Below are 72,089 nucleotides of genomic sequence, written 5' to 3'. Positions count from 1 at the left end.
GGTGACAGAGGAATGGCAGGCATTCTCCCCGGTGTCGTTGAAAAGAGAACTGGTTGATTATCTTCATTACCCACAGATGAGCAGCTACTCCCCCGGAGGCACGCAGGCTGTAAGGCGTTTCTTGAAGCAGAACCGTTAGTTACATCTTCCCTTCTCTCCAGGAAAGCGTGATGCTCCCTTCCCTGCCTGCCTCCTGCCGGCAGCGGGCCCGGAGCGTCCCGCCCCACCGCCTCAAAAAAAACCGAAAAAAACCCCAAAACCCAAAACCAACCAACCAAACAACCAAAACCACCCCCAAAAAGGTATTCCCCCCCGCGGAGGGGGTGTGCCGGCAGGGGGGCGGGGCGGCCGCCAGGCGGCAGCCCGCGATCGCGCGTGTGTCCCCGCTGGGGCCCTCAGGGACGTCGGTCCCCCAAAACGTGGGGGTACGGACGCCCCTGCAAGGGGTGGGCGGCCGAACGGCTGGCAAAAACGCCTTCAGGGCCAGCAGCGCCAGGCGAGAGCCAGCCAGGGTTTTCCAGCGCCCCTGCGGCTGAAAGGGCTTCGGGCTGGTGAGAAGGACATCTTTACTGGCATTCAAACGTAACCAGCTGTGCTCAGCGAAGCCCGTGGAAGTAAAGAACAAGGTCCTGGACTGCAATGCAGCCTCTCTTTTCTGGTGTTTCCTTTCGCGTAGGTAACAAATCCCTTCCAAAGAATAATGACTTTTCCAGCTTTGTCATTGATCTCTTAAATAAGATGTTCTCTGGCAACATACCAACACTTTCCTGTTCTCGAAGGACAAATCCCTCAGGAAGCACTTCCGGCGTTTTTCTTTCAGAAGTTTCGGCACGTTTTGTAATGAAAAGAAAAACAACACTTAGCCTGATTGATAGAACTGCAGCTAACAAAAGGTGCCCTGGGGGAGCAGTAAATTCCCTTATTGGTCTTATCATCGAGTAATGCCGCAGCAGTCTCTAGCGGCACCTCTCCATCCCCCTTTCCCTCACTCTTCTGCCTCTCAACTTTGCATGGTTTTAACCTGAGGCAGCTCTGCCAGTGTGCTGGGTTTATACGGGCGATGAGTCCCAGCATCCCAGTTCACCGTGTGGTGGTTTCTGTATGACTGTCACCCTAAGTCAAAAGGAACAACCGATCAGTGACACCTTTGGAACAGAGACCTATTGTGGATGGTTCGTTGGGTTTTTTTAACAGCAAAAAGTAAGACGGGATGGAGAAAAAATTTACACAGAACAGCACAGGATATGCCCTCCCTCAGAAAGCTAACAGTCTTGTTATGTGTGATGCAACACAGTACGTTTTTCACTCCTCTCTTCTTGCTTCATCGGGTTTCCACAGAAAGCTGTTTGTCTTCTGTTGGTGCTTCTTTCTTCCGTGGTCCATCCTGTCCATGCCACTATGCTGGAAGAGTCATAAAAGAAGACTAGACTTGGTCTAGGGTCAAGACTAGACCCTATTTGCCACAAAGGCACTATTACGTTTGCTTCATCAGGTTTCACTTGGTAGTTTCCTCAGCATCTGGGCAAGGGCACCACGAGAGGGTCCAGCAATTCCTTTTCCTTCCGAGCAGAGCTCAGCCTGGGATGAGAGGCAAGTGTAATTCTAACAGGAGTTGTGGTGTTAATCACAGCAGTCATATAGGGAAACGTAAATAATTACGAGGTCACGGACAAATTAGTCACCCTGACGTAACTGGATATTCTGACAAATAGCAAGGCTGCCATAGTCCTAGTAATTTAGTTTTCATGGGTGCAAGAAATTTAGTTTTTGCTAACTCTGGTCAAAGATGGAGTTTAGACCGCAGGTGACTAATCATGAGACAGTAGGATGTCTGTAGGCATGAAAAGAGAATACTTTCTATTTTTGAAGGGTATTTTTCCTCTGTCCAGAATGACTTCAGATGAAGGGCCCTACATGATCTCAGGCAAAGCCTTTTTTTTCCAAAAGCAGACTGCTCATGGGGGCAGCTCATGGGGGCAGCAGTCAAAAACAGAGATTGTGTGTATCACTGCTCAAAAGTACACACTGGGGCCTCTGCCTGCTTACTTCTCTGCTTTCCACCATCTCCACATTGCAAGCTCTCCCAGGCCCCTACTTCTGGAGGGGTCCCTGGGCACTGCTGTGATGAAGTTGAGGCTATCCGTTCAGACCGAAATCCCCCAAACTTCTGTCTCAGAACTGAAGATCCACCTGGACTTGGATAGGAAGGAAAGAAAGGGAGTGATCTCCTGTCCTCACCCAGGGTGCTGTGCCAAAACAAAAGAGCCACAAGGGCAGCAAACACCTCCTGCAGCTTGCTGCTAAGGATGAAGAGAAATCAAAACCGATTCTCTTCTTCAAGTCTGAAGGAGACCCATAACATATAAGTGAGAAATCTGTTCTGGGGTAGGAACTGCAAAGTGAATGTTTGCCTTGTGTTTGATCATCTGAATTAGCACATCCCAGCAAGAGGAGTTCCATTTTTGGACCCGCTACTCTAATCCCTAGCTACCCTGATGGGGTCACTGAGCTAAGACCAATCTTAGCAAACACAGGGTCCTGTTTGAAAATAGCACAGTTACCTCCAAAGAGAAGTTACATGCAAAGCTAAGGCAGAGTGGGGTGACAGGAGAATTACACAAGCTCTTCAGAAAAAAGGACAGTGGGTATTCATTCCTTCTAAAATTTGAAACAAACAAAAAAAAACCCCAGTGTCTCCTTTGCAAGGGGCTCTGTAAAGCAGGATATCCATCAATCATAAGCCCTTGAGCAGGCACATGGGCAGCACATGTTTAATGTCAGCTAGAGTTTAAAACACAGAGACTGGCTCAGAAAATATTATTTCAGCCTTGTTTTTTCTTGAATTACTGCTTCCCTGGGAGACTCAAGCATAAAAGACATCATTGAAAATACCAGTCCCCTGGAAAGCAGGTATATTGAACTGCCCACAGAACTGCTTTTCTATACATTGCTACTTTCTGCTTCTGTGTTTTATTTGCATGACAATCTGTGTCCATCATGTCCTGACAGCCTATCATTTTGTTTACCTCTCTCCCTTCACACATCCTTCCTTTCTGTTGTTTTTGCAGCTCTTGTTTCTCACCATCCCTCCATGCCAATCTTACCTTTTACTTCCATTTTAGCCAGGCAATTCTTCTCCTTCCCTTCCCTGCTCTTATTAAATGCTCGGCTCACACTCCTTCCTCTCCCTCAGTCGCAGGGACAGGTCCCCACGCAGCTCTGTCCTTCTTTCTGTCTCCTCTTCCTCGCATGGTTCTCCTCGGTGCAGCTTTTCTACTTAATCTAAACTGCTTTCCTACATGAAGAGGACTTTGCTCCTCATGCTTCTGTGAATGCACGTGCTGTGCACGACCATCCCCTCCTCCCAGTTGACAAATTACATCTCCTTCCCAGACTCCCTTTCTGTCTGCATCCCTGACACCTGCCAGCTGTGCTGTTCCCTGATTTTTTCCATGCCCTTTTCACTGGTTCCCCCTCACACCCCACTCTAAGCAATTTCTACCAGAGATTCACCTTTAACATTTAATAATTACCTTTGCCACTCAGGCTTGTTTCTTCCTCCACTTTCTGAAGCTGCTTGACCACTTTTGCTTGAGACAATAGAATCACGTCGGCTGGGAAAAGAGAAAAAGAAATAGGGAATTTCTGAGTGAAGGAAGAAAATGGGCGACCTCTGAAAGATCTGAACTCTCGAAACCATTTTATACACTCTTACCTGCTTTCTCCCAAAATAAACGATCCAGAAGGACTAGGGTAGAACTTTAGTTACTGAGACACCCCTAAGAGCAGAGACCCTTGGGGTGCAGAGGCTGAGTGTGGAAAGGGACGGCCAGTTGTTCAGGACCCTGACCAGACCCTGAGGATAACAGATCTATGGAGGGGTGAGGGTGGGATAGGAACACAGCAGCTAAAAATCAGTTCTCAAATAAGTAACTGAAATGTATAATTACACAAGAGCACTGAATAGAGGTTTCTGTTAATCTGTGATCCGATAATCTTCTTTTGTTGCCACTTAGCAACAGAATTACAAACTGAGGATGGAAAGCCAGGGTGACTTAAAATTCCTCTCTTTGCTGAGCAGAGAGGAGAAAAGGTCCCTCTCTGGGCAGGCACAGCAGGTTTTCCAGGTACTGGCTGTATTGTGCCTTTCAGCACTATTATGCAGACATCTGAATTTCAAGTTGCACAAAGTCCAGTTCAGCTAGGCAAATAAAATTGTTTAAAAGAATTAGCAAACTTTACTCACAGAAACACAGGATTAATCCAAACAAATACATCCACGGACTGCGTGAAGATCATACGTTGTAAGCAGGAGGAATGTGGAGGAAGGGACCAGAAGGCCAAAACTGCTGCACTGGAAATTACTCTTAACTGGTTGATAAAAACAACAGTCACCACACCTTTTGGGGGATCCACAATGTCACAGAGATGCTCAGAGAATGGCACAGGAGAGCATTATCCTGCTGCAACAATCCTTACGCAGAGCCACTGGCCTTCATCGTCCTATCTTTGAGAGAGACTCTACGCCCATCAGAGTGCCAGCCTACCTCAGCCCTCTCCTATGTTCAGCTATTTTCATGAACGTCACAAAAAATGTTAGATTTAGGTGCCTACCACCATGCTCTTTACACCTCAGCCTCTTCTTTCCATCTCCTTCTTACCTTTTTTTCCTTCTTCTTCTTATTTTTTTCTTCTCCTGTGCTTTTTAACTAAAGAGTCTGGAGCACCAGACAAGCCATCATCTTTAGCAATGTTGCTATGATTCTGGGGGCAGAGAGGCAGTGAAAAGACATGCAATAAGCTGCTCGACAGCCAGGCTCAACCACATCTCAGAGTGTCTGGTAAGACTCCACACCCTGCTTGTCATTCAGACCATCAGCAGATTCTCCCCCCGAGTCCAGCTGGGATGCCTTTTTCTTTGCATGCGTTGTGATCCTCGGAGTCAAGACTCCAGCGACAACAGCTTCCTCCCACCTTGAGCAATTTGTTCCCTGTACTGCAGAAGGGATGTGCTCCCAACCCAGCGGTGCTGCCCAGCAGCAGAGGAGAGAGGGAAGGTATTCCAGCCAAAGGGCAGCAGACCCAAGGGTGCTGTTAAAATGGAAGTTTAATTTAATATTTACATTTTAAAAGGATTAACTTTGCTTTGCTGGGTTTGTTTATCTTCAGCCAAGGACATGGCTTTTTTTTTATTTTTACAGTGAAGTTTTGCTCTGAAACTGAGCAGCCAAGACCTGCCTATGCCAGACCCATGAACCCTGTTTAACAGAGTCCCTTTGTACCATAACATGACTCTAGCTCCAGGTTGCTGGAGCCATTTATTCCCAGGCCAAACCAACCGCAGTGGCTGCAGAGCTCCATGACCGCCGGGTGCCCTGCCAGGGGCCACGGGGCAGGGTCCCCTTAGGAAGGAGCTGACAGGCAGGCGAATGGGAAAGGCAGAACAGGGCACTCTGCTACCTCTCCTCTACTTTTTTGGGTGGTTGGGTGAAAGGAACAGCCGGAGGAGTTCTGGCTTTCAAAAGAGCCCAGGGGGTGGTTTCTCAAAGCAGTTACACCTGTGTTGGTAGATGTTACTAGAGTACATCAATCTATAATAGAGTGCATCAACAGAGTCATCCAACCGTATCCTGGGCTGCACCCAGAGCAGCGTGTCCAGCAGGTCGAGGAAGGGGATTCTGCCCCTCTGCTCCACTCTGGTGAGACCCCACCTGGAGTGCTGCCTCCAGCTCTGGGGTCCTCAGCACAGGGAAGACATGGGCCTCTTGGAGCGGGTCCAGAGGAGGGCCACAAAAATGATCAGAGGGATGGAACACCTCTCCTGTGAGGACAGGCTGAGAGAGTTGGGGTTGTTCAGCCCGGAGAAGAGAAGGCTCCAGGGAGACCTTATAGCAGCCTTCCAGTACCTAAAGGGGGCCTACAGGAAAGCTGGAGAGGGACTCTTTAATCAGGGAGTGCGGTGATAGGACAAGGGGTAATGGTTTTAAACTGAAAGAGGGCAGATTTAGATTAAATATTAGGAAAAAATTCTTTACTGTGAGGGTGGTGATGCACTGGAACAGGTTGCCCAGAGAAGTTGTGGATGCCCCATCCCTGGAAGTGTTCCAGGCCAGGTTGGATGGGGCTTTGAGCAACCTGGTCTAGTGGAAGGCGTCCCTGCCCATGGCAGGGAGCCTAGAACTAGATGATCTTTAATGTCCCTTCCAAACCAAACCATTCTGTGATTCTATGATTCTACTTATGGACCTCTGCAGGAAATAAACCCACCATCCACAAGCCAGTTGGATGTATGCAGCATGCAGTTGTGCATGCCACTTCAGGCAGAGGGGGGGGGGGAAGTTTTTCCCAACTTCTGCATGCCAAACCTGGGGTTAAAAAAAAAAAAAAAGACAAATTGCTCGACAGAAAGGAGTGTGACTAGCAATTAGACACTTTGCCTACTGTTTACAGCCTTCCTCACATAATGGTACAAAGAAGGAGCAAAATTATATGTGTTCCTCTTTTTATGTGACTTTTCATACTTTGCAGAGGAACTTCAGTAGGCTCATCAAGCTGATACTAACAAAAGATCTACAATTCTGTCTATAGTCACATATTCCCCAGATAATAGTTGTGGTCTGGAGTTATTTGCTGGTTTTCCCCATCTCAGTCTATGGTTGTTTCATCATTTTTCAAAGACTAAAGCACCTACTTGGCGAGTATTGTCTTTACAGAAAAAGAAAAAATTTACTTTTTCGCTGTCACCGAGAGCTCAATAGCTAACAATGTTAAGCTCATGGGAAATCATCAGTACAAAGTAGTAGCTGATAGTGTAGCGAAGTCTAATATTGAGGACAGAGGGAATCTTTTAAACTGTGTGAAGGAAAGCAGAATAAAGAAAAACATCCAGAGTGCATAAGTCTTTTGTCCTCTGTTGGGGGAGAATGCTAATTAGCAAGGGTGGATAAGGATTTCAGCCTGACATTTCAAAGCATTTTGAGGGATCCAAGTGATCCTAAGGACTTGTCTATTTGGCCACACTTGAGAGATAATTAAGGCAGTATGTGAACATAAAGTGTAGTAACTATTCTGCTAGGTGTGGACAAGCTGCTAGCCTCAGTGCCTTCCCTGGCCTACGTGAAAGGAGATTAAAATTCCTTTGAAACATGCTTAGAGGGTAAAATCACAGAGATGAAGGGGATTAAATGAATTTAGTTTACCAGTACATATTTCCCTAAGCTGTTTTCCAGTGGCTCCAATATTATGGGCTGTGATGCAGTTTCAGGAAGACATGGGATGCTGTGTGCATTGCATCGTGTAGTAGCAAAGGGACCATAGTGCTGCCCCACAGACAGGAAGGGTACTACCTGGCAGATGCCTTTGGGCAGGAGGACTTGTGCAGTCCCCAGATAAGCTCTGCATGAATGCTGGGGTGATGAGGAGCAGGAGTGGTCCATGAGGTCTGGTCTGAGAACTGCTGTTAGAAGGGCCAGTACAACAATCACAGTTCATACTGTAAGGACTCCAGATTTCCTTGGATTACTTTAGTCAAGCAACACTGAATTCCTCAGAGATTTGAAACGCCCAAACTCAACCTCTGGAGGAAAAAATGTCCCAAAAGGTAAAACGCAACCTAGGCATGTTTTAGTGGTACATTCTACAGCATAATCTGCATTACAGAATTTATAGATTTTAAAGCCAAGCAAGGAGAAGCATTTAGACTAATTGCCTGCATATGAAAGACCTATGGCCTTGTATTGAAGTCGTTGGTATATAGCATTCAGTGGACAAACACCCAGCATCAAGGGATCCTTTGGACATCTCTGCTACTAGCTTGAATTGCTGCTAGCAAGAAAAATGAGCCTTCATAGAAAGTTGCTTGAGACCTCCACATGCCATAACAGTGAGCAGTAGGAATAATTCCCCAACAGCTCCATGCTCATCCAGCGCTGTGGATCACTCCACTTGCACAGTGGTTTTTTACACAATATTTAAAATCACTGTGTGGACTCCAGGTTTGTAAAACAAGCTGTTGGAGTCAGGAACTCAAACTTCCTACCTCTCTGACTTGTGTACAGATACACAGCTTTTTTCCTAGCTATCACAGAGATCTGACTGGCTGCTGTAAGCCAGCTACTGTTTCACCCCCTGGACACCACATACTGCATGGCACATAGAGGCTTTGCTGGATAAGGTGGTTGTTGTTCTGCCTGAGTTTGTCACAAACACACAGCAGGCCTCTGCTTCATTATTATTACTGATAAAGCATCCCTGGATGCAGAACAAGTCCTGAACAGTCCTGTGACTGAACAGTTTCTCAGCAATAGTATGTGGTGGGCCCATATACTATGCAGACCAAGAAAGAGAAGCTCCCCAGGAAGAGCATACACAAACACAGGGCAGGGATAAAATGCATACCGCAACTGCAAAAAGCAGATTTTATAATAGCTGTGATTGTAGATCTAGAACAGTGGCACAACGGCCGTACATACAGCTAAGTTGTAGCCTCAGCTGATATATATTTTATTTTTGTGCTACAAGAGGTGTTCTGAACCTAGTTCAGAGATAGTAAGGAAAGAAACTGCTATTTTTATCCTCAGCAAGTGTTGCACTGAACTATTCACAAGCTTGCACTCCATAAACCTGGGCATGTACCTGTTATGTGATTAGCATTCAGTCTCCCGGCTTAGCTGGCAGTAGATAAAGGGGGTTATAACTACAGAGGCTTAATCAGGGAAATGTATACACATGTTGCCGTTGTTCATCCATTTAAAGCAGCAATCTGTGTTTGCAGTATGTAAGGCAGACAGCACTTCATACAGAATGCATAGTGGAGAGTTCGTGTATTTACATAGATGAAAACATACACAAGCTAGATTTTCCCTTACAATATACCAGGTCATGACTGCCAGTTAATCTCCTGTTGACTCATGTAGCCCACAGCATTTCAAACTTTACAAGTGATTTTTGTCCCACATAGTACACAAGTAGCTTGATTTACTGGCAATGTGGTGAGAAGCACTAGGAATCTCAGAGCTACTCGTATTTTTATAGTATGCATTCACCACATATTTCCTACCTTGCTCACAGAGTTAGCTTTCACATGTACTATGGGTATAACTAGCAACAGCTTTTGGCTCAGGTAAGCTAGTCTAAGAACAGTGGCTGGTCTACAATAGCTATTAACTCTTTTCTTCTGCATATGCATCACACTGTTCACTGGTTCCGCAGCATAGAAGCATCTAGCCCTTCTTTAACAGTTTTTCTCCTTGAAATGCTGTAGTATAGTTTATTCTTGTTCTTAAAAGTTGAGGAAGAGAAAACAAACAAACAAAAAAAAGGAAATCCAGATGTTATTACTGTATTGTACATAGGGGTCATAATCTGCCCTGTTCCTGCCCTTTTGAGATACCCTTTTCTTCTTATCCCTCAAAAGATACACGGTTGTTTCCTCTCAGATCCATTTTCATGTGGTACATGTCTGTTTTTGCCAGACCAGTGACACTGGTAAATGTACTTGGAAGCTGATGCAAAAGTTCAGTGAAGCCCGTGGTAGATACAGGAACACTGTTTATGAGATAAAATGATTAGTACAGCATTTCCTCAGAGCTTTTGGCAGGAAGCAGGCGCTGGTTCAATTAATAGAAAGAAAGGCATAGTGTGTGACTGTCACTGTAACTTGGTAGCTTCCTGCTCAACAGCACGCCCAGGGGATTTTATTCCAGGGCAGATGGGGATTTTATGCCGAGGTGGGGCAGATTGGCGGGAGGGATATAGGGGCTGGGCAGCCCGGGACACAGGACAGTGTCAAGGCACTCATGGGCACTCCAGTGACAGTTCACATCCAAGCTGCATCCAGATGAGTCCATGTGGTGATCTATTATATTGATCTCCACTAAAGAAAGAATTGAGTAATTTAAATGACATTATAGGATGATTAGCCATTAACCAATGGCTAATTTGGCCCTGTGCAAATTTGAAGAAGCTTTTGAAGAGACTACCCAGGTGGCCCTGCATGCTGGAAAAACAGGCATTTCCACACACCTATTTGTATTCAGGTACCAGAATAAAGTGCCTTAGACTCAGCATTTTACAATCTTGAACAGCAAGATGCTGAGCAAAGTACATAGCTGCAACAGCTTTAGCAAATACATATGTAACTTAAGAAAAGATTATAATTTAACCCTACAGAATCTTTTTAATGGTCATAATATCTAGGGGAAGATTTTAATTGTCATGTCTGATCTAATTATTCATTTGACATCTGCAGTCCACTGAGAGTAAATTGAGAATTTATAGAGATTCCCTTAAAAAATGTCATACACTCTCAAAAGAGCCTAGCGAAGACCCTATGAAAATAGTGGCCTCTGGTAATGTTTTTTGCTATCAATCAGAAACATTTGCATCCCCCTCTCACTGCAAGAAGGGGACAAAGATAAATTTATAACCTAAACAATCTAATCATTTTGCTAACAAAAAAATTTACCTTTCAAAACATTGATCTCATGGCAAGTTCCAAGCATCTTTCAGCAATAGGAAAGGTTAAGGCATCAGGGCTGGCACAAGGTTATTCAGTTAGCTTTGTGTATGAGTTGATTTGAGGGTTTTTTTTTTGCAATCACTTGTCTAGACTGATGGGTTAGTATGTAAACATGAATACATATTGAAGTTGAAGAACAGAATTTTGTTTTAGAGGGATCACAGGGACTATAGAGTTAGCTAATGAAGTAGTACCTCATAGTGATCAGTGCCCAGTGACCTTGGAGTTTAAACACTTCAGAGCAAAAGCCTGCTGAGGTGAGCAGGTGCCAGGTGAATTCATACATTACAAATACCCCAAAGGAACAATCATCTGTTTAGATGTTTCTTTTTTTGGACTTCGGGCTATGTCCCAGGATTCTCCTTGGACATAACCTTGAAATGATCAAAACCTGTGATTTTATACCAGAAACCCAACCCAACCTATCTGTCTTCTAAATTGTTTGCTAACAGTTTACACTTCCTGATTTTCAAAATGACTGGATTTGATATAGGATACAAGACAAGGATGATTTTCTTATTTTTCTGTTTAAGATCAGTAGTGTTTCCTTACTTCCCATTAAAATAGCCAGTGTTAGTCCTATCAGCAAAGAAATCTTGAGAATGATCATTAAAACTCTAAATACAGACATACTCCTCACAGAAAATCTAAATGGGCAGCAGGCTGACAGACATGCACACACCACACACATGCGAAATGCCACTATTTTTTAATGCAATTCTTTACAAATTGAAATTCAAGCTCAAACATGAACCTCTCTGAGCACATTTTTTAATTAGAAAAGTATTATCCCTAGCTTTGCAGAGGGGGAAGATGTTACATAATTAGCAAATAGTGAAATCAACAGAAAATCTCAAAGTTCTTGACTCTAGTTCAGAAAATTCAGACAAATTTCTTCAAGAGGTAAATCTCAGGTATTTTCCTTTAAGTCCCTATGGAATGTTACTCCAGAAAAGTGAAAGAAGGTGTCACATTCAGGTATCTATACTATAGAAAGGATCTTTTCAGAGCTCAGGAATTCATTAATTTTTCGGAAAGTGCTAGGGAAATCTACCCAGATTACTGAATGGCTTTCACTCCAAAGTCACAGGAGAAGCTTACAGGTTTTTATGGTCAAAGTCAGATATTCCAGCCTGTCTGAGCATTTTATCATGTAGAAGCAGTTGCCTTTCTAAATAAAATCAAATAGAAGGGAATGGAGCAGAGAATAAGGAGCTTATCTATGTAAAACAAGCATTAAGTGTGTGAGACTACATGGAAGAGAGAGAAAAATACTGTAGCACAGTTGGAAAAATCCTTGACATAAACAAGAGTATTAGCAGGACATGTTTGTTCTTGACCTGAACACTGTAATGCTTCCAAGCAGGGAACATGCTTTCATTAAAAATAGGCATTAATTCTAATTCTTCAGAGATGAACTTCAACTGATTTGGAATTCAGATAAGCCTTAAAGCATTCACATATTTGAGGATTATCTAAATTTTTCCATAACTGGGGGTCTCATACTTCTTGCTCTCCATAAGGCTGAGGTTACTCTGCACACCAGGCACTCTTTGACATTCTCTTCTCCAGCTCCCTCATCACCCTCTATGCTGGGTGATCACCCCTTCTTCTGGGTTTTGTGTGTCTCCTAGCCCCCAAATAGCCTTATGCTGTCTCTGTATTAGCTATGTAACCCTACTGTTTCTTCCACACCAGGATTCCTAAATATCTCTTTCTGAGGAGTTTTCAGTGACTCTGTTTACTCTTTTCTTACAGTAGGGCTTTTATGCTATTGCTCTCTGCTAAGGCTCCGTGTTGCACTGCTTTCTTTGTGGCATGTATCCAGCTAGCAGTCTCTGGGAACTGCCCTGTTTGCTGCTCTTCATGGCAGCTTCCCTACTCCTTCAGAAGGCCTAGAGTTTCCCAGCCCCACTTACTCCTCAGTGCTCAGCACTTTGTCCTTTCACATTCCCATATTTTTTTATCTGGGATAAGTTATTCTGTTTATACACTTCAGACTCCCATTCCACAGAAAATGTTTAACAACAATAGACAGACAAGAGTCAATCAGCACTTGTTGGATGCTTAGCAGTTTCCCATCCCCTTTCTCCTTTTCTCTCCACAATCACGTTTTGATTCTCCACCAAGGGAAAATCATTCTTTTCAGCCAGCTATTCCAAATTCCTGAGTCCTCCCATACATTTTATGGAAAGCATATTGTGCTAATAGGTTGAGGCTGACAATGGAAGGAGGAAGATCTACCTAGCATTGGTTTCACCAGGCTATAGTAATTTTAAATTAAGTTCACATGGGATTTTAATAGAATTCTCTATAAATTCTAGACGCTCCATGGCCTTCCAGATCAGAGAAATGATAAAGATTTTTTTTTTACCTTCTCACTGAGTCCACCTGTATCTTAGAACTTACAGAAATAATCTAGTTATCTGCAGAATGTGTGAACAGAGGAGATTCACAAACACATAAAGTTCCCTGTTAATAGTCAAAGGATTCCTATCTAGGCTATGTATGGGATGGCAAGAGTTGAAAAAAACAGCAAATGAAGGACAAGAAAAAAAATTCATGTTCGGGATTAGAATTTTCCATGCTCCTTATTCACTTTAAAAGCCAGCTGCCAAAAGGTCAATGTTATAAAAGAGGAAAGTAAAATAGATAATATGGACAGCTAAAATATACTATCCCTGTAGACCTGATTTTTCAGAAACTGTTACCTTGCAGGAAGACCTAGGAAAAATAATAATTTTTTTAAGTCATTCTCCCATGGGAGAGCAATTTCACATGCAGGCACGTGCCAGTATCATTAGTTCCTTGGCATTATTTCCTGCAGAACAGCTGATGATAGCAAATGACAGGACAGTCTACTTGCACTAGAATACAGATAATTTCTCTTCGTGACATACAAAGCTTTACTGCTTCAGAGAAATATTTACAATGAGAGCAAAATAATGAAGTGTCAATGTACAGATCTAAGAGCAGTATTTACCTTTCCAAGATCTGAATACAACCCACAAGCACTAGATCGCAGCATGATTTGTTACTGCTTTGTTACTGCTGGGCACCTTGCATTGACTTTTACATGCATACAAAGTGAGTGTAGAATTCTACCTACGTATCAGCCTGCTTTGCTGTAAGTACAAAGGGCACTTTGATCCCAGTTCAGGAGATTACTGTAATATAGATTTTTTCAAAAACCAGCTTTGCCTAAAGAGAACAACTGCATAAAGCAGCCTGAAGGCATGAAAGCCACGGGAGAATACAGTCCATGACTTCTCTCTAAGACCTTCATCATAATCCTATTCAAGTTAAGAGGCAAAATTGCTTTTTGTTAGAATACTGTGAAATCAGTAAAAACTAAGTGTCCCAGCTCCTGAGAACAGAAGTGTAGACTCAGGGTTGTTTAGGACATGGGGAGAAGGAAATACCAAACAGGGCTGTTTCTTTGTCTCTCAACTAGTACAAGGTACAGTACAGACAACTTTTATGTGATGGAGCTGGAGAAACCCCGCTACACCATGCCTGTTCCCCCGGTTGACAACTTCTCCCAACTTAGGTTGGGGCTGAGTTCGCCTCTGTGAAACCTCTTACCTAAATGTACATTTCAGAGCATAACAATAACATTTCCAGCATAATAAGAGTTTGGCAACTATAACGTTAGCTAGATGTTAGCATAAGCTACCAGTCTATGCTAGTTGCCTTGGCTCCTTCTGGGGTACGTGGAGCAAGAGAGGACTCCTTTCACTTTTCTGAGATCTTTATCTTCCCAAGGGGACAGAACTCTCCAGGTGCCTTCCCAGTGACTAAGAGGAAACCTCAATGTCTACCTGAAGATTAGGCAAGATGAATCCTTAGGAACTTCTGATGAGAGGCAGCATGTTGTCAGATCCTATCTAAATTAGGTTTCAAAAGAAACATTGCTCCTTGTAAACAAGCAAGGGAACTGCTTGGGAACCTGTCTCCTAGCATGGACCATTAGCACTGCTTGAGCCAGACAAACTCCATCACCCATACCAAGTCTGCATCTATATGTGGTAACTGGTCTTCAGAAAGCATTGAATACATTGAGAAGAAACATGGAGCAGGTGCAGAGAAAGCATTGGGGCACTATCGTGCACAACCTGAGGGCAAGCTAAAGAATATCTCCTGGAACTGGTTGGATTTCTGGGCAAACAAAGGTCATTTACATTATTCTGTAGAGGGCTTTCTACGAGTCTAATCTCCCCAGGCAAGGGTCATGTTTGTGTCCGTTACTTATTCTCTTTGCTCTAGTGATCCTGCAGTCCCTTCCATTGACTGCAATGGCAGTGCTATTCATGGACTAACTCTAGGATTGGACTATTTACTAAGCAAATAGTCAGAATCAGCAGATTTGGAGTCATATGGGCACCCAATAAGCAGCCTGTTTTGTTGTAGGATTGGGTATAAAATCCCAAATCCTCTCAGCTCCTAGCTGCTGGCACCAAGGCTCACTAACAGCAAACAGAATGGCCTTTCACTCTGTGGTCTTTGTTTTCTTAGCTGGACTGGTATTTTTCTCTGAAGCTGCACCACTGGTGAGTCTCTTTTTATTCAAACTCAATTATTACAAGAATGATAATCTAGATTTTCTAGATGACTAGCATCCTCCTCATCCATGAAATTCTGTAACCATTAGGCTTTGCTGGAGTGCTATTTTACTACCATTTTTTAAGTAGCTTCTTCAGAATTCTTAAAACTACTTTTTTTTTCCGCCATTTACCCATCTGTTTTAGGACATTATGAAAGGGTCAGGGATCTAGGAGGTGTGACCTTTTATTTCTGTCTGTTTCTGTCAGTTCACGACTTGCATCCCGTATCTTCACTATAGAGGTAGCTTTACCTTCTTCACCAAACAAGTACATCTCTAAAGCACTAAAAAAATATTTCTGAGGTATGACTAAGGATTCCATATAGTAAAATGAAGTTTAAGAAATAAATATTCTTACAGTCCTTAGGGATGTCATAGATATTTCTTTGCTGGTTTCCTATGCTAACATACCCTGCCTGCACTGAACAATAATTTACTATTTTCTTATTTGTGACCTCATTAAAAATGTATACTTTATAACATTTTCCCAGGGTCATATGCAAATCTAAATATTTATCAAGCAATCTGTTTGTATGTGTTTGTGTGTGTGTCTGTGTGTGTAATAAAGTGATCAGTACAAAGTTCTAAGATACTCTGCTTTAAGAAATAGATGTTTGCAAACTAGCTTTGAATACCATTTGGCAAAGAACTTGCTTTTAAGGCAACGTTAATTGTGCAATAAGAATCCATCTTTTCTTTGAAGGAAGGTTTTTGCAGGGCTGGTGAACAGCTCCTATACAACCTCTTCTGCTTTCCCCAAGGTCTCCCATGGCTCTGTTGATTCCAAATGCCCTCTCATGGTGAAAGTGCTGGATGCAGTCAGAGGAAGTCCTGCAGCTAATGTAGCTGTTAAAGTCTTTAAAAAGGCTGCAGATGGAAGCTGGCAGGACTTTGCTACTGGGTAAGTTATGTAGTCTTATGGAGCCATTTTCAAGGTGCGTCAGGCAAACAATTGAGAAATAAAGGGAATGGAGCTCTGATCAAAAAAGCAATATGTTTTCTAGCATGTGTCACACTATCACTGTTAACAGCAGGTGAATTCTGGTCTAAAATCCATCAGATTCAAGTGGAACTTATCCATGACTGATATATGTGCTCATTGCAAAAATATGTTGAGATGCTCATCTTATCTTTGTAAGGGAATAGGTTTAATAATTTTTCTCCTAGCTTCAGTACTATCTTTCCTTTCTATAAAAAAGAAAAAAAAATTAAAAGCCTATTTAACAGAATTTGTAGGTAACGGCGACTAACCTACTATCTTTATATGCAATGGATATAGAGCTTTATTTGCAGCAGTCACATACAAAATCCTCTCTGTAAGCTTTGTCTGCATGCATGCAAATAATAAGCGCATTAGCCTTCTCCAGTGTAACAAACGTGCTGGTTGGAAGAAACTCTTTGACGACAAAGTTTTAAAGAGTCCCACTGTAACACAACACAGAAGCACAATCTCAGCATTTGGTTGCGGTCATTTCTATAGAGCTGCATGGCTTTTGCTAGAATGACAGCTTAATACTTACAAAGCATCCTCAGAACATCACTGAGGGGCAGGCAATAATACTATTATCTTCAGTCTGTGGGAAAAGTATGGGTAACAGAGGAATACAGTTTACTAAAATTCAAATAGGTGAGGTATTCAGGCATTTAAGTTTCATTGTAACAACTCATTGAACCAGATTTTTAAATAAGTCCAGAGAAATCTCTAGTAACAGCAGGATATTCAAGCACAGAATGACAAGCACAAGCATGGACAGGAGCCACCAGAGAATCCAACTGTCTTTTACTAGCATTTTTATAGCATGATTTACATAAAAGCTGCAGAAAAAAAACCAGAGGAGAAGACTACAGGGAGAGAGATACCTTTCTCTCCATCTGAAGGGTTTCTTTTTATAAAAGTCAAAACAAAAAATACTTTTCCCCATTGAAAAGGAACAAGAAAGTTTAGGAGATTGAAGGAGAAACAAACACCTCCACTCCCAAATGCTGAGTGTTAATCTAGGAACAAATGACTCTTAGAATGGATTTATATACTTTAACGAACAGAGAAACCCCATGAAAAAATTATGCATTGTTTTCAAGGAAAGCGGAGACAAGGATAATGTCTTGTCCTTAGTGAGTATTTCTGCCATTATTAGGAAACCCTGAATATTTCAAATGTTTCATCAAGTGCTCTTGAACATGTAATACAAAATACAATTTACAGAGGGATAAGATAAATGCAACATCAGTGTTACATGTCCTCACTTTTCCAGCGTAACAGTGTTTTCTTGTCCAGTTTGCAATGCTACTCTCAAAAAGCCCAAGGAGAAAAATCCCACAGTTCTTCTTAGCCAACCTCTGTTGACAGTTTAGGTCAGTATACCCCTGAGAAAATCAAATCACTTCTTCTTAAATATAAATTGAGATTAACCCTAGGCAAGTGAGAAGCATCTTGCTGGGGGAAGGCAGTGGAGGAACATTAAACCGCAATTTTTATTGCAGGTAAAAATTTTGACCTTTCTGTTGACTTGCATCTTAACCAAGGCTGCTTTCAGCGATACCATTGACTTTAGCTGATGACGCTCGTTTGAACTTGGTTTTCAAACGTGATTGCAATTTTTTTCTTTTGGGAAAACCAGAGTTTCTCTGTGTTAAACCAGATGAAAATCTGAATGCAGTCAAGGAACACAATCTGTAACTACTCCTGTCAGGTTAATAATATCTTGAAGTTACAGTACTTAGCAGATGCATATAGAAAAGTTACATTTTGTAGAAATGTCTATAGAAGTTATTTTTTTACCTTTTTGTTTGTTTTTACTTTGCTAACACATTTTAGGGAATTAAGCAAATGCACCTAACAACTGGTGAATTTGGACTAACAGTATTTAAATGGCAGGGAGGGGGTTCACATAGCAACAGCTGACTTTATTAAGAGGCTTGTTTCAAAAATTAGTCTAGCCAAAAATATGCAAGAAGAGATAACTGGAGCTGAGACGCACTCTGAGGAAGGCTTTAGGGAACAGAGACCTGGGAAACATATGATTTGGGTTCTATGAGAGCTCCTCCCATGACTAGCTTTGACCTTCTCACTCCTCACAGGTTTCTGGAAATCTAGGTCTTATCATGTAGTTCAAGAGTTGCATTCACCATACATAGTTCTCATGTGACCTAGGTTGTAAATCATAAAAAAACCCCAAAACTGCAGCATATTTGAAGTGGCTCCCCCCACCCTCCTTTTTTTTTTAAACTCCAAAATAATAATTCATGTTCCTGAGATATTTCCTCAGCAGTCTGCATCTGAAGGCAGAGTTCATCTCAGTGCAGTATGCGTCCCAAGACTTCATAAACATAATTGCACAGTGTACATTTAACCTGGTCACAATATACAACTAAGTGAAAAAGAGGATCAGGATTGCAGCCTAGGCTGGAGCCATAGTAGCTTAACCAGTGGTTTGCAAATTTTTTGCTGTAAAAGCACAGCTTTTTTAACTTAACTGTCCATCTTACAGCAGATGCTGGCAGTCCAGATCCTATTAAGAATAAGCAACCATAGCGTATTTATTCCCCCACTCAGACAGAAATACTAGTCCTGTTCAGAAGGAATCACTTGTAGCATTTTGCTACCAGGGCCAAATGCAGGGCATCCTCTTGCTAATCCAGTCCAGGCTCTGAATCGCACACTGTCCTGTTGGCTGTCAATGCAGCAGTAATGCTGAAGGGTTTGCTTGTGAGACCACTTGCACTGAATGGCTACCACTTAATAACTAAAATTAAGAAAGTGCCATTAACTCCTGGTAGTAGGCGAGAGTCTTCAAGTGAATTCTTGTTTCATTTCCCAACTGTTCTGGATGGTTAACATCTGCAACTTTGGGTAAACACCCATCAGCAAAAGCACCATTCAAGCTGCATCCACAGTTTTCTCAAACTAAAACTTAACTTGTTTACCTGAACAAAGATTTTGAGGCAGACACCATTTTTCTGTGTAATTGGTTTGTGTCTAGCCTATCCAACTTCTATGCAGATGTATGTGAATTGCTAACTTGTACTCTGAACACTTCTGCAGGATCTCAGCAATTCTGTTTCACGGTTTCAAGGACACTCACCAATAAATTCTCCCTCCTTTCACCTACTGCCTTTTGTTAAGGCAATATAGGTTAAACCGGGAAGTACTAATTAAACCAAGAGAAAACAGATGTGTACACTTCACAAATACCCTGTGAGCCATGTTTCAAATAGGGCTTGGATTCTCTGCAGGTTTGGTCTACCGTGGATACAGTTGATTTCACTTGGATTGGACCAGTGAAACTTTTGTCAGTCTTCAAAGTGCTGAACTTGAACTATAAGAAAACCTGAAAATTAGCATGGGATTTTCAATCCTGCTACTTAATTTAAGCAAAAGCTCTGTCATTCAGACTGTTTTCATTCACCACCATTAACCAAAGTTGACAAATACGATGAAGGAGGAGGCAGCAGCTGGGAAAGAAAAGCTGCAATAGCACAACTGATTCTGTCTCTGATAATCAGCATGTCACTCCTTTCTCCCCTCCCTCTCTTCCTCCTCAAGCTTTTCTGTTTTCTGCCTAGACAGCTAACCCTTACCATAAGACTGGAAAGTTCCACTAGTTCTTCAAGTCAAGGCTTTCTTCATTTTTCCTTCAACTACATCATATGTTTATGAAGTGCTATAAATAAGTATTTTCAGCAGAAAAAAAAAAAAAAAGAACTAGCAAAAAAACCAGAAATAAAATAAAAGGAGGGAAAAGAGATAAATGGTGTTTAGGTGCAATGCCAGCTATATTTCCTTCTTGCTTCTGGAATTCATTCACCCACAGTTTATTGTTATGAGCTGAGTACATAATCTCTCTGAGCTGGGAATTCCTATTGCTCACTTATATGGCACCCAGTGGAAGAGGCCCCTGCTCTTTGACCAAGGCACTGTAATTCAAATTAATAAAATCTTGTGATGCCAAATTGCTTCTTCAAGATGCTACCACTTAGGGTCACATAAAACCACATCAGTGTATAGGGGTAAAACCTATAGCCTCACTGCTAATAACTAGAGAACGAAGTAATTTTCCACTAAAATCTCTCTTCTCTCTTTAACTGTAATTTGAGATTTGGCATCTTGCCTTTCATCATGACAATCCTTTTCCTAAGCCACTAACATTTGGTTCCAGAGGGCACTTGGTACAAGTTAAACATGACATTGAAAGAAAGGCCTTAACTACAATCCCTGCCATAGCAACAAAAATGACAAAAAAAGCCACCCAGCTTTGATTTGTGATGTATATGGATGAGTTGGTAGCAAGGACAAGCTCTGCAATGTGGAAGCATACACTACATAGAAGGAGGGAATTATTTCAGATTATTAGAAACCATTCAATGTAGAATTTGGCTGTGCAGCAGCTTTCCTATTTAATATTCCATTGTTTCTGTTTAGCATCTAAATGACAGTATAAAATATTTATGTAGATATTTTACCATTACAGTAAAACCACAGAGTATGGGGAGATCCATGAGCTCACAACAGAAGAACAGTTTGTAGAAGGAATATACAGGGTTGAGTTTGACACCAGCTCTTACTGGAAGGGACTTGGCCTTTCTCCATTCCATGAATACGCTGATGTAAGTATTTGCAAATATACCCAATAACCTACATACTGTGTAGTGACATCAGCTTGTAGGAACAAATACAGTCCTTTAATACTAAAGGAGCAGCATCATTCAGTGAAATGGTTCACTGCCACATAACATTGGGAAAATAAAGGCAGTATACAGCTGGCTAAGCCAAAGGAAGTAGCCAACTTCCCTGAAAATACTGACACAGCTCTTCCAAAGTGGAGCTGTGCCCATTCACCCATTCAGACCAGTAGGGACCTTTGTTCAAAAAGAGCTACATTATTCAAAAGTACACGGTGTTTAAAAAAACAAACAAGAAAAAAAAAAAGACTGCTTTTATTGTTGTTGAAGGAATATAGGGATTTAGAAACCCTAATTTTATAGGAAATAAGCTATTCTGTAATCAGAGGTACTTCCCCCATACCAGTCACCTGAAAATCCCTGAATTCTAGTATCACCTGTAATTACAGGAAAAACCAATTCTTTCTCATCTGCCTTTTTAAAAAAATTTATGCTCAGTGCTGAAATATCCAATAGAAAAAAAAGGCATAAAAATGTAAAGAAATAACCATAGTGGGAAAGGAAAAGTTGGCTGTTTCATTGATACTGAAATTTCATAAGCAGGCCAGCAATATAATCATGTTTCGTGCCTCCCTTTGCTTTCAGCCCTACACTGATTTATTGTGTGTTCTATTCTATTACATTTATTTAACACTTCAAAAAAATTTGTTTCAATTCTTCGGCTTAATCTGCCATTAAATTTAAGTTTCCCCAAATTAAGTAGTCCGGAATGGCTACAGGTTGTGTTGTAGAACATTTTAAACCACAAGTTTATGAAGCTCTGTGGAAGACTAAAACAAATGACTGAGGCCCAGGTCCACAGAAGTCTGAGGTGTGGCTTGGGTCATTTAGATCAAATAAACAATCCTCAAAAATATTCCCTAACCATTTGGATCTCTGAAAGTTGCTGGGGCTTACAGAAGGGCTTCATCTCAAAAGGTACATAAAAGCGCCTGGTTGAGACTCTTCCAGCTAGGCTCTTGAAGAAGCCTTCCTTTGACGTAATAGCCTACAGGTCAACAAATTAGCCTGGGAAGCAGGCAGAGTTCAATGACTGTCTATGTACAAGGTAATTGAAGCCTACAGTCCTCACATCCCAGCAGCTTAGACTTTGGCAGGATCGGGATGTAGGAGGGAACTCTCTAGTCCTCTTGTAGAAAGTACGTCATGGTTCAGAAAATAGAGCAAATATTAGGCTAAAGAGAGCCAAAGAAAGTGGGACCTTAACCCAGGTGATGACACTTTCCTGGGAACTAGGTGTCCCAAGTTCCAGGGACTGATTTGGAGAGCAGCAAATTTGAATTATCTTAGGACAAGGGTCTCTCCTTGTTCTGGGAAGTCTAGCCACTCAGTTCTTAATCCAAGAACTGACCCATCACTAGCTGTGTTAAAAACAGGAGAGAGGCACTGAAGTACAGAAAGCAGCTTTGGGGTCCAACTGCCTGCCTTGATTGGACACCTCACACAGAAATTGTATTTAAGTTCACTAGATGGGATTTCACCTCTCTGTCTTTCTACCGGTCGTTTGAGATACCTCCCCCTCATCCTCCCATTCCACATCACAAACTAGTTTGCCTGGCTCAGGTGTAGGTATCTCTACCTAGCTTCACCACAGCCAAGGCTCTTTGTGGACCTCAGTCCAAATCTCACAAATTTCTCAGTCTTCAGCAAGCATCGCAAAGTAATGGGGAGCATTACCTATCAGAAGGGTAAAATCATTGACTGGACAGAACTGGCAAAGTATTCTGCAGAGGAAATGGAGTGTGCTTCCTAATTCTTAATAAGGTAGTTTTGAATGTACATTGTTCATCGTGATCACAAGTTTTCTCTTTTCCAGGTGGTGTTCACTGCTAATGATTCCGGTCACCGCCACTACACCATTGCCGCTCTCCTCAGTCCTTTCTCTTATTCAACCACCGCTGTTGTCAGCGATCCCCAGGAATAAACATGTACTGTCGCTACATAAACAACCTCCTCTGCTAGAACTATCGTAGGCTTTTAGGAGGAAGGTTTTTCCTACTTCTAATGCATAACTTTTTGCTACATTAGTTTTTTTTCCATTTTGTAACCTGGCTAACCTCAGACAAGTCAATAAAATGTTACTTCTTTAAAACAGTTTGGATTCTATTGGTTAAGTTTTATTGTGTTCTAAGGTGTCATGTTTTGCATTCAAGTGCAAAGGACATCTGGAAAACATGCATGGCATAGCACTTGATTTGGTTCTGTCATCTTCCTCCATCACCTTAAAAAAGTCTCACCAAACGCACTGGCTCAAAGTGAGAAAGTTACAGAGTTATGCTACCACCTTAAATAATTTGACCAAACACATGTACTCAAAATAAGAACGTCATCCATGCTGCTCATAGTTTACACACAGAAGAGATGGTCCCACTATCAACTAGGTCACAGGGTAAACGGGAGAAATTCTGAATACCTAGCAGCAGAACAAACAATGCAGAAAGACTGTTGAAATATATATATCCAGAGAGCTGAAAGAGTTAAAATCTGTGTACCCTTACTTAAAACTTCAGGTAAACCTCAAACCTTTGTCATTTCAAGAGGAAAGTTTGCTTCAGAACTTCCTAGATTGATTGAGCAGCAATTTCAATTAGGCCCATTTTTAACAACTCTGATCTTTAACCCTGGCTGCAGCTGGCTACTGTATTCAGGTGCATTCCAATTAAATCTCTAGTAAGTCAAATCTCTAGCCATCATTAAAAAAAAGTCCTAAAATAGAAGCATCATCTTAATATTCTCTTCATATTTTTAGAAACAGGAAAAGGTAAGCTGTAGAGTGACTGTGATTCAATAAACTGATCAAAGACTTTGAGGGCTTTAGCAGCGATTTCTGTAGACTGATGGCCTATTGTTATTTAAAATAACCTGAAGCAGAGGAACTGTTTTTTAACAGGATTACAGAAACTACAGAGATAGTTACTGAAAGCATGCCGTTCAGAAACCATCAGCACTCATCTGCCACTGACCTTGGAGTTTATCTCTACACCCAGAGCCTGCTTGGGATGACTGCATACCAAGTGAATTCACAACTTACAAAAGCTTGCCTTTAACGTTTCACTATTTGGTTACCTTTGTCCCCCGATTTCTGGACACTACCATACTTACACAACTCCTGTAAGCAGTGCAAATAGCTTCAAAACAGCACCCATCTTAAAGCATGCGGATTTCATGGGATCCTGCTATTCCTGGAGCTTGAACACCAGTAGGTTTGATTTGCAGTGGGCTATGCCCAGCCCTCAAAATAGGACATAAGTTTGTTCATACAGGTGTAGTCATTAAAAAAAACAACAAAAAAACCCCAACCAAAACCAAATTAAAAAACTACTCTGCATGTAGTCATCCATCTGATGACAGGATAAACCTAGTAAGAGAGTGTACATACATGTGTTTAACCAAAGATCAGAAAGACAAAGTTTAATTTCAAGAAGTAACATAAAATGAAGCAGATGCTTCTGGTGGGAACTGACTTGCAGTTGTACAGGGAAAGTCCTGAACTTGTACTGAATCTAATGGACAAGTAAAGCGATAGGACATAAAAGACTGCTTAACTGTGCTTCAGAAATGGGTATGTAGGTATCCGGTTATCATGCTGGAAACCAAAAGTAATGTATTTTTCTTCCAGGGGAATGCATAAGATAGCTAGATAGCCCACACATTATCCACTTGCCTTTTATCAGAGGTGGGGAGAAGGCCACCACAGAGAGAAATCTCTTAATAGGTAAACACGGGTGAGTCAATTATGCCAAGCCATAACCACAGAGAAATTCTCACTGAAACTGAAACTGCTGAGTTGACAAGAAATTTTAATTTCTCACAACTATGAGATCTATACAGCACTATTCCTCAACAAAAAGAGAAAAATAAAACAGAATAGACATTGTTTCCAAGAAAACAGATCACTGCAGTTGAGCTAGGCAATATTCATAGTATTTCCACAGGCAATGATAGAAGAGACTTATTTTTGCAGACAAGGTTCATGTTTGTATGGGTTACTTATTTTCTCATTGTTTACTAAGTAAATAGTATGAATTGGCATGTTGAAAGTCATATGGGTTTTCTGATAAGTAGCCTCAGTTTAGGGGCCTTGATATAAAAAACACCGATCCCACCAGTTTCTACCTGCTGACACTGAGACTTCCTAGTGGTAGGCAAAATGGCTTTTCATTCTGTATTTCTTGTCTTCTTAGCTGGCCTGGCATTTTTCTCCGAAGCTGCATCACTGGTAAGTGTCTCAGTATTGAGGTCCTGCATACTGATATAGTCCCAGCTTTTTTTCTTTTCTTTTTTTTTTTTTAATGTAATTAGTGTAAGTGAAAAATACAATATTCCATTTTATTGCAATTATTTTTATTTTATGGTATGTATTGACTGTAGTTGTCTCCTACTGCTCTTTTTCTGGTCCTTCTTTCTCCTTCTCTAGTGCTTAGCGAGGGGGCTTTATGGTTAGAGAAGCAGCACTTGTCATTAGACTCAGCGACTACATGAAAAACAATGTAAGACAAGAAAGGAAAAAAAATATCATATTCACTACACAAAAGCCTTGGGCCTGTTGAAAAGTAACTATTAGCCCTTATAACACAATGAACAAGCTCCTGTCACGAGGGATTTCGTTTCCTGTCGTGAGATCCATGCTCGAGAATTGCCTTCTCTCATCCTTTCCCTTACTGCTCTACCCACTACAGCTCTATCCCACGCAAGCAAGAAGAGATCTCAACAGTCATTGACGCAAGCAAAGAACAGGGCCAAAGCCAGGATCGCACTTCCAGAGGGCTCATTTATTCCAGCAAAACAAGCTAGAGACACAGACGCTTCAGCCTGAAACTCTCCTAGAACAAACTTGTCCCTCTCTCTCTGCCCCCCTACTTGTTCTTCCTCTCAAGCTTTGATCTTTGGGAAAACTAATACCTGACCAACCTTTGTGAGGACACAGACTTTCATTGAGCTCCCAGCGTGTAAAAGCCAGGAAAATAGGTGGTTGCACTAGAGCCCCCCTTGCCAATGCTTCAAAAGAAACACTAGCAAGGAGCCAGTGCATTCCAGAAAGGGAGCCTGAGGAGTCAGGGCGTACAGGCCGTATGGACACATGCTGGTACCTTGGTCTGATATAGGGCAGGGTTCCTGGCCGGTGGGATATTCAGGATGTCACAGACTGTAAGAGGGGATGTAAGAGAGGGCTTTTAGTTCTTAACATCTACATCATGATTCATTTTGCAATGATTAAATGGAGATCAATTGCTATTTTGAGATAATCCCTGATTAGCACCTTCCACAAAGCTCCATCTTCTCACTTTTCATACACAGAATTAAGTAATGGAACGTCAAAGCTCTGATTCACCTCTGCCTTTGAATAGGTAAAACATCAGGGCATAACCACTGCCTGTGATGAACATGTTGGGAGTGAAACTACAGCTATCCCATCTTTGAAGTAAGGTTTTCCTCTCCTATCCCTGCATAGCTGCCAGGGGCTGACAAATCTGATCCAACGTGGTGTTAGGACAGAGTCCGTATGTGGTGCTTATTAAGTTTACAGCAGAATAAAGATAACTCTATGGCAACAAGACATCAGAGGCCTTCAAATCCAGAAGCCACGCTCGAATTGCCACTCCAAAATCCAGAGGAAGAGTTGTCAGATTTTTAAACATTCCTACTACCTTTGATGATTTAATTATTTGCAGTTGAGTTCACAATTTAGTTACAACTTCATGCTGGAGATGCTGTCTAGCTAAGCCATGACAAAAAGATAACAGAAATGTGTTCTCACACACAGCCGCAGTGCCTCCTCAGCGCACATGGCTACAGTTGCCCCCGACAGCTCCTAATACCTTCCTTCCCGGTGCCACCATATCCAGCCCCCAGAAAGCTTCAGGCTACATTTCTGCAGTACACAGTGATCTTGCTGACGAAAATATGGTATATTCTGTAGATCTAAAGAATAAGATTCCCTACTGCTTTATTATGCACCATTGCTTATCTTTCTTACAACGTAAAAATTCTGTCTTCCTACCTGAAGGACTCTGCTGACTCCAAGCATCCTCTTCTTATAAAAATTCTGGATTCAGTCCGAGGAAGTCCAGCTCCAAATGTTCCAGTTAAGTTATATAAAGAAGCTGCAGATGGATCTTGGGAACTGTTAAATTCAAAGTAAGTCATACCAAAATAATGAGTGAAAGAAGGGAAAGGCAATGGGAAGATGCCAAACAGTTGAAAAAACAGTTTTACATTCTCTAACATAAGACGTCTCCTTTACTCAGAGGAAAGACAACATACTATTGAATGAATTTGCTGCAGACTGTCTTTCAACTGTGCTACAATTTCAACTACCAAAATGGTTTTATAATGCTTTATAATTACTGTGAGCACAAGAAAGTATTTTAAACTCTGCTTTAATTCAATCATCGCTTCTCTTCTATTTCATTACAAAGGATTGTATTACTTTTTAGTACCCGGCAATGAACTACTGCATTGCTAGCAGAAGAATCAGGCAGACTCTTTTAGTTGTTTGAAACTAAGACCCTGGTTGAGAATCCTACCTTTATTGGCTATTTTCCTTCTTTCTAGATGGACTTTCATTTCATACACCACAGCTTTAAAAAGAAAACACAGAACTGTTTTGAACACATACCACATTATAACTGATAGCCTTCTTTGCTTCAGGAAAAAGGAAATCAGCCAAAAGGAAAAAATTTGGGGATAAAACTTTCTCACCTCCTCCCTCACAGAGAAGCAATTACATCTAAAATAAGAAAAAGAATCTCCCAGATATTTAAATGTTGCCATGTCTTTTAAAAAAATGTAATTGTAGAATTTCAATTGTAGATGACTTTTTTCAAATCACCCTCAATTTTAGTATTTATTAACACTTTAAAAAAACTCAAAAGCAATTTTTACTTAAAGTATAATCTGAAATGAAATTGAAAAAAATTCTTAGGGGGTACACAGAATGAACATTCTTTATTCAACAAGGAACATCCCACTTCCACACTTATCTCCTCAAGATAGCTGCAAAGTCTCACCGGAGACCTCTCCAGGTCTGTTAACAGTCTGTTCTACCTAAAAAAGGGAGATAGGGCTCCTAAGGGCTAAAGCTGACATAGTGCAGGAATTTCAATAGTGGGATCCCTGACTCAGATGCATTTCTAGAAAGTCCATAAGAAACTGTACGTAAGTGGCTCTTTGGTGTCAGAGAGCAGTGCGCTGGCAGAAGCAACAGTGCTCTCATACGCGTCCTTGAAAAACATAGCTACAGTGAAGGCCACACATATTTGTACAAAGTGGGGAAGAACAATCTACTCACGTTGTCCTACTTAAATTGCCTCCCAGCCCTCAAGTGAGAAGATAGCTTCACACATATTCTGTCACTGGAAATGCATGAAATTTTCCATTAAGAGGGTGTTCAGTTTACTTATCTTCAAATCTGAGCTTAGAAGCTTTATAAAAAGATACTCAGTTGAACAGCTGGATGTTGACTGAAGCCTTAAAAACATACTTAACATTTGAAACAAAGAACAAAGTAACCTTAAGATAAGGTATATGAAAGTCTTGATAATACTAACGCAACCTTTCCAGCCTTGTTAATTTGTAAATAATTGAATGTTAGCAAGAGATTCTGAAATAACTGTTCTCAGTTAAAGATATGTTTGGTTTTAGCTAACAAAGCTTATTAGAGAAATGAACAGTTATCTAACAATGATCAATCTACAACAAAGAAAAATAGAGACATTTGAATGGATAAAAAAAAATCTGGTAACTGACTACAGAGCATCTTGTATGATACAAATAGTGTTCTATGACTTCATAGTTATAAGCCATATTAAAGCACAAATCCTAAGTAATGCACTGGACAGTGACATACAAACCATTCAATTCTTTATTTTTCTCTCCATGCAATTTGAATAAAATACATTCAGAAAAAGATTTGCCAGCTAGAACACAAAACAGTGGTTTATGACTACTAAAATCAGGCACTAGCAGCACTGTTATTTGTGGATAACCTACCCAATCAAAAACCTAGTATTATATAACTTATTTCACAGAAATAGGTTTCAACCAAGAGACATGTTTGAGAGACAGCATTCAACATTGGTTCTGGAGCCCTAAATTGGTTGGCGCTCAAAGGTGTATAGTTTCAAGCCAGTACCATGGCCTTGGATAGCACTGATAGCATCTTCAAATCAAACAAAACCATCTGTTTGTTGAGGATGGAAAACCAACTGATCAATACAAACAACAGGGAATTCCATAAGGCTACACTGTTGGTTGACCTACAGTCATTTCGAACAGCAGATCTCAAATTTCAAAAAGCCAGCTGTAAAAAGTACTCATACTGATAAAACAACTCAATACATTTAAATGAGAAAGAAAACTACGGAAAAATCAAGAGTTGACCCTATTTGCACAGTAAGTGCATCACAGAGCTTCCACATTGCTTACAGCAGTGTTGAAGTTTTCCCTCTGAGTAGGTTCATTTAATTAACTCCAAGACTCTGCCAAGAGTCTATGAACAACAATGCCAGCTTTTGGCTCACCCCCAAACCACGCAGACTAGTGACATGGCAGGCAGCCATGTGCTGTGGCGATCATGGAAGTAGCAAATGTCAAGACAAGCTCTGAAGCATCCATAATACAGATGGACATAAGCCATTCCAGATCAATAGAAGTATTCATCACATTACTTAAGCTACACAACATCACTCAAGTTCAATTGCTAAGAACTGCATTTTTCTCGGGCTTTTAACCAAAATATAAAAGTGCATTCTTCTGCCATCACACAGACAAACCAATGACAACGGAGAGCTCCATGAGCTCACAACTAAAGAACAATTTGTAACAGGGATATACAAGATTGAGCTCGACACAGCCTCTTATTGGAAGAGGCTGGGCTTGAATCCCTTCCATCACCACGCTGATGTGAGTATTCATTTTCTCCTGTACTTTAGTTGCAAAGAATAAAGATACTTTATATGTCTAGGCTTCAATTACTAATTGCACGTGTTGAACTTTCTTTTCACTCTAAAATATTTTTGCATTAAAACCTTAAATCCACAGTCTCAAAGCTTTGTAACAACATACTCATGAGAGAACCTAGTTACTAACTTCCCCATAATTCTCAATAAGCTCTTAGATGCATTACTTACAAAGACACTTTCCATCCTTCTACCTCTACTTAAGCCTGCAATTCTTCCTGTGACTATTTCTAGATGCCTGAGGGAGAACAGCAGGTGGAATACTCTGTTAACCTGGGAAAAGGACTTTTCTGCCTTTTGGATCCAGTATTTGTATGGCTGCAGACAAAGTTTATAATTTAGATATTTAAAGATAATGGAAGTATGAACTGTGTTCTAGATGCTTAGATCCTCAGTTTACCACAGAAAAAAGTATAACTGGCCTTTTTAGTTTGCATGGGACAGATAAATTGGTTAGATGAAGGTGGTCCAAACCAGGTACCAACTGAGGCCAGCTGCAGGGTTTGGGGCTCCTTGGGGGCTGTCCCCTTCCCCTCCAGAGCATCCGTCCTTTCATATGACCTTTCAATAGCAGCAGCAGTCCTGTATGAGTTGTTTGCTAGACTGTGACAGACCAGTGAGCACCACCAGCTGTACAGTTTGCAACTGCTGCTTGAAGAGCCATTCATCTCCTTGGAGAAAAGGTGGCAAATGCCTGGGTTAATTTTTGTTTCTGCCTCCCTGAAATGGCCGAGAAATGACATTCTTATTCTAAGCAATAACGAGGGTTAATGCTGGACAGTCTTGCCTTCTATGATAACTGAAATAAAAGAGGTAAGATGAAAGACTTACAGCATGCAAGTAAATTGATTATGCATCAAGATAATGTTTAAGTCTATATTCCAGACTAGAAAATAATTTAATCCAGAGTGCAAGAGCCTCCTTTCTTAAAAATAAGCCTCAGAAGGGATCACGTTTTGCTCAGTTCACTGGTTGTTTCATATGCATCTTTTTTATTAATGTTGAAAGGAGCACAAGCTACACATCATGGAATGTTATTAAACTGTCTATTTTAAAAGTTGACATCCATCGTCTCACAACACAGACTTATCTACTATGTAGAGGGATAAATGAAAGGACAGGACATGAGCTGATGGGGGAGATGCTAAAAGGGCTGTTGTAAATGATCATATGTAAAGTCATTATCATGTTGTGGCTAAAGGACTAATGCAGCCCTTCTCTATCTACTAGGTATGTAAGTAGGATTAAAGAAACTCATTGCTTCACATTTTGGCCTGATGATAGTTACTGTAACACTATGTTTAATTCTGTTCCTCAAAGTTCAGGACTTCATAAGAGTAGCAAAAATATCCAAATAGTTGAAAGAATGCTTTTCTTTTTTTTTAATCAAGGCAATCAATGGGGTTCAATGTAGATCTTCAATAAGGAAAAAAAAAATCTTGTTGTCATTTATGAGTACCAATAAGGAAACAGTAATTTGGATTAAAAATATATTTGATAAAAATTTAAATAACAAGTGACCTGTATGGTTTTAACCAGTGGAAAAACTGTGTGACAGGAAGCCACAGATCACAGTGATCAAATCACCACAAGAGAAGGTATTTCCAAAGCTTTTGGGAGGTTAGATAAAATGATCACAATGGTTCTATCTAGGCTCATACCTCGAGATCACTTCTCATTTGTCTTGTATTTGTTTTTTCCTTTTTCCAGGTGGTGTTCACAGCTAATGATGGTGGTTATCGACATTACTCCATTGCTGTTCTCCTCAGTCCCTTTTCTTACTCAACTACAGCAGTAGTTAGTGAGCCAGTGGAATAGAAGCTGACATTAAGCATGAAAATTTAGATGTGTAAATTAAAATTTCCATAAATGATAAGAACTTAGTTTCTGACTGTATCAACAGTTTTAGATTTCATAGTAGATCACTAACAGTAACAGTTAAGTTGTTTATTCACTTTGTTAACTTTAGGAAGAATGTGTATTGACTTTATTTTCAAATACTCTTCAGAATAAAAGTATTCTGTATTTCTGTATTCTCTAAGTATTGCTCTTCTGAATAAAAGTTTTGGGTTTAAAAAAACACATTAAGCTTAAAGAAAATGCATTGAAACTCCATTACTGGGATTCTGAGACTAAACCACAGTCTTCCATGAAGTTAATAAACTACATTCCTTCTTGCAAAGGAAGCAAACAAAACACATCTGAAAGGTGTCTCATGGAAAGTAAGCACACAGGAAATGCAATCCACCTCCTGCCACCATCTATACTTTATTACTGAAGCCCACAATAGATGAAGTCACATGGGACTACTACCCAGGGCCCCACATAATCATCAGCTAAACTCACCTCCCAATTCTGGTTTTTAAGAAACAGAAGCAAGAGCAGCTTAAAAGTGACAGAAAGGTAGAATAGCATTTAAGGATACAAAGGCTGCTACCCATACTTAAAATGCCTTCTTTCCTGCTTTCCAATATGTTATAACTGATGACACTTTCAAGGAGAGTCCATATCCAGTGCTGCAGAAAAAATATCCATCAAACATACTTGAAGAAGTTTATTCATATATTTCCATAAAATTCTGCAAATACCTTTCTCCCCAGTTGAAGCACTCCTAAAGATGACTTGCATATCTCTAACCATCAAACACTTTTGTAATAGCTGTAAGATACAAAGAAAAATAAGGAGGATAACTGATGATTCCTGAGAAAACCAGCTCCCCATTTAATGCCAGAAGAAATACGGATGAATCCTTCTATTTCCCATTCTTGTAATCCATATATAAGGAAGATTAATCCTACACAGAAATTAAGTATAGAGAAAAGCCATTAGAAGATTCAACAGAATAGCAACCCTATCTTGGAAAAGTATGCAAAAATAGTGAGTCATTTAGCCTAATAAAACCAAAAGCTGAAAGCATATAAATACCAATAAAGGAAAAATGATTTCTTGGCCTAAGGCTTGATCCCACCACAGCCTAACCTGACGTATGTGGTGGCCAGATGGCCCTTCCTTTTGTTGTTACTTCAAGGAACTGAGCACTAGAAAAATGAGCACCTTGTCTATAAACAAAACACAAAGAAGATATGTTCTCCACAGAACCTCAGAATAAACAAACCAACACAATCTTTAGAACATTATATTTCATAAAAGACAATGATAAAAAAGTACAAACATTTTCATGAACAACAAAAAAACCAAAATTATGATAGTACACAGGAAATTCCCAGCATTTGTTTCAGTGCATTTTTCATTAAGCCTATCTTACATACCTCTACAAATAAAATAATCTTAAGTACACTTCCTCTTGCTGATATGCAATGGAACATTTTAATATTTTTAAATAACTGTCTCATTAGTAACCCACTACAACATAGTCATTAGTAAACATAACAATAGAAAAATAGACTGGCAAGATCCAAGAAAAAGGACATTTTGCACTTGCTTTTCAATATACTGTCTATTGCAAAATGGATTTTATATTTTATATTCTCCTACTTATATCTGAAATACAGCAAACGGGCTTAAGAGTATCTTAGCATATTAACCAGATTCCACTGTTAGTATTTCTGTAATGTTTTTACTTGTTAATTTGCAAGACCTTCAGAATCTTGTAAAATACTCCCTCTTTCTTCTCCCTCCATGCTCACTCCTTGAAGAGAAGACATCCTTAATTTGCCTTCTCAGCAATGCAAAAGCCAATGTGATTGGCTTCTCTCTACATTTTACAAGAATCATGAAAATATCAAAAGGAATGTGCACAACTCTGAGTTCTGCATCGCATTTATTTTGTTTGAAGGCACTGTCTATGTTAAAATTCACTACAGAATAGTACTGAGTTCAGGCAGGTAGTATACAAACACTATTTTGATGTAATTTAAGATGGCAACTTTTAAAACTTCCCAACAAAGTGATAAAAGGTATTTAGAGAAGAGTGTTCGTTAACAATTCATAATTTAACATCCATCACTTTGGGGCACCAAAATGTAAACTTTTTAAGAACTCAGTTATATGTCATAATCCATTCACATACTGGTTTAAATCACATTTTTCTAAGACCATACATGATTAATCACTTAGAGCTGTAAAGTTATATTAGTTCAGCCACAGCATATGTGTAATATAGTATGTATATATGTACGTATATATACATATATATGCATTAGAATTTTTAAAAATTGCACATTAATTTCACAGAATGCCTAACAGATGGGCACAAAAGCATGCTTCAGAAAACAGTACAGACCTACAGTACCAAAGGATGTTTCATAATCATAGGTGTTAAATTGTAGGTGAACTTGTACTGAAAACCAGAAATCACTTCAAAATTACATCAGGTATTTAAAAATTTATTCAACAGTTCTTAAAGAATTGTATTAGTCTGTTATGAAATAAGACTAACTTTATTTTGAAGATATAATTGTTCATACAGTGTATTAATTATCTCCCCTTTAACCATATGCTTCAGAATATTCTATACACTCAGTTATAGAAAAATATATCAGGAGGTGTTCAAACCACTTAAGCATGCTTTTGAAGGATGTTTTGTTCACTTTATGCTCACTTTTTGTTACTTTCATCGCATTACATCATTCCTAAAGCATATTAGATTAACTGGTAGATTTTAAGGTAATTCAAATATGGTTTAAAATATCCCTTACAATTGTTCTCAACTACTTAAATTAAATCATTACATTTCTACTAAATATTTGGCATACCTACAACTAAGCTCATAACTTTACCGAAGAATGGCTAAGGGCAAAATTTGCTGCTGGGATGTCAAAGAAATAGAAGGTGTTTATGGCAAACAAACTCAAATGTACAAAGCACCACACCATCTGTGGCAGCAATTCAGGAAACCAACACACAGTAATGAGTTAAAGTTAGTATGCTTTGTCAACACTCTTACAGAACACTCTATGGATAAACAATCCTTATTATATACTGCTTTCCATTCTTCATGGGAGCAGAAGTCAGTCTTTGGTTCCTAAAGAGTTGAGTAACTGTGACAAACAAAACAGTTTAATAGATCTTGGTCAATATCTTTGCATTAACATAGAAAATAAATGATCCGGTCCTTTTCCTTAGTATTAACAAGTGATGTAAAAAAATATTAGGAAAAGGTAATAATGCTTAGCAGTGGGATGCTTTTAGGTAGCATAACATTACAAGCAAACAGAAAATAAGATATGTTTTTCATTATAAGCCAAAGAAAGAGGCTAGTTACTCATACATATAACACCACAAAAATAGAGAAACAGACAGGACCAATCCTTAGTGGGACTGTGCAACCTCAATCTCATTGAAAGTCATCGACTTGAGGATACTTAGTGCATCATAGAAGCACTCAGCACTCTACCAGAATAGGCCCTTAAATAGCTATATTGATTAATATATTATGAGTGGAATTTTAAAAAGCACTTGGAATTGGCCTGCTTTCAGTTCCGCTTATGCCATCATCAGTGGAACAGTCTGACCAACACCATAGTTCTGAAAATCCGACACTGCAAGCATTAGAACTATTAGAACTATGTTTTATTATTTTCTTAAAAATCTAACTTTAATATTCTTCCAATGAAGACACATTTTTGGCTTTTCTGATTTTGGAGGAATAAAAGTGCTGTTTACTAGGATTTAAAAAAAAAAAAAAAAAAGAACAATACCAAAATACTGTACGCACCCAGACACATTGTTTTAGGCATTAAAATCCCTGACATTGACACTAGTGGCACACTTGGAAACAGTTAAGAGTTCCTGTAGATCATAATACGCAACAACCGCAAGATTTTCCATAATACGCATGCAATATGCATATAAATAGGATTTAGATGGCAGGCAGGGTATCATACAATTTTGCTGGCAATAAATAAAATTAAAAGCTTTCTTCTAGCAAGTTCATATACGAAATTGATTTTTCTATATAGATATGCAGGAGGCCTAGAGCTCAAAACTAGTATAACAGTTTACAGTCATAGCTGGCCAACAATTAGTATTTCCTTCATTTCACATAAGGTATAACCTTTTTTTAAGCATACTTACATTTTACACTTGTTCTTTCATGCTAATAAAAACATTCCTATACAATTCAAACGAGAACACACTCAAATACATACTGAAGCATAAAATATTGAGCAATTTAAAAGCAATGTACACACATTAATTTACATCACATATTTACAAAACACATTTTAAAAAGAAACAAAAGCATTCATTTAAATACACGAGGCGGGGGCGGTTTAGTATAAAAAATTCCTGGAAGAAGAGGCCTCTGTTCCTACTTCCAGAGAAGCTACAAGTCTGTTTTCTGCAGTTTATTTAGTTGAGTGGTTAAGATAGAGAATATGAAGAATGAAGGCTTGAACAGTAGTCTCATGCTGTAAACATCTGAGTGGTAGCTGCTGGCTTTTCTTTCAGAATGAAATGCGTGATACATACAATCACTTTACTTCTCATCCCAAATATGCATCATCAAATGGTCAAAAATCTCTAATTCTAAGCTGCTGTTTGTTGGTTTTGTTTTACAGTGCCTATTAGTAGCTTCTAGTGTTAAAAGTTTATTCTGGTAGGGTAGCTTGTCATTCCACTTCCATCAATAGTCTCTAACAGGAGCAAGTTCTGGTATAAGATTAACAGTTATATTTTTATACAATCTACTGACAAGTATTTTAGGAGTATATATTAAATTGTTCAACCCATCAATATACTGACGTTCTCTGGAATACCTCAGAAGTTTATATCTGCAGAGGGAGTTGGAAGAAGAAAACATGAGAAAGATTTGCAAGAAACAATTAAATTGATGTTAGACATGACACTGTAACAGTCATTTCATTTTGAAATATGCTTTAAATTCTGAACCTACCTCTCAGCCCTTTGAAATTACCAAGTTACCTACCTAAGCTTTAAAAGCAAGCTGCTTTCTGTTTTTTAATACACTTAGATTTTATGTTCACATACATAAGTTAACATTAAGACTAAATAACAAAGAAGGCATTTAATATGTATACTTTTTATCATCCAAAACTAAAATGATTTTTAAAGAACATTCAATTTCTTCATGTTCTTTTGCTATAAAACTCAGCTATGGAACTCAGAGAAGATTTAGGAACATTCAATTTAAAAATTATGAATAATACAGAAAATAAAGACGTTCCCAGAAAGAGCCATCCACTGATAACAGAATTGAGCAGTATTTCTAATTATCTGAAAACACATACCATAAATCTTTTATTTTGTGTTTCACATGCTAATTTTTAGGCGTAGCTCATCTGCTGCATTCTGGTTGCTATTCCAATCTAGGGCAGCCAGAACCTGCTAGCCAGTTAAAGTGTTTTGCTTCTTTGTAGCAAAAGAAAGGAACCCCGAAAGAAAAAGTTCATGTCAATGTAAGCAGGAAATGAGAAGACCTGTACCTCAGAAAAGAATGAAATGTGATGGAAGAAACCAATCCTTGAGGAGTTTTGAAGTCAGTTTTCATGCAGGAGTCATTTCCCCTAGCTGTACTGCTTCCTTTTGCAGAATATCCAAATTAACCAACTAATGGAGCCCTGCCAGCACTACTGCCCAAACTATTAAGGAACAATAACACTCTGCATCAAAGGTTATGAAGATAATACCTTCTGACACACAAACTCAGCCTCTCTCATGGTTAAGTAAGAAATATCTGAAAATACGAAGTTTAGCACTAAAGAGGGAATAAGCACTGACTGCTTATTTGTATGTGTGTAAGAAAAAATTTTACATCTTTAGCTCTAATATTTGAACAGTTCTCCATCTTTCTTACCGTCCTAAAAACTGGACTTCACCTCTGTGATGATGAGGAATGGATTTGTACTTCCCTAAATCTCCCTCTGGTCTTGTTACATTGTATCCAGCATAGTGAACCCTGCAGTATAATACATGAACATTTGTATGGAGAGTATTAAAAAGATGTTTTTACAAGTTATAGTAAAAGTGAAAAATACGCATTAAATCTTTTAAAGCTAAGTCTTTACGTTCACTGACATTCTCTCCCTGAAAGAACCAAAACACTCCTAACACAACGAAAAAAACTTGCAAAAACCAGTAAAGTGTGAAATAATAATAATTTTATATTTAGTATTTCCTGCTTTGTTCTTAAAGCACAACAGCATAAAAATATGAAAATACTATGGAAAAAGAACAAAAACATACAAACTCTTCCTTTAAAATATATCTTTTTATATATAAATGCATGCAGACACTTCAACAGTTTCAACAGTTCAACTGGAACATTTTACACTTGTTTACTGTCAGTATAGTCACAAATTAACCTCTCTCTCAAACACTGCTTCTAAGATACTTAAACTCATGCTTACTCTACACGTCTGTGGGATGGTATTCCATAATGGTAGCAGCAAGAAAGATTAAATTAAAATCAAAAAGCAACAGACAGAAGACTAGAAGGAATGAGACTAAATATGCTTAATATTGTTATCTGTTGTTATATCCATTATTTGTTACAAGACCTGTCTCTCAAAAGCCTGTTAACTGTCCCCAGGCCAAGAAAAAAGAACATTGTACTTATCCCTTCAAAAGGTATGTTCTTTAGAAATGTTAGAATTTTTTCATTTAAAACAAATTTTTAAAAGGTAACAACTGACAGAAAAAACACCTAATTGCTCTCAAAGAGGGAATACCACAGAACAATGAGAAAGACATAAGCACTGAACACTCACCTGTTCCAAAGATCGTCATCTTCTCCACCCCATCCCCAAAAGGCATTTGGAAACCCATTGATCTTCTTGAATTGTTCCACTGTCAGGCCACTTACACCACCAAAGAACTCATTGTATGGAAGACTGAAAACAAAAGACAAATTCTGTATTATTAGCTGAACTTAGATAGGTAGCCCTCTCTTTGAACAATAACTTTCAAAAAAACAAGAACCCCAAACTAAGGACATGAACAGATGCTGAATGTATTCACTATGGGAAACTGGTTCAGAGATCACTGGCATTAAGTAACATATATGAAAGTTAAACAAAATGTTTGCAGTAGTGTCTGATTTGCATAAAAGGTACTCTTAAACTGTAGCTCAAATTAGTATCACCACATGAAAGTAGAGGTAAGTCTATCACATATTTCAGATGGCTAATTTAGACCCATAGCTGAAGTGTTAAGTGAAGTCCTCAAACGAATGTATTTTGACACTATTCAACTGAAAAAAACCCTCTCTTTAATCAACTGAAAAAATTACAAATCAGTAATGCATCAATTCAGTAATTTTAATTCATAACTATATTCTACAGAACTTAAAACTTGAGAGGAACAGTTTAACAGTACATATTCAACCACAGTGAAATACATACTTATTCAAAAAACAATTTTCCAGTTTTTAGAAGCCAAACTTTTGAGTCAAAAGGGTCTATAGGCTTTTTTGTCAGTAAGCATACAGTAATTACTAACGTATTATTAAGTAATAAGCAGTTGGCCAACACGAACAGCCACTATAGCTATACAGCATAACACACTAAGGCCCAGGCAATGTGATTTCCAGTTCTCAGAACACTGTCAATCTAGAAAAAAATTATAATATTTAAGTATCTATATTTACTTCCATCAATACTGACTTGCATCCTTAACCCAGAAGCTGCTACAGTGAAGTGTGTTCCTCTTTCAGAAACAGCATACAATTTCATCAAATAAAAGTAATCAAACATATTTCCCAGGAGATTCTTCCAAATCTGGAACCTTCAAGGAGTTAGGACTATCTACATAAAAGATTTACCATTGCTTAGGACACAATTGCCACACTGAAGGACAAATAACTCCAGAATGCAAGGGGAAAGAAAGAGAAATACACAGTCATGTAATTTCTGATCTCTGTGGAAACACAGGATTCAACCAAATCTTAACAGCTTTTGGGGAAGGTTGTTACTATATATCCCGTTCAACATTTAACTGAAATAATAGGTGTTCTAAAAAACCCCCAAAAACCAAACACCACCAACCCAAAAAACAACCAACAAAAAACAACCAATAACCCAAAACCAACCCACCAACCAAAAATAAAAAAAACTGGGGTATGACAGTTAATGGAACTGTTCAAGGTTTTTATTCATATGTATGTATGTGTGTGTGGTACACATGCACTTTTTTGTATATATACATAAATATATATATTTTTATATTTCATAAATATGCATCTACTTCATAAGCATATTTTGTAAATATTTATCTGTATTTAGACATTTTATAAATTCCATATATGTATATATAAATACCTAAAGTATGTATTTTATAAATACATATAAAAATAGAGGAAATCTCTTACATAGTTATATGTGTTTGTTTACATCTTTTTAAATACACATAAAATCTTTAAAGGTTTGACTGCTAATTGGCTGAGAACCTGAAGCCCAAACACATTGCTTTTGATCTGTCAGGTTGACTAGGTTGTCAAGTTGATCAACTTCACAAAATTTCAGGATGGCAAATACACAGATGTAGCAAGCAATAAGGTACAGCTTTATGTGAAGTGATTGGGAGACTGTCATGAGAGTGCGGAGTGTTAAAAAGGAAGTGAAACATCATTGATGTAAAACGGCAGAAGGAAAGGAGGTAACAAAACAGCAGGACCCACTACATTCATCAAATGTCAACAGAGACTGAATAGATACAAAATGGTCTAGCAGTAACAAAATCTGTTTAAAAAGCAGTACAAAGCAGAAATAAATTGTACATTTATGAGATAATTAAGACATTTTTCCTGTGGTATTTTGCTGCAGGTCATCTGCTTATCTTTGTTAACATCACCGCAAAGGCTTATGTACCCAGAAAAGATTGCTAATACGCAAGGTAAGTTTTACCCCCTTAACACACATAGCCTTTTTTTTTTTTAAAGATGAACCTCACTGCAACAAGTTCGACACTGAAAATTATAAATAATATATTCAAATTAGGAACATATCAAATGTAGACACTAAACTTACAACTTCCTTTTAATAACTAGATATTCATTTATGTAAATAGCATGGTAGGAGGCTGTTTTATTGGTTTCACCTACTGTATATACTGTCACAGAATTCATACTTTGCTCACTTTAAGAATGTTTCTGGGTCTTTAAGAAACAACGTGAATAAAGCTAATTACTTACATATACATGTATTTGTCCAGCTTTGCTGCAAAATGGCGTGGCATTTCTCCACATCCATAATAATTTCGGTCATTTTCAGGTAAGTGATCCACATCATGAAATATTATGCAGTCCCAGACAGCATCCTTCATAGCCTCTTTGAAGCCAACATTAAAGAGCATTGCACGATTAAAAGGTTGTGTACCTGTCTTCAAACAGAAAACAAAGGAGACATTGTAAGAATCAAGAAGAAAGAGACAAAATTTCAATACTATGAGAAATACATCCTCTACCACACAAAAAAAAAGCATTGACAAAGATGCCTGTTATTGCCCTAGCTAAGCAGAGCAATAGCTCTGGGTAGCACCAACTACATCAACTGTATTTCATGATTTTAAAAGTCCAGCTGTTCTCCCCTCTTACACAAAACTAAACAGCACTAGCAACTTATAGCACTACAAACTCTGAAGTATCAAAATATGGATGCATTAATACAGCATGACATTATGAGTTAAAGAAATACTGATGCAAACTAAGAAACATTACATTTTGTTTCTTGTTAAAACAGTCAAGTAGAATAGAATAGACTATTTCTGTTGGAAGGGACCTACAACAATCACCTAGCCCAACTGCCTGACCACTCCAGGACTAACCAAATTAAAGCATGTTATTATGGGCATTGTCCAAATGCCTCTTAAACACTGACAGGCTTGGGGCATCGACCACCTCCCTAGGAAGCCTGTTCCAGTGTTTGACCACCCTCTTGGTAAAGAAATGCTTCCTCATGTCCAGTCTAAACCTCCCCTGATGCAGCTTTGAGCCGTTCCCACATGTTCTGTCACTGGATCCCAGGGAGAAGAGCTCAGCACCTCCCTCTCCATTTCCCCTCCTCAGGAAGCTGCAGAGAGCAATGAGGTCACCCCTCAGCCTCCCTTTCTCCAAACTAGACAAGTCCTTAGCCGCTCCTCACAGGACATGCCTTCCAGCCCTTTCACCAGCTTTGGTGCTCTCCTCTGGATGCATTCAAGGACCTTCACATCCTTCTTGAATTGTGGGGCCCAGAACTGCACACACTACTCAAGGTGAGGCTGCACCACCGCTGAATATAGCGGGATGATCACCTCTTTGGACCGGGTGGTTATACTGTGTCTGATGCACCCCAGGATGCGGTTTGCCCTCTTGGATGCCAGGGCATGCTGCTGACTCCTACTGAGCCTGCTGCCGACCAGCACCCCCAGATCCCTTTCTGCAGGGCTGATCTCCAGCTACTCCTCTCCAAATCTATACTTGTGCCCAGCTTTACTCCATCCTAGCTGCAGAATCCGGCATTTCGACTTGTTAAATTTCATCCCATTAATCATAGCCCAATGCTCCAATCTGTCTAGATCCCTCTGCAAGGCATCCCATCCCTCAAGAGAGTCAACAGTACCTCCCAGTTTGTTATCATCAGCAAACTGGCTAACGGTGCATTCAACTCCTGCATCCAGATCATTGATAAATATACTGAACAGAACCGTCCCTAGAATTGAACCCTGAGGAACACTGCTGGTGACTGGTCACCAGCCAGATGTAGCCCCATTTTTTTGTCCTTGAAAACTTACAGAGACAACAGATTCAAAGAGGCCATGTTATCACCTATAAAATATTAGCCTGTATTTGAAGAAAAGCAACACGAACTTTCCCTTTTCATTCAAAGGATTAGAACAGCAGAGTAACAATTTTTAAATTCGGGATTCATCCAAATCTTGATAAGAACATCAAGTGCCCTTTAGGAAGGAATCTGGAAGAGTCGCTTTTCAATTAAATGCTGTTACCTGTTCAACAACATAGAAGGCAAATTCCAGCCGCTGCTTCTGCAACATAGGTATCAGATGACGGAAAAAAATTGGAAGATGCTCATGGCGATTCCGAAAAGGAATAAGGATCGCCACCTTCAAAAAATTACATACATATTAAACTATTATATTAGCATTTTTAAATTCTAATGTTTCAATACAGATCAAGTTTCCCATGGCTTACATAGGCTTTTCAACTTTTACATTTAAACTGGCTTGGTGTTTTACACCTTCATTCCTGCTAGGAAAGTGTGTTGGAATTTTGCTCAAGCAATTAAAAAAAGAAAAAAAATTCTGAGTAGAATATAAATAAGATTTTCCTTTTATGTTCACTTGCTTCTAATTATACTTTAAGCAACATACACATAGGACAAGTTTGCATCCACGACAAATGTTTAGTAACAACAGTTAGTGAACATTTAGAAGTTCCTGACAATCCATTTCAAGTTTTTCTTCAAGCTTTAGTCTCTTCTTGAGCACAGATAGCATAACACATATAGTATAACATAGTATGTATTATATAAAATATACAGCAGTAAAAGACTGAGTGCTTGCAATGGTAAACTATTCTTATACACTAACAGAAAAAAAAACAGAAAAGCAGCATCTCACCTTCCATCGCGGCTTACAGTCTTTTGGTTTCCAGTGTCCTCCTGGTTTAATGTCTAAATCTTTTGAAAACAGTTGCTGAATTTCATCAAAACTAATTTCACTCATATTGACATCGATAAGGCCTCCTAGAGGTAAAAAAAATTATTTATTAATTTCAATTAAGAAAACAGATCTAACACTATGTGGTATATCATAGACAAATAGCATCAGAAATTTGTAGTTACACTACCTACAGATAAAAAAGAAACAATTTATACTACCCTTTTAATATTCAGTTTTGACAGAATGAATTTCAATATTTCCCAATATAAACATTCCTTCAATAAATCCTATATGCAAAATACTCATTTCAGAGGACACAGAACAAGCAAAGTAATTGGAATTCTATATATATTCCAGAAAATCAGAGTCACCCTTCAAGTACCACTGTTAACCATTCCACATCATCTGCACTACTGAACTGATACTCAAATTCTGGGTGTCTTCCTACCTGCACTTCCACAGAAAAAGAAATATATCATCACTACACTCAGCAAACTTCCTCAATTTAAACTCTTGATAATTATGCACATTTCATGTACAGCCTTCATCCACTAATTCACTACTGTCTGCATCAAACCTATTTATAGCAAGTTCCTGGACTTGAGAATTACCACTGATAGAACAAATTAGCCCAATGGAAAAAGCCCATTTGCAAATGGCTACTGCTGAGAGTGGAATTCACTAAGATATTGTATAAAGACCACAGTATGGTAGGAAAAAATCAGGTTAGTACTTATTATGAGAAAATATTTACACTTAGTTGATAGCTAAAAGTTGTCGGTCATTATTTATGTGTATAAATTTCAAAACTGGAAATAATGATTCTTAGTAAATACCCACAGAAGTAGAAGGAATCAAGAAAACCTGGGGAGAAGAGTAGTGTAACACTCATTAACCAAAAGCTCAAGTTGTTCTTCAGCAACTACTATGCTAGATCATCAAATAAAAATCTTGCAATAACCACCTGAGAGATACCACAAAATATTCTACTTATTTTTGTTTAAAAATTTAAGTCTTTTGGTGAGAGTTGGAAATTTAAAGTTAATGAAAGAAATCACTCCCATTTTCTCCTCTGTGCCCATACTCAAAAGATCCTCTTTGTGTCCAAAAGATTGCTTCATGTTTTAACAGTGAATTGACTAGCTATCTAAATCTTTTGGAAATATCGAAACTTTTGCAGCATGCTAGGAACAACTATTGTTTTCAAAAGAAGGCAGAAGATACTGCAAGAGCTATTTTAGTTTTGCACATGATTATAAGTAGAACTACATGTAAATGTAGAAGGTAACTTTAAAAAAAAGGAAGATGATAGAGAAAAAAGGATCAGGAACAGCACAATAAGGAGAAGATCTTTTAAGAGCAGATTTAAACAAACACATATTTATTTATTTATTTAATTTAGAAGAAAAAGGAAAGCTGGCAGTTCCTGGAAAAAGACTATAAATATACACCAGAACAAGCTAATCCTACAGAACTTTAAATACAAATAAATAAATAAATAGATAAATAAAAAGCTTAGATTATCATTATGGTTGTATCTGAAACTCTTCAATAACCTGAAAAAGAAATCTTACAAAAAGTAGATACAAGGGCAATCAACAAAGGGCAAGTATATGTAGAGTATAAACATGTACAAATTAAATTTAAAAAAATAAATAAATCACTAAATCAATTTCAGCTACCAAGAGACAGAGAAGCAACAAGAGCCTTTCAGTTTATTTATAGAATCTAATAGCAAAATAAAGATAAATAAAGGTCAATTACTACACCAGAAAAGGAAGCAAACAACACATGATGCAAAGGACTCGGGTGCCTTAGTCTCCTGAGAAAAGTTTAGATGTGATCAGATGCTTACGGAGCTTAAATTAAAGGAAAAAAAACAAAAGGAGCAATGGTAAGCAGGTGCTTCTAACTTCATGAGACATGATGAAATTCCCTCCAGATTGTTTAAAAAGTAGCTATAGTAAACCCTGAAATATTGGTACTATCAAAAGTACACAGGAGATGGGCGAATAGAAATCAGCAGTATTTCCCTGCCATTGGTGGGGGGCAGGAGAAGCGGCATCTCAGTAAATATCTGGCCTTATTATTCACTACTTCCATTACTGTCTAGTATGTTGCAATGAAACATATTTACACAACCTGCAAAAAAAGAAAGCTGAGGAAGCAGAAAGCATTTTGAAGAACAGAATCAGAAAACAAAAGTAATTTCAACAAATCAGATACATACCTAAATCAGCAGAGTGAAATTAATAAAAAAAAAGTATGGATTGTTACTGAAGGAGAAATGAAGCATACACACACAAAACAGGAAATACCTGGCTATGCTGCAATGTGCAGAAAGATATTTTGACAGTTTATAATGGATTGCCTATTAACAAGAGACAATAAACTGTAATGCAATTGCACAAAAATGGCAAATGTCATTCTGGAATACATTAACCGGTGTTATAAGAAAGACAGAAAAGGTAATTACTAGTTTGTTTTGTAACCAGGGTTTTAGCCAGTTATGATGCTTCAAAAGGAAATCAAATTAGAGAAAGTCTACAGGACAAAAATCAAGAATGACAAGAGCTTTTGAAACTATGTAGTCTAGAAAGGCTGAAAGTACTGGTTTATCTACAAAGGAAGAGGCTGACAAAAACTAAGTCTTTTCCAAGACAGAGTAATTTAGTACATAGACGGTAACCAACTTTTTTCCAAGTATCAAGGGCAAGGAGAAATCCGACCAACTTGCGAGGGCGCAGGGGGTGCGAACAAACCTAAATGCAGGTTGAGTATCAGGTTGAGTATTAGGAAAAGCTTAACTATTCAGCGAATGGAATACTAGAATATACTACTTCTGGAGACAGTAGAACTTCCTCCATTGATGATTTTTTTTTTTTTTAATACAAAATAGATTTTTCTAATATCTATTTAAAATGGTTTAGGTATACTCAACCCCAGTGTACTGAGGTGATCAAACTAGAAGATCTGGATATTTCTTATAGCTCATTAAGAGCCAGTTCTTAGTCAAACCATGAAGTGACTTGGGCAGACTGCTTAAATATTCTTAACATGAGGGTTTTATTTCATGTAACTGAAAAAACCGATCTGCTTTCCATTTACCTCTCAAGTCAGTATTAAAATTTAAAATTATGCTGATTAGAGACTCTTTTGTACTGCTTCTGTCTTGAAGTAGAGGTGTCTTGCTTATGGATTAGCACAGCAATGCTCAACCAGTGGGTTAGAACCTGAAAGACTGAGTGACGCACAAAAGGCACTAGATGTTCCTATTTTAAGAGCATACGTACTTGCAACAAAACATGATTTTACCATACTCCTTTCATGATACAAATTTGGCAAGTTGATGTAAAGAAGAGTAGTTGACTTCTATAATAACCTTAGACTATTAAGCAGGTCAAAATATATATGATTCAAAAAGCTTTCTTCCCTGGCTATCTCAGGACCACCTACAATATTTCATTGCATTAAATCTTCAGAGAAGTTTTATTTAGATTATAATTAAATACAGAGATAGCGATTAAAAAGGTATACATGAAAATCAAAGGGTGAGATATACATCTCTTTGCTGAACAGTAATTTATCCAGTGAATTATTTTCTATTAAAATTATGATTTCTCTATTAAATTAAGCAGGACACAAAAAGTACAAAGAGATTACTAACAAAAAATACGGAAAAGAGAGCAGCAATAAGGAGACCTATAGACAAATTTGGGTAAATTACATATAGCCAATGAAGATGATAGCAAGGATGGCAGAGTAGAATGAATCCCTACTCTGGCAATTCTAAATACCTGTCAGTGCAAACAAATCTGCATTAATGATTTAGGATAATATGCTATAAGTAGGCTGACCTACTAAGGTACCCTAGTATGTTCTAACTTGCTTCATCCCTCCACTCCTGGACAACAGACTAATACACAAGTAGAACAGGTAGCAGAAGCCAATGCAGTTTTGAACTAACTAATCTGGCAGAATTCAACTGCCAGATCCCTTGAAAGTTTCATAAAAAATACTAATTTATATGCATTTTTCAATCAGCATAATCATCATTCTTGTTTCTCTGGTTATCGAGTTGACATGTTTCGAACTTTTTGTTTCCCAAAGTAGCTAAAATATTTACTATTGGAATAATTTAGCTTTATTTGTTTACATGTGCAGTATTATAGAACATCCACATGATTTTGAAAGTCAAACCCTATTTCTGGAGAGAAAGAGATTGAAATAAGGATATAATCACACCATGGTTAATTGCTACTTGGATTAAGACAGTTTTCTACATGATTTAAGCTCATAAGCAACAGCAACTGATTTATACTTTTGGCTCTATGTCTGTATAATTACAATGTAAGAGACAAAGTTTAGAATTTGGAGGTGTTGAAAAGAAACATAGATAACAGGCACTGTTACTGTACTCTTCACTGGATAAACTTCTCTGTTGAGATTAAAAAAGAAGTTATCATGGAATCTAGATTAGCCTAATAAAATCCACTATTTTTCTTTGAAGAAAAAATGAACAGCAACTCAATTTGGCTATCAACAACATTGTTTGGTATGATATGGATTTGAACTGCTATATTAAAGACTTAATTACTTGCTCATGCTGAATGACAGCCCACAGCTTAAGTCAGGTGTTAGCCTAAAAGACAAGAGGTTAGAATTCTGGAAGGGGTCACAAATATCTTCAGAAACCATTTCATATTTTCTCTTACAAGTAAGTAGTTTACTTGTTTGATTTTAAATATAGCAAGTAACATAAACATGTTAGCATAAGAGATACTAATGAACAGCCATTTCTAGTAAAATATTTACACTTATTTACAGAGAGTTGTTGATTCTTCTCCTCTAGTTGGTACATTCTGACACCAAATGAGACATTTCAATTTAACTAATTAGCTTTGAGATCTATACTAATGCTACTATTAGTTCTTCACTCAAAAATATTAAGTCTGTCTACAAAACATTTACTAGAACTTAAGTAACTCCATGGATTACTGACTCAAGTTATGATTTCTTTCAAATGCAGAGCACAAAAAAACCATTTATATTTAATCATCCCTTGCTTCCTATGGCAACTCTGATAATGTAATAACAATTCCTAACATAGAGAGAAAAGCTGAAAATTCAATAGCGGTTTCTAAGAAGGAACTCTGGTTTAGCCAAGGGACTGCAAATTTATAAAGGTTAAATATAAGAACTATCTCTAATAGCAAACAATCAGTGGTGAAGGTCAAGGTAAAGCAGTCACCACCAGGAGTGATTTGCCTCTTTCTTTTTAGTGTTCAAAACTGGTCTCCTGCCTAATACTTCTTGGTCTTTAAGGATTGCTTTCTCTACAAGCTGGAAGAGAGCAAACAATGCCCAGAATTTTGGCTGAATCTGAACAATGGCAAGTTTGCAGGAAAGGGGAATTCACATGAAAATTTACAGTTAACAAGAATTTTTAAGAGTATTCCCAAAGCTATACTTCGTCTACAGAAAGAAGATAAAGTTATGCCAACAGCCTTTCAGCCACATTATTATACCATTATACCAGGTTAAGGACACCGAATTACATCAAGGAACTCTTCCAATCTCATTTTGTGTAACTGCCTTAATTGTGTGCAATACCTGCTTATAAGATCTACATACACTGGGATACTGCTATTTAGGACAGCTGTGATATTATAGGTTTTATAAAAACCCAGCAAACCAGAACAGCAATGGTGCCAAAGTACTCAACGCAGTTTCTTAATTCTGCATGACACTCCTCTGTAACTAAATACTTTCAAACAAAAGAATTAGAAGTTTAGATCTAGGCTTAAAGACAAATAAAGTTAGGGTTACCTAATCAAGTTCTATTTAATAGCTTGGGATCTTAAACATCTGGGTTTGAAAGCTTAATTTTAAAATTTCCTGAGGATCACAGCTTTTCACTTATTACATAAGTACTATTTCCTTATTATGACAGGGCTTTAGCACTCCTACCTCCATCAGTTCCACTTCACTACACCATCTTGTTCAGTTTCCTATATACTGAGGTAACTGCAATTAGCTGATGAAGATTTGAGAACTAGTTTCTGACTCATGAATCTTCGTATTAGAAATACCATTTCCAAAAAGAAAATTTTTAACTATTCCTCAAAATATGCAACTCTGAATGGGTACTTTTTATGAAGTTAGAGTATTCCTACATATTAACAAAAACATTTAGTATTTAATTTGTAGAAAATAAAATGATTTGTAAATAAAATTTAAAACACATTAGGTGATTAGTAAAGAGGCCAAAAGCTTTAGTAACACAATAGTTACAGGCAAAATTCTAATAAGCATTATTGTCCATTCTCAGATGTGTTTTATTCATTATTTTCTGCTATATTTGTGGACTCCTTACAGTTATATTTTATATTAAAATAATTGTATTTTAAGCACAATCCAATGTACTAGATAAACATTAAGGTCAGTTTAAAACTTACTCATGTAAGGCAGCTTCTCTGGACAAGCCTGGTAAGGAGAGTAAGTGAAGTTTTCTGGAAGATACACTGTTGTTTGAGCAACACAGTCACTAGAATTGTTTCCTTCAGGATAGTCTTAAAAAGAGGAATTGATTTTTGTAAAAACCTATGTTATCCACTGAATTTGTAACATATCATCATGCAGGTGAGAGCATTAACTTTTTAAAGTAACAAATTCTTAGCAGCATGATTAAAAAAAACGTTTTAATGAACTAAAGGAACAATCATTAAATTAAGATACCTTTGTTACAGCTATGACAAATATTTCCTGCTAAAGTGAACTGATAAACAGTAACTATTTGGCCTTCACTCCAGTTACAGAGAAGTAGGACTTGGGTTTAGGTCTTCATAATCAAGCTATGTCATTAAGGTTTGGCTTTTTTTTTTTTCCATAAAGCTCTTTTAAAAATGAAATTAAATAAGAAATATTCTTACCTGTGCCATTCAGTGTAGCATTTTTGTTAGTGTACAATCTGATCATGTGTCCTATTGTTTTTACATTTTCTCTCAACATTATACCACGAGCTTGCACCATAAAGAGATACGTGTTTGCTGATAAAACAAAAAGCAATTTTGAATTTGAATTAAAATAAGGTATTTCCAAATTATTCTAACATTCATTTATAATGTGTTCAATATTTGTTACTATGTCTGAATCCATGGGTAGTGAACATTAATCCTTCGAGATGAAGATCCACAAAGAGTGAAACCTAACAGCAACAAAACAAAAGAATATAATGGATTCATAACCACAGGTCTATATAAAAACTCAAAATTATAAAATATCAATACACACTTTATATGACACTTTCATTTCTATTTAACTTACAAAAAGCAACTGACAGTGCCAAGAAACAACTGAATTTACCAATAAAAAGGTTTTCATATGTAGATACATCCCTTATATATGCGTCTACATATACATCATAGAAACACGGGACAAAAAACATCTAGAAAATCTTTTAGTCCCATAGAATAGTCCTCCTTTTTACTCATTAGTTATCACAACTTTCAGTCAAAATGTACTGCTATTCAGTCACCCCCAACAGCTGTTTCGTTATACAACTGCTACAAATCACTGCCCATCTCAAAGTATTAGTGTTTGATAATTATATGTGAAATATTTATTATAGGCATCAAGTGTGAGTAAATCAACATTCTGAGTAATTAAGCAACTCACTAACAACAGCATGAAATATTCCTCTGTCTCAGCCTTGCACTCAAAGCCACAAATTTGATCTCAAGACAATTCTTTGTCCTAAACAGAAGAGAGTAAATTGGAAAAGAAGCCGCATTTATGTCTGAGTAAGCAAATGTCTATCCAGGACTCACAGAGCTCAAAAAATAATGTAAAGGGAAGGAAAAATTCCCTTTGCAGAACAGTTTTTACTCTAGGTAGCAAACAGGATCAAAGGTATCATCTGTCACTTCACCTATGTTAAGCACCCATTTTTCTGGCAGATATTTGGCTCGCTGTAACTAGTAACCACCCTAACCAAACAATCCCCTAGACTTTGGAGGAAAGAACTAAACACACCAGAAAAACAACAGATTAATCTTATTCTGGCCTAAAGAGATTAAAGAAAATTAGAAAATTATCTCAGGAACTCCGCTTCATCAGATGACCCGGCACCAGTGGCATGACACAAGTAACACCAGATCAGTTGATATCTTCTTACAGCCCAATGCAAAAAGATCAGAGCTACAAAGAACTGTTTATAAAGGACTGGGGCATTTCCAGAGGAAAATACAGTGACTAATTCTACCACATCAGCAAACAATACTACCGACACCCACAGATACACAAATACCAACAAAATCTTTTAAGGAATAGTATTTGCAAACCCTACAACAATGTTTTTCTTTTAAAAAGAATGAATGGAGGGGCTCTCCTGGCTTTCAAACAACTCCTTATTAAAACAAGGAATATTATCACTTAAAAAACAGGCTCTGAACATGTCAGGTGCTATGCATGGTGCGTAATTCTCAAACTCTTGGCCAGCATGACTAGCTGTTTTGGTTAACAAAAGTTTACATGTTTGTGAAAGTTACTCAGCTGCTAGGATCCTGAAGTTGTCTCAACAGCCCCTGGCCACTAAAACAGAAACAAAACAAAACAAAGCAACTACAACCTTGGCCTGATGTCAGAGGTAGGAAATCCAGCAAGAATGATTCTTACTAGGATCCAAGACAACAGATAACATTCAGATCTCCTTACAGAAAACTTGCACAAAAACTTCCAAAATTTTAACCCAATTCACTGTAAAGTAGCACTCTGGGGTTCCAATTATTTTCTTACATTCATAGTTTTCCATTCAAATTCTGGTTTTTAGGGTGTCTGTATTAAACATTTCAGGGAATCTATACAATTCTTGAGTTCATATATGAAGTCATCTACTCAAGAACATAAAAGCAGTTTGATCTGTTCCTCCAAGAACAATTATTTACTTTCAAACAAACAATTTCAAAATTCAAACTTCCCTGAAAGTAAAATTGGATTTCTGCCTTTCAAGTAGGACAAAATTTTCCTAATTAACAAAGAATTACTTTCTTCAAACTTTAACATATTTCAAATTGGTATCCTCCCTTCTCTTTTCCCCACATATTACTGTACAACTCTTCTCTTCAATATATTCCTATTCCAACACTAAAAGTTCTTTTTAAATATAAATCAGTTAGTAAATACTGATTTCAGAGATAACCTCTGGAAGATTTTGTGCTATATTCTCCTTTTTAACATGATACCAAAAGCCAAGTCACTTGAGTTTTTAACACTGCAGAACAGCAGGTTTACAGAAACATAACTTTAATTCACATATATCAGGTGTGGTGGGTTGACCCAGCTGGCAGGTAAGCACCCACCCAGTTGCTTGCTCACTCCCCTGCATTGGGATGGGGGAAAGAATCAGAAGGGCAAAAGTGATGAAAAAAAAACCAAACCACCCAACTAAACTCACCACCAGGAGACAGATGCCCTGCCAGTCTCCAAGCAACAGCTACTTTGGGGGAAAAAAACTCACCAGTTTTATTGCTCAGCATGACATTACTCGGTATGGAATACTTCTTTGGTCACTACTGGTCAGCTGTGAACCCTCCCAACCTCTTGCCCAGCCTCAGTCTACTTGGTGTGGGGGACAGAGTGGGAAACAGAAAAGCTTGCAAGCACTGTGCAGCAATAGCTAAAACATTGTGTTTATCAACACTGTTTTGGTCACAAATCCAAAGCATGTGTCTCCGAAGACCTATGCTTAGACCTCTTTCTGATAGCCCGTAAATCATTTCATTAGGTACTTCTTGTTCCTTTTTCATCAACAGTACAAGCCCGTATCTTCAAACTTCCTAAGAATGATACCACCTTTCTCAATGAGAACGGTCAGTGCTTTTTCTTCTACTTACATGTTCACCAGCCTTGGAAATTTCTTTCTGGCTGCTACCAAATCACATTGATTGCAAACACTTCAGCTGTTAGACAGATAGATGTCACTTACTACACATGCAGTGACAAGAAATTATGGACACTGTGCAGCCAGCGAGCATACTCTCCAGCATTGCTCCCCATATGGTTGAGAGGAAAGATTTGCTCCAGAAGTTACTGCAAGTAATATTAGAAAAATCTACTCAAACATGTTACTGTTGCAGTTTTAGGAATGTGATACAGTACAGAACTGAGACTAAGACCTTCAAACAAGTCCACAAGAAAGTCAAGAGGGCCGTATAACTGTTCTCAATTCCTGTGGGAAACTCTACTGTAGTCCAGATAATGCAGACATAAACCTTGATAAAACAGATTTTTTGCAAAAGGATCTGCATCTCCCCTTTGTTGAAGGACAACTTCCTTCTGATCGAGGAGAAAAATTACAACAAACACACGAGACCTTTGTGAGAGACAAAGCTAGAAAAGGCATTTCTCTCAAAAGCTGGCATCATGAAAAGACAGAATTAAAAAAAACAACCAGGCAAAGTCTGCTGCCACCTTGGCTTAAGTATTCAAGAGCTGCTCTTGCTAACGGGAAGATCTACCTAGCCTTGTCATGTTTCCATCAAGCTGTTCTTGTAGTCTACCCCAATCCAACACCTCCTCTTCCTGGCTGATCTGCTTGTCAACTCACCATCCAGCTCTACCTAAATACATAAACACAATGAAACATCATCCTTCCTGTGCGCACTTTGTCCCAGCTACCTGGGTCCCCAGCACAATCATAGTTACAAGGAGTACAGACCTGATCAGTTTACCCCATTGTCATTCAACAGCTGCTTAGGTAGTAGCAGATGCTTCAATGCCAATTAATTACTTCAGAAGCTAAAAGCATCAGGCAAAAATCAAAGATATTAACTTAATCCTAAAAATAAAACTCATCTACTGGCACAGGTTTGTCGGCAAAGACCTGTGAAGAAGAGCACAGTTCACATCACATCAACCAGCAGCAACAGCAACAAAGCATTCAAGATAATCTACAACAGCCAGAAGCGTAACACAGAAATACATCTTTTCTCCTAGCGTGGTGAGGGAAGACGACTGACAGGAGAATACCAAGGGCTGCAGTTTGATGACTTCCACAGCAATCCTCTTTTCAGCTGTCAATGGTACTTTAATGCTAGTCATCTTCCTGAGCTTGGCACAGCTTTCCACAAACGTTACCTATGCTGTAATGAATATGACCCTTAACATGCTGGGGTGTCCCTCAAGTGCCTGTATACTAATGCACACAGTATGGGAAATAAACATGATGACTTAGAGATCTGTGTGCAGTTCCAGGGCTACAATCTTATCCGGATCACAGAGACATGGTGGGATGACTCCCATGACTGGAGTGTTGCAGCAGAGGGATACAGACTGTTTAGGAAGGACAGAAAGGGAAGACGAGGAGGCGGAGTTACACTTTACATGAGAGCGCAGCAGGAGAGCATGGAGCTCTGCCTGGGGATGGAAGAGGAGCCAACTGGGAGCTTATGGGTCAGGATTAAGGGTGACATTATAGTGGGTGTCTGCTATAGTCCACCTGACCAGGACAAACAAGTGGATCATGCCTTCTACGGACGGACAGGAAAACAGGCTCACATTCACAGGCCCTGGTCCTCATGGGGGACTTCAACCACACCAATATCTGCTGGAGTGACAACACAGCCAGATAAAAGCAGTCCAGGAGGTTCCTGGAGTACATTGACGGTAACTTCCTGACACAAGCAATAGAGGAGCCAACGAGGGGAGGTGCTCTGCTGGACCTCATACTCTATCAAGAAGGAGGGGCTCACTGGAGATGTGAAGATCCAAGGCAGCCTTGGCTGCAGTGACCATGAGATGGTGGAGTTCAGGATCCTTGGGCAGGAAGGAGAAGGCAAAGCAAGCTCACAACCCTGGACTTAGAGAGCAGACTTTGGCCTCTTCAAAGGTCTGCTTGGAAGAGTCCCACAGGATAAGGACCTTGAAGGAAGAGGGGGGCAAGAAAGCTGGATAATATTCAAGGATCACCTGCTTCAAGCTCAAGAGAGCTCCATCCCAATGAATATGAAGTCAAGCAAAAATGCCAAGAGATCTGCATGGATGAATAAGGAGCTCCTGGAAAAAAATCAAACACAAAAAGCATACAGAAGGTAGAAGCAAGTACAGGTAATGTGGGAAGAGCACAGAAACAACATCCAAGCATCCAGGGATGCAGTTAGGACAGCTAAAGACCAAATAGAAATGAATCTGGCCAGGGATGTCAAAGGCAACAAGAAGGGTTTCTGTAAGTACATAGGTTACACAACGACGACTAGGGAACAAGTGGACCCATTGCTCAACAGGACAGGGGACCTGGTTACACAGGACATGGAAAAGGCTGCAGTATTGAATGCCACCTTTGCCTCAGTCTTTACTAGTAAGACTGTCCTTCAGGAATCCCAGGTCACACAGACCAAGGGGAAAGGCTGAAGGAAGATGTACCCTTGGTGGAAGATGATCAGGTCAGGGAACACTTAGGCAAACCGGGCATACCTAAGTCCATGGGCCCTGATGGGAGGCACCCACAAGTGCCAAGGGAGCTGGCGGATGTCATTGCAAGGCCACTCTTGACAATCTTTGATTGATCATGGCAACTGGGAGACGTGCCCAAAGACTGGAGGAAAGCAAATGTCACTCCTATCTTCAAGAAGGGCAAGGAGGATGACCCAGGGAACTACAGGCTGGTCAGCCTCACCTCAATCCCTGGGAAGGTGATGGAGCAGCTCATCCTGGAAACCATTCTTCAGGTACATGAACAACAAGAAAGTCATCAGGAGTAGTCAGCATGTCTTCACCAAGGGGAAGTCATGCTTGGCCAACTTGATAAACTTCTGTGACGAAATTGCTGACCTGGTAGATAATGAGAGAGCAGCGGACATTGTCTACCAGGACTTCAGTAAAGCCTTTCACACTGTATCACATAAGATCCTCATAGACAAGCTGGATGAGCAAACAGTGAGGTAGATGACTGACTGACCAGGCCCAGGGGGTGGTGATCAGCAGCACGAAGTCTAGTTGGAGGCCAGTGACTAATGATGTACCCCAGGGGTGAATACCAGGTCCAGTCCCATTTAACATCTTCATTAATAATCTGGATGATGGGGCAGAGTGTACCCTCAGAAAGTTTGCTTATGACACAAAACTGGGATAAGTAGCTGATACACCAGAGGGTCATGCTGCCATCCAGGGGACCTGAACAGGCTGGAAAAATGGGCCAAAAGGACCTCATTAAGTTCAACAAGGAGGAGTGCAAAGTCCTGCACCTGGGGAGGAACACCACCAGGCACCAATATATGCTGGGGACCACCCAGCTGGAAAGCAGCTTGGCAGAAAAGGCCTTAGAGGTCCTGGTGGACACCAAGTTGAACATAAGCCAGCAATGTGCCACTGCTGCAAAGAAGGCCAATGGCATCCTGGGCTGCATGAGGAAGAATGTTGCCAGCAGGTCAAGGTGATCCTTCCCAGTCCTCACTCAGCAGTGATGAAGCCACACCTGGAGTACTGTGTCCAGTTCCAGACATGGACATACTGGAGAGAATCCAACAAAAGGCCATGAAGAAGACAAAGGGACTGGAGCATCTCTCCTATGAGGAAAGGCTGAGAGAGCTGGGACTGTTCAGCCTGGAGAAGAGAAGGCTCAGGGGGATCATATCAATGTATATAAAGGGTGGGTGTATATGTATATAATGTATATGAAGGGAGGATGCAAAGAAGATGGAGCCAGGCTCTTTTCAGTGGTGCCCACTGACAGGACCAGAGGCAATAGGCACAAACTGAAACCCAGGAGGTTACCTCTGAACATCAGGAAACACTTTTTTACTGTCAGGGTGACCGAGCACTGGCACAGGTTGCCCATGGAGTTTGTGGAGTCTTTATCCTCAGAGATACTCTGAAGCCACCTGCACACGGTCCTGGGCAACTGGCTCCAGGTGGCCCTGCTTAAGCCAGGGGTTTAGACCAGATGACCTCCAGAAGTCCCATCTAATCTCAACTATTCTGTGATTTTCTTCCACTACTGTCTTTCTGCATTTGTACCAACCATCACTCCTGTCACAGTGCAAGGCAATGCACAAACCAGGAAGGCAAAATTTCACATTTAACCAAAGAAAACATCTAACAGTGTAATCACTTAGAACTAGTTTTATTCATATTCTCCTTATTTCACTGTACATGGTCCATAGTAAATAAGAAACAGCACTTCTGATTCAAGAAACACATACAATCCAGACTGTCACATAATTTACAAGGCAAGCAAATGGGAAGTGCAGTGCAGGGTATAAAACAACACACCCATATAGGGCACCTTGGAATAAATACCATACTTAATGTTCCACCTAAAGCAGCTGCAGTGTGAGCATGAGCTTATACTAAATTCAAATGAAATTTTCACTAGCAACTGATTCAGATCTGTATCAGCAATCATGGACACACAGCCACATGTCAGTCATCAAAAGTCCTGGGTTTAGGGCATTACTTAAAACTCATTCTGATAAAGCACATCAGCACATTAAAAGGATCATCCTGTATTCCAGAGGAAATGTTAAAAATATCATACGGATCATTTTTTGTCTCCAGTATTTATAGCTCACTAGCTATTAATAGTTTTACGTGTTAGACTGAAGAAAAGACTGCTGGGGGCGAGGGGTATGCATTAATTCTTAAAATATAAAAATATCTGTTAAAATGGCTCAATGTTTTACATCAGGTAGCTTCCTGTTTAAATATTCATCCAAGGACTATTTACACCTTTTTTAAAGAAAAAAAGGTCTCATTCACAGATCTCTCCATTGGGGAATCAAGCTCCTTCCAAGCAGTACACCAAAAATTAAAGCACTACTCACAATACTGCATTAGTTTATCATCCTTAGCTTCACAGAAAAAGCACAAAACTCAGTTTTATATAGAAACTTAGTAATTTATCATGCTGTACACATATACCAAAGCAAAGCCAAAACAATGTGCCATGCACTTAGAAGCAATCAAAGTAGTAAAGTATACAACAAGACAACTGAAGTTAAAACTGGATCAATGACTAACATTCTGAAGAACAGTAGGAAGATAGAACTGTCATTACTTTAACAAGATAGTAAAAAAAGCATTAATTAGATTACAAACTATGATTTCTTAAATGCCAAAGGAGAAAAGATGAACAAACTTGGAGATAACATTTCATATAAAATGCAGCTTTTATTGTACAAAAAAACAACCCCAAAACAAAAACCCCACCCCAAACCCAAAAACACACAAGAAAAAAGCCTTATTTCAAAGAACTTTTCAAAGCAATTAGCAAAAAAAGTTAACACCCCCCATACTTAAAAAGTGAGAAGATGATTATCAGAGCAGCTGTAGCAACATTATATACTGATCTTCTGGAACAAAATAAACCTGAAAAGCTTAGATAGGAGATACTTCATAGAGAATCCAGGGACGCTGCAAAATTCAAATGCAATAAACACAGCTTTACAGAAAATCGGGTCTTGCCAAATGAGCACTGCCCCTAAAGTTACTTGTCTGCTAGTCAACACGTTTTCATAAGACTTCTGAAAAGCACATTCAACACATTGCATAAAAATTGACATGGATTTGAATGGGTTAACAGAAAGTTCTCCACTAGTAATTGTAAATGGGGAATCATCTCAAGAGGACATTTCTAGAACAAGTCCCACATGGATCTCTTCACATCTCAAGGTTATATGGTATTATTCTCAGCAATACTAGAGTTATAAATACACTATTAGCAGAGTTCATGCATGGCAAATTAACACAAAAATGTTAAAGATTAAATTCTACAAACTAATCTAAATATACAGTAAGTAGACCTCAGCTGAAGATTGCTTCTAAAACATCACAGTCATGATTCTAGGAGGTAGGAATATTTTCCACAACTACAGGATAGGGACTTTAGTCTGTAAAACAGATTCATTAAACAATTTTGCAGTGAAGGACGATACCCAAAGTAATGTAAGACTGCTGTAAATTGGTTCCAATTTACAATGAACATAGCTAAATCCTATAGTAAGTGTTCAACTTCCATAGGATTTTATTTATTTTTACACATTTGTTTTTAATCAGAAGTTGTTTTTAAAACATATGCAACAACCAGAAAAAAGCAAAAAATTTTATTCCTTGAAACATATTTTTTACTTGATTTGTTGTTGTGTATTTAATATCAGTTTTGCACTATTTGTAATTTAACAATAAATCCAAACATTTCATAGGGGTGGTGAGACTGCATTTGAGTCTGCATATGTGTATCTCCTCATAAGGATAATACATTAGAAAGATACAGATCACCTCAATCTGCTGAAAGTATCAAAAACTACTGACGTTTCTGGAGGCTAATAGCATCATTCATATGCTGCAGATGGATGAACCTGTATCAGCTACAACAGCGAGGCTTCAAAATTGTTTTCAGTGGTGGTGTTTTCTCAATACTCCAGACAAACTCTGTATACTCATTGCCACAAAGGACATGCCAAATGGATGAGTCCTCTGACTGCAAGTCTGAGAAATTGAATAAATGTCAGTTCACTGTTTATTGGAGCCAGTAAAAGAGGAAATCTCATTGATCAAGTCTCCATTTATGGGTAAAGAAAAAAAAATATCAGAATTTCTTTCTCTAGAAATATTTTTAAGCATGATAAATGATACAACATTCAATACAATTTCTAACACATCTGATACTATTTTATACTCCAATCTTGGGCTATTAGTTGATTACATAGCTAGTCAGAAATAATTCAATAGCTAATTCTGAAACAGTATCCTACAGAAATTTAAAGATCTGCATTGCTGTAACCACCACCAAAACAACTTATATATTTATTTGGTTTGGTTTTCCCCTCCACTCAAGGCAGGTTCAATGAGGAAAGTAAATACTTTCCTTGAATTTCTACTGTTTTAGCAAAGTTTCGACTCCCAACTTTAAAGTACATAATTAAATTTCATTAAGACATTTGTTCAGTGAAGACTGTTCTAGGCAGGCTGACTTTGGACATGAACAATTAAATGGTTTTATAGTGATATTTTAAGCCTAAACCTTGCCAATTCTTCCAGAATTTTGTTTTAATGAGTTCATTTACTGAGAAAAATAGAAAACTGTAGTACCTGTAAATCAAATATTCCAAGTATTATCATAAATTAAATTTAAAAAGAATACACATACCATAAAGGGAAGGTAAAGGAGGAAAACTGCAAATTTAAGAAAGTGAACTGACCATTGGGGATAACTTGCAAAAAAAGCATCTTTTGTATCTGAAGTCCTGAAACCAATCTCTTCACTGCATTCACAAGAATCTAGCACTGGATCCCACGATGCACAATCATCGCATGCTGCTCCCCATAATACCATTGCATAATTTGAATACCAAAGATTACCCAAAACAAAGAGCTGTAGAAAAGCAAGCAGATATAGTCACTTGCAGAAACAGTCTTATTAACAAAAAGCCAGTAGATAAGCTACCTTTCACCACAGACAGATGTGGAAATAGTTAAAGCTTTGGCTACATCACTAAAGCACCATAGTTCAAATAAATGTTTCCAGGGCATACAGTTTCTCCTCCTCAACAGATGAGAAGGCCACATTCAAATGACCGGCTGGCTTAAGTGAAAACTCATTTCACGTGAGGTCTCATAATTACTTTGTCCTTGTGAAGTTAGCTGCACACTGTAAGTGCCTGTATTTTTTTCCCTTTTCTGACTAAGAGCAATATCACAAAATGAATACTCCACGGAATCTTATGCAGGCAAGTTCCCCGACTAATAACAAAGTATACCTAAGAGCTTTAGGAAAACTTATCAGATAAAGATGCAAAACAACTGATTCAGAAAGAAATATGCATGTTTAGTCAAAGCTTATCTGTTGGCAAAAGTGAAAGACAGTCATGAATGACTGAACTGCAATAATTTATTCAGCATCAGGTGCTAGGAATGACTGTGCTGGGCCAACATAATGGAAAAATCTTTGCACCTCCCAGACTAAGGCAGAAAACTTACCCATGAAACCACCTGAGCTCATAGTGAGCTTAAGCCATTAGAATGCCAGGGAACTTTTGATCACTGGAAATCACTGATCAAGCAGAAGAATGCATAAGCCTCATACTCCTCTTTGCACAAGGAAAAAAAGGAAGATCCTATTCCTCAGAAAGTTGACTATAATTTTTCTGTGAAAGGGTTTGGTTGTAATTTGTGGAACTGAAGTGAAAAACTGCAATGCAAGCAAGAAAAACACCACTACAGCTAATGAAATTACTCCTGCCTCCAAATGAAGCCTTTAATAACAAGTGAACTTTAATAAAGGAACACAGCTCCCAAATACATAGCTCCCAAACAACAAATAGCTCCCAAACAACAACCAGGTCTGTTGTACAGACATTTCCCTGCAGAAATTACAAAACAAAGGGACAGACAAGTTTCATTCAGTCAAGAAACTTGTAAGAGACCCATGAGAACAATTCCCTAGAAAGGACTAAAAGGCGGCGATAGCAGCAAAAAAACAGTGCACCCCTTCCTACCACATCCTGCAAAACCTATCAGCCTTTTACCAGATGACACTTCAATACAGCATCAAAGGAGGAGAGTAACAAAGGATTTGTTTTGTTTTAAACAGGCTAGCTGTATTCTTTCTATTTCAGTGCAGCCCTTGAGTTGCATTGAACCTACTGCCTTGAAGACACAGGCTCTATTACAAAATCCTCAGACAAGGTATTACCATCCACATATTGTTATGGTAAACACAGTCAACAGTATGCTGCCTTGTATTAGCAACAGCATAACCAGCAGATCGATAGGAGCAGCTATTCCCCTCTATTCAGCAACTTGTGAAACCATATTTGGGGTACTGTGTCCAGTTTGGGGATCTCAGTAAGAGACAGACATTAACATAATCAGAGTAAACCCAGAGGAAACCTTCCAAGACAGAGCATATGATGTATGAGTAGAAACTGAAAGAAATGGGTTTGTTCAGTCTTAAGTAGAAATGGCTAAGGGGAGGATGAATTTTTTTTCTGTCTTCAGCTATGCAGTAGAAGCGTATAGAGAAGATGAAATTGAACACTTGGAGGTACACAGAGAAAAGACACAAGGCAATGAACACAAGGTGCAAGATGGGAAATTACGATTACATACTACAATTTTCTCACAGTTGTCAAACACTGGAACAGGTTTCCCAGAGAGACTGCAGAATCTCCATCCCTGGAGTTATTCAAAACTCAACTGGACATGGCCCTGAGCAATCTGATCTTGCAGGATCTGCTTTCAGCAGGAGGTTGGATCAGATGACTTCCAGAGGTCCCTGCCAATCTAAATTATTCTATGATCAAACAGCAAGTCTTTAGAAATACCACAACTGCCACAGATGCCAGGAACAAAGAATATTAGCACAACAGCTGAGCCCATATCTAATGGGCTCAGCACCTGGAAGCACTGGCAACCATTTATCTTGCTGATAGCATTTTCAGCTCTTTCCCCCATTTGTGCACAAGTTCAAAAAGCAGTGATATCACCCTTTCCTATTAGGAAAATTATTTCCTAATCACAGAATAGGAAATAAATTGATACCAAATTGTGAGCTAAAACCAATGGAGATGTTTCCAAGTTCCACCTAGCCTGCACAGCTGCTCTTTGGTTAGGATCGCCAGAGTACTAAAGTTTTAATAAGAGAAGCAGAAGACCAGAAGAGAGAAAACAGTAGCTGTTTTTTCCTCCTCAGTCACATTCCACCATTCAGGATTTCTAGTTACTGATGTCAAAGACAGACTGCATCTTCCCTGATCGCTGCACTGTTCCATAACCAGTTATTACGAGAACTACAGAGGTCATCATGTCCAGGCTGGCCAAGTCAGACTGCAATTTACTACAATATGGAGAGCTCCAAAGTACTCTTCCACCCAATCTGGTAAAGCTTCTCTGCTGGAGACAGACAGAAAGGAATAACCCAGAGATGAGTAAGAGATCACTTTCTGAGATCAGTTATGTTGTTCAATGTGATTTCAGTTATGATGCTGATAGAAAATTGGAAAAACAAAGAAAAAATTCTCTGGCAATACTCGGATTGGCTTGGCAATAAGATCAGCACATGCTCTCTCTTGGTCACCACTGCCTTGCTACTTTGTCTTATTCTCCACATCTTTGGATCCTTTCCATGATGTAAACTTGAACCTAAATACATGTTCTGAATAGCTGTCAGCACCAGACATCGACTACTCAAGTGCCTTTTATCATACTGTTATCTATAACTGAAAAAGAATGTATGGATGCCAAAGATCCCAGCTCTCGGCTAGCTTCTTCAGTCTCTAACTGCAGTATACATGGATATTTGTAACTTCTAGTGAAGTTTCAGAATCACAGGCAATCTTCATTGACTAATTCAAAACCAGCAACCTCAGTCTATATCTTTTCATTTCATGTACAAGAGAAGGAGCACCAGATGAAGTAGTCAGAAAAGGCGTCTTTCTGGAGAAGTAGCACCTGTTATCTGCTTCCATCAAATATTTGAGGCTATCACATAGAACTATCATTTAAACATTTAAATGGGATTTTCATATTTTAAACATTTAAAATGTTTTCTACCATTTTACCTTGCAATCCTATCCCTCTAGGTTTTGCTTCAAAACATCCACTCAAACAGGGAAAATTAAAACCAGAAAAACAGTTGTCTTCTCTAATCAGCAGTTAGAAATCAATCTGCTTCTGTGTTTGAGCTCCTCTGACTATCAAAAGACCGCCAGGGTGCTGAGGTAAGGCTGCAGCCATCTCTAGCTCATGCCATCTTCTGTTTTTACAGAAGAGGGGAAAGGAGGGATGTGAACAACCCCAACATAGTGTATGAATTCTTCTCAACCATACAAACTTTCTATTTTTATATTATATGGAATATTAGAGGTCTTGGTCTCAAAACACAGAGCAGTGTCTGAAAACCTGAAATTTAAATGCTCTTCCTCTCCTCATATTCTGAAATACATGGGATAACAAAAGTTTCTATTTCCCAAAGAACTAACATTCTGCAAGGCCTCTACCAAAAAAAGTGATATAGAACTAAGTACTGTACAAATAAAAACATTAAAATATTAGATAGAAATATTAAAGACCTTAAAATAATTAAGATTTTTTGCTCTAAAAAAATTGTCAGTATTCTAAATTGACCCAAACAGCATCTGTCACAAAATCTGCAATTTCGCTAAAAAAATGCAGTAACTCTATTTTCCAATTAGCGTGAAGGACAGAGGGAATGTGATAATGACCTCTTTGAGAATTCTCCCAGTGCTAAGGGCTTACTTGTATGGACATCTCCTCCCTTTGATAAGCCACGAACTGCTTGCTAGGAGGGAATTCCACTCTATTAGCCCATAAGAATTCAAATTTTGACTCAGCTTTGACATCTCGGGAAGCCATTCTGCTACATAACCCACTTATTTTTCCCCTCCTATCTTCCAGTACACTGCTGGTCCATGAAACACTTGGGAGTCCAACTTCTCCCTCTCTTTTCAGTTCCTCTGACCATCAGGAAGAAAAACCAGCCAGGGAGCAGCCCCAGTTCCCAACAACACAATTAGAACATTCCTCCTCCTTGCGACTGTGTCTTGTAGCTTATTGAGGGAGAAAATGTTCTGATGAACCAAAATATCTTCACTAAAACATATCTGTACACATAAATTATGACATATCCCAACCATTTATGACTTAACTGCAGAATATATTTCATGAAAAGCTGCTAACAGGTAAGGCAGCTAAACTTCCATAAGCAATCTTAAGCCCTCTTCCTCACCACACACACAATCAGCTTTGACTTAGATATACCTATTTCATCACACTCAGGGGAAAGGAGCAAGCACACTGAAATATTCTGTTCTATCACAATATGCAAATGGCATGAGCATACAGCATAGGATTATTAGATTAATCATCTGCCTATAAACTTGGGGGTGGGGTGCTACTGGATTTTTTTAAAATCTTCCATTCTTACATTTTCCCCAAGAATACTGCCAGAGTGCCTGTTGGTTTTAAGATAATATTTAACCTTCTTTCTCTCCATTCTACACAGTAATATTTCCAGGAGCAAATTCCTGGCAAATCAGCACCACATCTGCAAGCTGACAGGCTTAGATTACCAGTGTAAAACTTTCCTATTGCCCTTTCCTTCACCATTTTCTATATTCTGTCCCCCAGTAAGACCAGCACAGCATGGCAGCATTTCAAACTGGATCCAAGAAGTGCTGCAGACAAAGAATAACTCCAATACTGTAGGGTTTTGATTTAAGCTGGATGAGTTCACAACACAACTGCATAGAGTTAGGGCAGCACACCGTTGAACAGTAGCTGGAAAGAGTGTAATCTCACAAACTCGTGTAACTACTGAAGATTTTTGTACTGTTAAACCACAGCTTGAAAGGGCTAACTGCAGTATACAATATGAGATAGCCAGGCAGACCAGTTTGAGTATTATTTTTTCCTTAAGGTTGATCAGACCTAAATAACCTACCTCAAGAATACTTTTGGTGCATACTGTTGATTTCATTTCACTCCTGGTACAAAGGAAACTGAACAGACATGTAAACCCCAATAGCTGAGCAGCAAAATGAAGCCAGGAAAGAAAAGTCTCATCACTAGAAGCTCTGATTCTGAACAAGGTACTGCATAAGCCTTGTTTCATAAGAGGACATACTTCTAAGAAGATACCCACTGAAGAAGAAAAATTTAAATAATGAAGTAAAACTCCAGCTGCGTACATTACGTAAGATGTTAAGAGTTTCACTTATAAAGATGCGGAAACTGCACTTTGTTTTTCTAAATCATACACCAACTGCTTGTAATTAAAGTCTACTCTGATATTGCACTAGTGTCTCATAGAACTAAGATGTCTAAATGGACCCTAGCAGCATCATTCTCTCACAAGACTAAATTACATCCCTTTCAGTGGGGAAACACTAACAGACAAGAAACTCAAGAACTCCAATCCATGATATATTCCCTAGTATTTTTTTATATTTATTTGAACTGTAATAATAATTGACAGGCATGTCAATATTGTATGAAGTGCTATGAGTATGGGAGAAGCCATTGCACCTTGAAAGGGTTTACAAGCTAAAGAGAATATTGTGAGCAAGAGCAAGCCAAACAACATAAAGACACCAGTCAACAGGAAACAATTCCTGCAGATTCAGTGGTCAAATCAATGTGGATGTTTTTTAAGCAGTGAGGACAAAGAGCGAGACAGTTTTACAGGTATTTAGGTAGCACCTGATAAGCAAGGAGAAGTGCAGAAGAAAGCATCAATGTCCCCTGGGAAAAAAAAGGAAAACACTGCTCAACCAAGACACCCAACACAGTAAAACACCACAAATCGCTGTGCAGGATACCGCTTGCCTTAGCTCAGGGGTAAAGCTAACCAGTTCTGAAAAGATCATCCAGCGAGAGAAAGCCTGATGGTCTCCCAGAAACAGTGGAAGAGCAAACTAAGGAAAACAGCACGGTTTTTTGTCTGACCCAGACTCCCACAGTTATTTTACATAGCTTTTCTTAAAGAAACTGTTTGTCTCCCCTCTGAAGCGGTTCTTCCAGAAGTGGAAGTGGACCTGTAAAACCTGTAAAGAGAGATCCCACCGACAGAAGTAAACAACAAATATCCAAATTGGTTCTTAATTTCTGTTCACATGTGCTTTATTATTAATGAAGTTACTAATAATGTAAAAGATGAACACATTCAAGTGACTCCAGGAGGCAGTTCTGCAGTTCTTTCCTGGTTTCTACCGTTAATTTGTAACACGATGAAACGGTGAGCTGCTTTTTTGCCTCACTTTTCCGGCCTGGGAAGCAAGAACAGCATTCACCTACCTCGCGACGGCAGATGAATCTTCTAGAGCATTTGAAACCAACAGAACAAAGATGCGAGATTAACACACGTTACCGCCGCCCCGACCCTCCCTCGGCAACGGAGGCTCGCGTTTCGGCACCCGGGACGCCCCTCGCCCGGCGCCGCCCGTGCCCCCCCCCCCCCCCGCGGTGCCCGGCGTGACAGGCCGAGGGAGGCGGGTGCGCACCGCCGAGCCCCCCCGGCCCCCCCGCAGCGCCCACCCCCGCCCTCGCCACCACCACCACCCCCCCCCCCGCCTTCCCGAGGGGGCGGCTCCCGACTCACCGATCCCGGGGGCCACATAGATGAAGTAGAGGCAGGAGGAGGAGAAGGAGAAGAAGAAGATGAAGGCGAGCATGGAGCGATTGGAGACCCGCAACACCTTCCGGAGCAGTGGCATCCTCCCTCCGCGCCGGCGGCCGGCCGCTCCGCTCAGTCCCGGCGAGCCGCGGCGGCGCTTCCCAGAGAGAGGCGGCCCGCTCCTCCCATGGGTCGGGCAGCCAGAAGGTGACGAGGGGGCTCCGCTCGCTCGCCCCCTCCCTCCCGCCGCCTCCCCAGGAGCGGGCGGGCCGGTGGGGGCCGGCAGGGGCAGCGCGGCGGCTCGAGGAGGCGGGAGGGCGGCGGCGGCGCTTTGTGGCCGGCCCGGCCGCCCGCCTTCCTTCGCGCTGCGCCTCCGGCCGGGCTGAACCCGCCGCCGCGGCTCGCAGGTGGCGACCGGAGCCGGGAGGGGCCCCTAGCGCTGCCGCGGGGCTCGGGGAACGTTCCCGCCGCTGCTCATGCCGCCGGGCGCCGCGGCCGCCCGCTCTCCCGCCTGCTGCCCTCTCACAAGCGGCGGCGGCGGCGGCGGCGGTAGCGGCAGCGGCATCCCCGCTGCCGGCGGGCAGTCACCTCCGCGCCCAGCCCGACCCCACCGCTCCCACCTCCTCCCGCACCGGCGGGGAGCGCGCTGCAGCCGCGCGGCGTCGGACCGGCCCCGCCCCACCCCGCCCCGCCGAGACCCGGCTACTGCGGCGGTTGGAGCGTGCGCGAGCCCCGGCGCGGCGGCGGCAGCGGCGGACTGCAGAACTGCGGCGGGCGGGCGCGCGCCCGCCCCGCGCTCCGGCGGAGAGGGGAGGGGGGGGGGGGCGCTGGAGATGCCGCCGCTATAGTGCGGTGGCGGCGCGCGCGCGCCGCCCCGCGCTCCGGACCAATGGGAGGCCAGGGAGAAGCGAGCCCGCGAGCCCGATTGGCTGGTGCGTGGACGGGCGCTTGTATCACCGGGGCGGGGGGAGGGGGGCGAGGCGGGCTGGCCGGCCCGGTGTGGCCGGGGTCCGCCGGGGTCAGCGCGGCCGTCACGTGAGGGCGGGGCGGGAAAAGCCGTTGTGGGGAAGCGGGCGTTGAGGGGAGGGTGGGCTTCTCTCTCCAGGAGCTCCGGTTGTGCCTGGCCGTCAGGCGGGGGATACCTTTTCCGTGTCCCCCGCTTCGGCCTTTTGCGGGACACGGCGGGGAAGGGCCGGGTCCCACGGCGGGAGCACCGGCAGGCCTCTCGGGAGCTCGGCCTACCCAGCCCTAGCCGGCTTTTCGGAGGTGGTGCTGTGTTCCCTCTCTTCTCCTTCACAGTCGGTACTGCCCCTCTGCCAAGTGCCGTCACAGGCGGGTCTCGTTGTAGTTGAGCCGCTTTTGGTACAGAACGGTTGGAAATGGGAGTCAGGACTAGCAGACTCAATAGTTCTTCACAGAGCAGATTAGAAAGCATTTCCTGAAGATTTGGCTACACTTGCGCTTTCAAATTTTCTGAATTCATGGGCGATAATCTACACACTCCATTAGCAGTTTGCTCTTGAGCCCATTGCATGAAAAAGGTATTTTAAAAGTCGGTAACATAAGCTTCACATCAAGCAGCTGTTCTTCTTTCTTGCTTTAGCAACTAACCTTGGCTACCACAAGTTGCTAGGTGATAGGGTCAAGTCAGTGATGGCTCCATTCCCCTGCAGAATGCTGTCACCGATGGGAAGATGTGTGCCATGGGCTTGGCACCTGGCCAGGATGTGCCTGAGTGCACCTGAGATGGCAGCAGGATCTGGTTGCATAAGAATCCAGGTCTGTATTGTTAACGTGTGTTGAGTGTATTCAGACATAGGGTAAAACAAATGGAGATACAGAATTGCTCCCCCCCCCCCCCCCCAGTACTATTTCATCTCAGTCATTATACTTGCACTATTGTTTTTATGCAATAGGCATTACTGATAGCTTCATTTTGTTTTACCCAGTACGGCTCATGGTCAAGTAGAGTTGTTTAAGCTGAGGGGATGACCTTATCACTTCCTTCACTTCAGTCACAGGTGAACAGCTTCCAAACACTGCAGGCTTCCATATCAACATTTTTGTATCATAAATGTAAAAAGCATAAGTCACTTGACGTGTAAAAGTCTGAGCCAGAAATACAAGATTATTGGTTAATCAGTAAAGTAGTGATGCAAGTAAGTCATAGTAATAACAAAACTGCATGTTTTCTTAAAAGACCTTTTACTTAAACAGTCAAAAAGAGGTTACTCTATCCTCCAATCTTGCCAGATCTTGAATAGGAACATTTCTATGTACAGTAGAATACAGTATACACAGTAATGATCTATACCCACATCATGGAATTTCCTGATTGTCACTTTGATGCAGAGCATAGACATAAGAATTTCCCAGTAAGGGTTTCCATAGGAGAGAGACTAATTCTGCTCCTTCAGCTCTGAAATAGAGATTTGTCAGTAATATTTTGACGGATGTTATTGCAATGCATATCAGATAGATGGATAGACTGAGTGATGATTTTGTCACAAAATTGTTCCTGAATTGCCAGTAGCGGCTATGTAACTGGATGTATGTCATTTATTTTATTGAGCAGAGTGTAAAACTAACTATAAAAATACAACATCGAACTACTATATACATATATGTCTTAAATTTTAAGCATCAGCTGACTAATATAGAGGGTCCCTATGGACATGAACATGGGTTTGTGAAGCAAAAATGTACTGTATCTTTATGTCTTGTTACTATCTCACATTAAAGTAAAATTTATTTTATATGTGATGCAGTGCTATTACTGCTTTATTTTTACATATTAAAGCTATTGATTTACTGTGTCAACTGTAATAACTGAGTATTAATTGACACATGCTTCTCCAGTATTCCACTTTTATTAGTGGTTTTGATATTGTTTTAGAAAATTTGCTTGTATGCTGTAAACATAGAGAAGGACATTAGAAGATCAATACAATGACAACTTGCAGAATATTGTCAGAGACAAGAGTGAGACCCGTGATACATGAAATCTTAAGACTGGCCCTCACTTTTGTGTGGAGGAACATTAAGTGGTGCCATATACATCACTGTCTCTGCATAACTAAAAGCAAGTTCCATGTCTTCAGCTCAACAGTATTAGTTTTGTTTTAATTGCTTAGACTGTTAGGTGCACTTTTCTAAGACTTTAAATGCTGCTGTGATGAGCATGAGAAAACCTGCGGAATAATAACTTAAATATATAGAGACATTTGTGGAAGAATATCAAAATGGAATTTCAGAAGATAGATGTGTCATGTTTAATTGAATCTCCAGCAGCAGGACGCTGCAGGAGCAGCAGCATGACTCACACACAGTTGTGGTAGATGACTAGGCCTGGGTATCTGCTCTGAAGAGAACACTTGAAACATCCCCCATCTTCTTTAAATATTACTTTCTTCAGTAAAAAGATTACTGCACAATAAGTAGATCACTTCTTTGAATAAGTCACAATATCGCAATTTACTTATTATTGTAAGAAAAGGAAATTCCACTGAGTATACATTGCTGTTTGCTTTATTTCACCCTGCAATGGAATTTATGCAGAAAAGTTCTTAAAAAATTGTAGCTTATTCTGGAAGAAGATTATAGTTCAAAAAAACTCCTTCCTCATTCCTGTTTCCAATCTAACCATCCAAAAGTAAATTTTCTATGGATCAGCAAACACAAAATCAAACAAGATCTTGCTAGAGCACCAACTGCAAAACCATCAATGTCTCCAAAGCTACAATAATCAACACATCTGTCAGTCGTTCCAAAAGGTCATATATTTCATCAAGTCCAACAAATGCTGCTGTAGGAAGTACATGCGTGAAACTAAACTAACATGCTTCCCATGCTTCATTGGCACAATTGTGCGTGACGATGTTCTGTTAACAAAATCAGGCCACTGATCTGTTGGAGAAAAGTAACCACTTTTTTTGGACAGGCGAAGAGGGAGAGGTTTGATGATTTTTCATCTGGGTCCCTTCTGGAATCCATTTGAAAGAGTGACACCCCAAACCATTGTGGCTTTATAATTGTCAACATAGGGTGCTGTGAGACAACGGGTAGGAAGGTATGCCAGAAGACCTTGAGGGAAGCAAATGTATCTTAAACTACTGTAGTCACTGAGTATAGAACCTGAGACTGACACAAGCATCACTGAACCTGTGTCAGAGGTTCCACTATCCAAGGAAGTAGAAGGTGGTATTCTGCTTAAGTAATTTGTTAGAGCTGGGGGTTAAAATAATACACGTATGAATGTGCTGCCCATATAACATCCAGTTTTACAGTCTGCAATACTAATTTAAAATCTCACATGTTTATGTTATTTCTTATTGCTCATACCCAGTCTTGAGTCAGGTGTAGTAAACTATGGTTTAACTAGCTGTTTTTTCTCTTCTGTGTAATGATCTGTCTTGAGTCTGTCTTTACTTCAATTAATAATACTCCTGTACACGTTGCCAAGTTTTACCTGGCTGCCTCCATATTCTGTATTGTTCAGGCAGAAAGATTGCGTGATTCTGTCACAACTTTTCTGTTTAAAACACTTTTTATCAACAATAAAGTACTAAAGTACCACATAAATAGCGCAACTTTTGCATTGTCTTCTTTGTTTCTGAAAGTTTA

At 39.6% G+C, this 72,089-nt stretch overlaps 2 protein-coding genes and 1 long non-coding RNA gene across 6 annotated transcripts in view; 1 reads left to right on the top strand and 2 right to left on the bottom strand.

Annotated features, from left to right (window-relative positions):
- The window catches only part of LOC115340845, a 5,142-nt gene extending 100 nt beyond the window's left edge, over positions 1-5,042 (bottom strand). The window contains exons 1-3 of one of the 2 annotated variants that reach the window (XR_005932303.1): positions 4,662-5,042; positions 3,534-3,614; positions 1-1,578 (exon numbers count right to left, since the gene is read on the bottom strand). The exon at positions 1-1,578 is cut by the window's left edge and continues 100 nt beyond it. This is a non-coding gene — a long non-coding RNA (uncharacterized LOC115340845). The remainder of the gene's footprint in view (positions 1,579-3,533; positions 3,615-4,661) is intronic. The other variant, XR_003923209.2, reaches the window with a different exon arrangement.
- A 9,850-nt stretch (positions 5,043-14,892) lies between these two features.
- Positions 14,893-31,794, top strand: TTR (transthyretin). Of its 3 annotated transcripts, none has more exons than XM_030011875.1 (4): positions 14,893-15,069; positions 15,884-16,023; positions 20,591-20,726; positions 22,618-22,895. In XM_030011875.1, exons 1-4 carry the CDS (start codon positions 15,001-15,003, stop codon positions 22,723-22,725), a joined length of 453 nt encoding a protein of 150 aa, XP_029867735.1. In that variant the 5' UTR covers positions 14,893-15,000; the 3' UTR covers positions 22,726-22,895. The 3 variants fall into 3 exon arrangements, with proteins under 3 accessions (XP_029867735.1, XP_040978915.1, XP_029867870.1); XM_041122981.1 differs by lacking the exons at positions 15,884-16,023; positions 20,591-20,726; positions 22,618-22,895 and adding exons at positions 26,809-26,939; positions 29,570-29,705; positions 31,472-31,794 and having other exon boundaries at positions 14,957-15,069; XM_030012010.2 differs by lacking the exons at positions 14,893-15,069; positions 15,884-16,023; positions 20,591-20,726; positions 22,618-22,895 and adding exons at positions 24,853-25,020; positions 26,809-26,939; positions 29,570-29,705; positions 31,472-31,794.
- Positions 31,795-32,883: 1,089 nt separating this feature from the next.
- B4GALT6 (beta-1,4-galactosyltransferase 6) lies at positions 32,884-68,140 on the bottom strand. Its single transcript, XM_030012009.2, has 9 exons — positions 67,452-68,140; positions 50,272-50,388; positions 49,798-49,911; positions 43,298-43,422; positions 42,665-42,781; positions 40,872-41,059; positions 38,452-38,574; positions 37,539-37,640; positions 32,884-36,495 (listed from the first exon to the last, which is right to left on the bottom strand). The coding sequence occupies exons 1-9, from the start codon at positions 67,564-67,566 to the stop codon at positions 36,348-36,350; spliced, it is 1,149 nt and encodes a 382-aa protein (XP_029867869.1). The 5' UTR covers positions 67,567-68,140; the 3' UTR covers positions 32,884-36,347.
- Between the last annotated feature and the right edge of the window lie 3,949 nt (positions 68,141-72,089).

Source organism: Aquila chrysaetos, chromosome 4, assembly GCF_900496995.4.
Source record: "Aquila chrysaetos chrysaetos chromosome 4, bAquChr1.4, whole genome shotgun sequence".
Classification (NCBI taxonomy): Eukaryota; Metazoa; Chordata; class Aves; order Accipitriformes; family Accipitridae; genus Aquila; species Aquila chrysaetos.
The sequence above is the reverse complement of the archived record's forward strand: the minus strand, read 5'-3'. Positions and strand labels throughout refer to the sequence as shown.

Excerpts from the sequence above, each read along its gene's own strand:
- TTR (XM_030011875.1), top strand. The coding sequence starts at position 15,001 with ATGGCCTTTCACTCTGTGGTCTTTGTTTTCTTAGCTGGACTGGTATTT. Across the intron at positions 16,024-20,590 it reads TGGCAGGACTTTGCTACTGG|TAAAACCACAGAGTATGGGG; the intron begins GTAAGTTATGTA and ends TTACCATTACAG. Across the intron at positions 20,727-22,617 it reads CATTCCATGAATACGCTGAT|GTGGTGTTCACTGCTAATGA; the intron begins GTAAGTATTTGC and ends TCTCTTTTCCAG.
- B4GALT6 (XM_030012009.2), bottom strand. The coding sequence starts at position 67,566 with ATGCCACTGCTCCGGAAGGTGTTGCGGGTCTCCAATCGCTCCATGCTC. Across the intron at positions 50,389-67,451 it reads CTATGTGGCCCCCGGGATCG|CAAACACGTATCTCTTTATG; the intron begins GTGAGTCGGGAG and ends TTGTTTTATCAG. Across the intron at positions 49,912-50,271 it reads TGCTACACTGAATGGCACAG|ACTATCCTGAAGGAAACAAT; the intron begins GTAAGAATATTT and ends CCTCTTTTTAAG.